General features: G+C 33.7%; 2 protein-coding genes across 11 annotated transcripts in view; both read right to left on the reverse strand.

Annotated features, from left to right (window-relative positions):
- Positions 1 to 494: 494 nt before the first annotated feature.
- On the reverse strand, positions 495 to 23,664 carry LOC143233485 (MFS-type transporter SLC18B1-like). The gene is made up of 14 exons (XM_076469758.1): positions 23,505 to 23,664; positions 21,646 to 21,978; positions 18,283 to 18,378; positions 16,352 to 16,425; positions 16,037 to 16,184; positions 15,587 to 15,655; positions 12,952 to 13,039; positions 7,468 to 7,607; positions 5,242 to 5,340; positions 2,836 to 2,927; positions 2,598 to 2,693; positions 1,970 to 2,044; positions 1,775 to 1,868; positions 495 to 745 (listed from the first exon to the last, which is right to left on the reverse strand). The coding sequence occupies exons 2-14, from the start codon at positions 21,934 to 21,936 to the stop codon at positions 653 to 655; spliced, it is 1,455 nt and encodes a 484-aa protein (XP_076325873.1). The 5' UTR covers positions 21,937 to 21,978; positions 23,505 to 23,664; the 3' UTR covers positions 495 to 652.
- A 13,736-nt stretch (positions 23,665 to 37,400) lies between these two features.
- LOC143233486 (MFS-type transporter SLC18B1-like) overlaps positions 37,401 to 72,089 on the reverse strand; it is a 68,294-nt gene continuing 33,605 nt past the window's right edge. For 2 of the 10 annotated variants that reach the window (XM_076469759.1, XM_076469760.1), the window contains exons 6-14: positions 42,581 to 42,649; positions 41,924 to 42,011; positions 41,363 to 41,502; positions 40,154 to 40,252; positions 39,642 to 39,733; positions 39,370 to 39,465; positions 38,615 to 38,689; positions 38,118 to 38,211; positions 37,401 to 37,677 (exon numbers count right to left, since the gene is read on the reverse strand). In XM_076469759.1, coding sequence (XP_076325874.1) covers positions 37,573 to 37,677; positions 38,118 to 38,211; positions 38,615 to 38,689; positions 39,370 to 39,465; positions 39,642 to 39,733; positions 40,154 to 40,252; positions 41,363 to 41,502; positions 41,924 to 42,011; positions 42,581 to 42,649 — 858 coding nt within the window. In that variant the 3' untranslated portion in view covers positions 37,401 to 37,572. Of the gene's footprint in view, positions 37,678 to 38,117; positions 38,212 to 38,614; positions 38,690 to 39,369; positions 39,466 to 39,641; positions 39,734 to 40,153; positions 40,253 to 41,362; positions 41,503 to 41,923; positions 42,012 to 42,580; positions 42,650 to 58,326; positions 58,475 to 59,856; positions 59,931 to 61,852; positions 61,950 to 64,903; positions 65,172 to 68,322; positions 68,520 to 69,081; positions 69,252 to 72,089 lie in introns of those variants that run through there. The other 8 variants (XM_076469767.1, XM_076469763.1, XM_076469762.1 and 5 more) reach the window with 8 other exon arrangements.

The raw sequence follows: 72,089 nt of genomic DNA on the forward strand, positions 1-72,089 counted from the left end.
CGAAAGTCATAACGACTATCACAAAGCAGTCAAATTTATTACCTGCCAGGTATCACCATCACCTGACTATTTTCCGACTACACAATAGTAAAAATGACTAATATTTAATAGTCATATTAGGTAGTCATCGATTTTAGCGACTACTTGGAGAGTCTTTTTTGGCACCGTTTGACTACCTGATTTACTCTTCAAAAGTCGTCGCCTTGACTAGTTCTTATTTTAAGTGTATGCTTACGAGGTAGTTTGTTATTGTTAAGTGTATGTTTGGTGAAAGCGTGGCATAATTGGAGAAACCACATGTTCATGACAACTGTAAGATTTAATCCTTAACCTAACATTAAATGGGAAAAAAATAAACTTTTAATAACAAATGAAACGTAATAGATTTGAAGATGCTACTACATTCAATAATAAGAACGTTGTTTTAAGTATGTTACTACATTCAGTAGTAAGAACGTTGCTCTGAGGATGTTTTCACATCCAGCAGTAACAACTTTGTGTCTGTCCAAAGCAGTTTTATTCATAATAAAAACGAAATCAATTCACTGTACATCTTATATGATGTATACAGTAGTAGAATAATCCTTACACACCTAATATATAATTGTGACAACTGATTAATCTGCTACATTTTAATCAGATGATTTTTAATTCAGTCAGCTGCCACGATAGGAACCATGTCGTCCGATACATCTCTTCTTCTGCATAGATTGTACCAGAAAATATGAGCAACGTTCAGAAACAACTGGAGAGAGAGTGACATTGTGGGTGAATCAAAATTATTCTATTTTAACATATTTTTATCTTAGTAATAAAGTAATTTTTCCAGATAAGCGTACAAAAAATGACTAAATTTATCAGTCGAATTCCTTTCTTATACTGAAAATGGTAGTAGTGTATGCCCTAGTTTGGGTAATTAAAATTGAGGGTAAGTTAGAAGAAATTTTAATGAGTAATAAAATCGAATCAGATATGGGCTCGTCCCACGTTAGTGCAAAATATAGCTGATAGAAAGAGAAACAAACAAGAACAAAAAAAAACGTTTATTTTAGCTTAACAAGTATGGATCAGTAAATATGTAACCATGCAAGCTGCAGTAATATAGAAAGTTTTGATGTTATAAATTTACATCGAAACAAGCACGTCCAAATTACAAAAAACAGAATTACTTCAAATGTGAAAATATTCCTACTTTGGCTTAGACTAACATGATTACAGTGATTTTTATAAAGCATGATTTTTTTTAAATTCAGTTTTTGTAATGTTTACTTTCTTGCCCTAAGAATTGTGGTTGCATTAAAACTTTCTGTATCACTACAACGATTTAGGTTACGTACACATCGGTCCCTACTTGTCTTTATAAGTTTATTTAAGAACCCACGACATCATTAAACATACTACATTTAGTTTCCGGTATTACATTCAAACATTCTGGGCACAGTTTTGTAAAGAATGGATTTAACGGAGTTCTGTTTTCCTTTCATTATAAATTTATGAAATTCACTACAAGAATGTGTAGTGTTTTCACTGCCTCCACATTCACACTCGGGTTCATGAGTACCTGATACAACATTCGCGGTTCTACGTGCCTGATAGTTTTAATGTCTTTATCATAAAGCTCTTTCCTGGACAAGCTACCAAACACGGGACGTCTGGTCTCCCTAGTTGTGAGTTGTTTTAGGGCAAGTAACTTGATATATGTATATTCACAACTAATAGCAGATATATATATATATATATATACGTTTTAGACAAATTCTCAATGAAAACTTACAATTGTCATTTCCAGTCCCAGTAATACGCATGTTCCATTCTCGTAGCCAATGTTATCTAATAAAACTCCGCCTAGTGACGGTCCGACAAAACCGCTAAATCGGAATAAATAAGGATATCTTAATTAAATATATCGTATGAAGAACTAGAAAAGGAAATCAATTTTCATCAATATAATATTTAACACTTTACCTACCCAATCGCAAGTACCGCACTAAACACTCCAGTAATTACTGCCATAGTTGTGGCGTCATTGGGAAATCCTCGTGATCTGAAATAACAAGTTCGTTTAGTTTATTTAAAACACATTTCTGGTAGTTTTAAGCCTTGTTATTTTCAGTTATTATTATTATTATTATTAATTTATGGTTATTCTTATGTTCACTTTAAAAACATACATAAATTACTATAAATACTGACGTCAGTTCTTATGTTGACTTGAAGAACACACTTAACTTCCTAGTTGATGTTAGAAAAACACTTCGGTTCAAGAAGTCTTGATAGAAATACAATAAAAAAAACTCTACAAGCCGAGCACATTCGAAATATGGACCTTCTTCTTTAGGGGAAACTCTCAGTTACAGCTCGAGATAAAGGTTTTTTTTTATTTCATTGTTAACTTACTATGGATACTGACGATGTTTCAGACGTAAAACTGAACACACTAAACGTTATATAGATACTGACGTCAGTTCTTTCCTTAACTTGAAGAACACATTATAGATATTGATGTCAATTCTTAAGTTTACTTGAAGAACACACTATAGATACTGACGTCAGTTCTTACGTTAACTTGAATAACACACTTAATAATCTACACTTACATTGCGTTTGTCAATGAAGAATTGTATCCCGCAACCAACTTGCCAGCAGAACCTATTCCAATAAATACTTGACATAAAATCACCAACCAGATGGAGCTGCAAATAAGAATAACAACAGTGTATTTAACAGATAAAATAAATTACAGAAAATGTTATATACTATCCAGTTATAAAATTAATAAAACAGTAAATATAAATCATGTTTTTAGCCACATATAAAAATGAAAAAAGAACTTACGTGTCCAGCGGAATAAACGGGACAGGACCAATAAACAACAAGGCTAATACACAAATAAAACTTGAAACCAGAAGTGGAACACGAGAGTGAGGCTACAATAAGAAAAACGAAAACAGGATTTATTAGCCAGGACTCAACATGTTTAATTTGTAAAATGTGAAACGCTAAGTAATTTATATTAAATAAATTTTGGAATGTTTTCACGGTTTTAAGTTAATGTTGCAACGACGACGTCAAGTATGTGTATTTATTTATGACAAATCTTAGGTTTAACTTCAATGGTTGTATCGGTTTCATCTGATTTGTTATCCAGATCACTTTGAAAAAACAATATTTGTATAACATGTGTTCCGAATTGTTTTGTTCTATATCTTTCTGTTCTTTGTTCAATACAAAAAACCAAAATAAATAAATAGCAGTATCAAACTTTGTGAAAAACAATCAGTAATTTGTAGTAGTTTGTTTCATATCATCGTTTCTTTCAGTCTTTTAGTATTTTTTTTCTGTTACTGTTTGATATTTTTCAAACACATTATCTCCACATAACTGTTAAAACCGCTTTTTCATTACCAGGATACTACTAATTACAAGTACAGACTGGCCTCGAAATAGTGATGTGTGTGTCTGTGTGTGGCGGGATGTCTCTGCTTAAAACACGTATCTATTTAGTAACGGAAAACAGGTCGAATTTCTTCATAACTCTTCTCAATATAAATTTGGAAAGAAAGCATTTTTGATGTAAACACTTTCCTAAAATACTTAATTAGCTTTCTGAGTATTTTACAAACGGAAATTTCTTAGCACCACACCCCACAGCCGAGACAAGTTAGAGAGTCTTCACTTACACAGTACCACAGCCAAGAGCTAGGATCAGTTAGGGGAGACGTCACCTACTCGATAAACAGAACTACTACAAATCGATTAGTACTATGTACTTTCCTTTCTCCTTTTGTAAACTTTGTCTTTCTTCGTAGGTAACTTGTATATAAATATCACCTACACAAGCCCATGATTTATCAGTTATTTTTGCTTGTATTGTGAAGCTGAACTGAGTTACGACACATTATTCTGAATCAATATTTATTACGAAATATAATTGTCTGTGTTAAAGTGTTATTTTTATCTTTAATGCTAAACAAGTGCATTCGTAGGTATTTAGCAAAGTAAATTTAAAGTACATTAAGGTTTTGATCTGTATTAGTGTTATAAATACTGTGTTTCTACTAATATAAATTGTATTTCTTTGAATATCATCTTTCAAGTTTTTGTTATGTTCTAATTTACTATTGTATCTATACTAAATGGTTTAAATAAGTATTAATTACTATTGTTTCGTACTGTGAGAATATGCATTTGTTAAACTTGTTTTATTAAAAGTAATTATTGAACTTTAAGATGTTTTAAAGAGTTATTTGTATTGTATTTTGTATTAATACTTTATAAATAATAACTTCTGACCATTTTGATGACGTCAGGTGTTGTTGAATTGTTTTCAAGTATATTTTTATTTTTTTCATACAATGATATTGTTCACGTATTCTACTGTAGGGTTATTTTTATGTCTATTGATATTGTTCAAGCATTAGGTTATCCACAAATAAACGGCACCAGGGGGGGGGAGTTGGGGTGCTTGAGATGAGCCAAACCCCTCAGCCCCCCCCCCAATATTCTCACCTACATATATTCATAAATTATGGAAAACACTTCCTCTTTTACACATACGCATATTTTCATAAACAGATTATTTCTAATTTGTAATAATGAATTATTAATCAGAGTATGAGTTTTCAATGAAAACTTCATAGAAAACGCAGTTAAAAATAGCACACTTTTCTGAAATGTACCTTGGTATTTACATTATTATAATTTATCATCTATACTTCATATTGATGGCATTTTGGGAAGCCCCTCCACAGTTTACCTCAGCCCCCCCCTAACGAAAATATCCTGGCGCTGCCACTGTTTGACGTTTGAAATTGTTACGTACATGGAAGTAAACTATTATTGAAATGTCAGACATATTTCTCGTATTATCTGACTGTATGAAAAAAAAATATTTTACTATGTAAGTTAAAAACTTACGTGTTTTAATATTTATATGTTTTTGTTTTGTTGTTTTTTTTAATTTCGGGCCCCTTTATAACATATGCTACAGCCCCACACTAGCTTATGATTGTTAAAGTTCGAGAACATGTATGTGACCATGGTATGTGTGTGTTTTCTTATAGCAAAGCCACATCGGTCTATCTACTGAGCCCAACAAGGGGAATCGAACCCCTGATTTTAGCGTTGTAAATCAGTAGACATACTGCTGTACTGGCGGAGGGCGACCATGGTATAGTAATATACTTTTTTATGAAAGTTTTGAGATGAATTCGAAGGTTAAAATATTAAGTGTTTACTTACAACTTTGTCAGACATATGACCCCAGCACAATGTACCAATTGCATAACATCCACCACTCACGAGAAAAAATAGGCCTACAATTGATGGCTGCAAATAGAACTGTTTGGAAATAACACAAACAATAGAATTTGTAATTTCTATATTAAAACACATCAATTGCAAATATAAGAATTTTCTTCTACGGATAGATAACTTAGGCCTAAAAATGTAAATATTAGATATTTAAGTTATGTAATAAATATAGATAAATGTCAATTTAACAGTTGTGTAACAGTATTCAACGTTGTACGCGTATTGGCAAAAACACTAAATCATGTCTCCAGATATACGTACGAGTACAACTATACTTACAAAATAAATTCAACAGAAATGTAAAATGTGGTTTAAAAGATCGCTTCATTATAATTGTAAAAATACTTTATTAACAACGTCGTCATAAATATAAGAATATGTTACAGAATTACTTTATCAGAAATACCAAAATGTCGTAGAACGTCTTTATCATGAATACAAGAATATAATACAGAATTATCAGAAAAAAGTGAATTACTCTGTTTTGACGATACAGATAAAAATTTACGTAATTATAGTGTCTAATATGGATAGTACTTCATATTAATTACTAACTAAATATTTCAGGTTAATAATTTAGTTTGATTAATATAAATAGTTTAACCCACCTGCGATATAATAAGATTTAAAAATATTATCACTTATATTTATGATATCTTCATTCTACTTGGCAAAACAACAAAACTTATTTTAGGGGACTTTATAAAAGGGACAGTGGGAATAAAAGCGAGAAGTCAGTGATGACGAGAAACCCACTTGTTGAGAAATTTATATGCAAAAACGGCTCGTTTGGGCTGAGAAAACACTCAAAAAACCCGGCACAAAACTGAGGTCTATACTATGTAAAAACTACACTGACAAACACCACACCAACATTATTTATAAAATACAATGTGATAACTGCCACGACTTCTATATTGGAGAAACAAGTAGAAAAATGGAAACCAGATTCAAAGAACATAAAAAGTCACCTTCACACGTTTTCGAACACTGCAAGTCAAATAAACACAACATAACCATAGAAAACACTCAAATACTAAATAAAGAAACAAACATAAACAAACGTAAAATTAAAGAAGCCTTACTTATACAACAACTTAAACCCAAAATAAACCAATATAAAGGAACGCCTTTATACCTATATTAATATAATAAATAAAATTATATATTCAAACATCTAATACCGCCCTCTACATTTCGACACACAGTTACACAACCCCTTTCAAACATGTGGTCAGCTTCCGGTCAGTTACCTCTTTCTTTGTGAACCTGACGATGACCGAAGAAGGTCGAAACGTTGTTCGCTCTTCTATGTAAAGTGTTTTCTCAGCCCAAACAAGCCGTTTTTGCATATAAAAAAAGCGAGAAGTAAAATTATGAAGGAAATAGAATCACAATCAATCTAACAGTCGGGAAAGGAGGTATAAAATTAAAAAAAAGAATGAAATCCAAGATATCAATCGGGAAAGAAAATATAAGTTAATAAAACAGAATTAAAAACAACCTTACACTCATAAAACAAACTCTGAACAACAACAACTAGAAAAAACAACAACAAACCTAACAGCTAGTTTTTTAAAATAACAAAATAGAACCAAGCCAATCTATCAGATACGGTAAGACCTTCAAATAACAAAATGAATCAAGTCCAATTTATCATTTGGGGAACAGAAACATAAAGAAAATGAAATAGAATAAAAACCAATCGATACTACAACATGAGAGTGCAATAGGAGAAAATATAGATTTCAGATTAATTGAAAAATTGTCATGAAAGCCTTTACAACAAACTTAAAACATGTTATTCTGTGAGAATTAAAACATTAACAATAACTAAAGATACAACAAAATGAGGAAATTGTGAGATAAAACTTCTTACAGAAACAGAGTTAAAAATTGTCCCTTAAATCATGAAATATATGCGCAAAAGGAAGGATTTATGACTCAGTTATTTTCACGAAATCTTATGTTGCTGCTCACAATGCCTTTATTAGGTTATGTTAAAGATTAATTGTTCTCAAAAACTTTGCACATAAGGTCAAACAAATATGAAAAACATCTGTAAGGTGTTAATAAACTAATCAAAATTATTTTCTTATTGCATATGGTTTTATTTAAAATAACAGAAAAAGAAATATAAATGAAATAAAATACTTTTCTGATGTGTGGCTCCAGTGTTGCTTCATTAAAACCCATAAAAAGAAGTCCTGTTAATACATTCATCATATTCACCAGAAATGTAAAGTTTAGAATAATCTTTAAAAAGTTACTTCCTGTGCCTTGAGTTGTACAATCTAAAAAATTAAAAAAGAAAGAAAATCTCAATAATAAACAATTTAAAACAAAAATCGTATTATACAAAAGATAACTACATTATTATAAAACGATTTTGAAATCTCAGAGTACATATAGTCACGAAAATGAATACCACTAACCATATTGTTATAAACTATCTTACCAGATTCTCATAAGTAAAATTGAATGACAGTAGCCATATTGTTATAACTCATCTTAAATGTGTTTGTTAAGTAAAATTGAATACTAGTAGCCATGTTGTTCTAACTGATCTTACCTATGTTTGACAAGTAAAAGTAAATACCATAAATCATATTGTTATAAGCGACCTGACGTATGTGTGATAAGTAAAGCTAAATACCCATCACCATATTGGTACAACTGATCTTACATTAGTTTGATAAGTAAAACTAAATAATTATAACCACATTGTTTTAATTAATCTTACCTGTGTTTGATAACTAAAACTAAATACTAATAACGATATTGTTATAACTGATCTTGCTTGTGTATAATAAGTAACAATATTTTTATAACTGAATTTACTTGTGTGATATAAAAAACTCAATACTAATAGCCATATTGTTATAACTATCATTAACTGTGTTTGACAAGTTAAACTAAATAATAATAGCCATATTATCATAAGTAATGTTACCTGTGTATGATAAATAAAACAAATACTAGTAACCATAATGTTATAACCGATCATACCTGTGAGCGATAAGTAAAACTAAATACCACTATCCATATTGTTATAACAGATCTTACCTGTGTGTGATAAGTCACACTAAATAGTAGCAGCAGTACTGGTATAACTGAATTTAACAGTGTGTGATAAGTAAAGGTAAATACCAGTTACCATATTCTTATAACTGATCTTACCTGTGTTAATAAGTAAAACTAAATACTAATAAACATTTTATTACAATTGAACTTACCTATCTTGGATAAATGAAACTAAGCACTAGTAACTATATTGTTATAACTGATATGACTTGTGTTTGACAAGTAAAACCAAGTACTAATAACCATATTGTTATAACCGATCTTACCTATTTGTGATAAGTTAAACTAAATACTAGTAACCACATTGTTATAACTGATCATACCTGTGTTTGATAAATAAATCTAAATTCTAAAAACAATATTGTTATCACTTATCTTACCTCTGTTTGATAAGTAAAAGAAATCATAATGACTATATTATTATAACTGATCTTACCAGTGTGTGATAAGTAATACTAAATACAGTAAACATATTCCTATAACTGATTTTACCTGTTTTTGATGAGTGAAACTAAATACTAATGACCATATTGTTAAAACTGATCTTACCTGTGTTTGATAAATAAAACTAAATACTAACAGCCTTAATGTTATGACTGATCTTACTTGTGTGATAAGTAAAAAAATATTAATAACAACATTGTTACAATTGATATTACCTGTGTTTCACCAATAAAAAAATACTACCAAACATAATTTTTAAAAAATGATCTTACTTGTGTGTGATAAGAAAAACTAAATATTACTAAAATTATTGTTATAACTGTAGTACCTAGGCGAAAAGTAAAACTAATTACTAATAACATTATTCTTTTTACTGATCTACCTTTGTGTGACAAAAGAGACTAAACACTAATAAACATTTTCTTATAATTGATGCTACCTGTGTTTGACAATAAAAACTAAATACTAATACCCATATTGTTATAATTGATCCCACCTGTGTGTGATAAGTAAAAGAACATTCTAGTAACCATGTTGTTCTAACTGATCTTACCTGTAATTGGCAAGTAAAACTAAATACCAATTGCCATATTGGTATAATTGATCTTACATGAGTTTGATAAGTAAAACTAAATAATTACAACCACAGTGTTATAACTAATCTTACCTGTGTTTGATAACTAAATACTGATAATGATACTGTTATAACTGATCTTACTTGTGTTTCATAAATAAAACTAAATACTAGTAACAATATTGTTATGACTGATCTTACCTATGTATAAGTAAAACTAAATGCTAATAACAATATTGTTATAACTGAATTTACCTGTGTGATATAAAAATACTAAATACTAATAACACTATTGTTACAACTAACATTACATGTGTTTAACAAGTAATACTAAACAATAACAACCATATTGTCATAAGTAATACTACCTGTGTTTAACAAGTAAAACTAAATAATTGTAACCATATTGTTATAACTGATCTTACCTTTGTAAAACTAACTAATAACAATCATATTCTTGTAAATGACCTTACCTTTGTTTGACAAGTAAAACTAAATACTAATAACCATATTGTTATAACTGAGTTTACCCTTGTTTCACAAGTGAAACTAAATACTGGTAACCATATTGCTATAAGTGATCTTACCTGTGTTTTCTAATAAAAACTAAATAATTGAAAACCATATTGTTATAACTGATTTTATCATTGTGTGTAAGTAAAACTAAATAGTAACAGCGATAATGCTATAACTGATCTTACGTGTGTGTGATAATGAAAACTAAACACTAATAACCATATTGTTATAACTGAATTTACCTGTGTTTCATAAGTAAAACTAAATACAAGTAACTATATTGTTATAACTGATCATTCTGGCCTCTCATAACTGAAATTAAATAGTAGGAACCATATTGTTATAATTGATCTTATATGATTGTGATAAGTAAAACTAAATATTAGTAACCATAGTTTTATAACTGATCTTACCAGTATGTTATAAGCTAAACTAAATACTAATAACCATTTTTTAAAACTGAATTTAAATATGTTCGACAACAAAAAATAAATACTAGTAACTATATTGTTTTAATTGATCTTACCTGTTTTTGACAAGTAAAACTCAGTACTAGTAACCATGTTATTATGACTGACCTTACCTGTGTTTGATAAGTAAAACTAAATGCTGAGAAGCATAATGTTAAACTGATCTTACCTTTGTTTGACAATTGACACTAACTAATAACCATATTGTTGTATATGGTTTTACCTGTGTTTGAAAAGTACAACTAAATACTAATAACCATATTGTTATAACCTATCTTACTTGTGTATGATAAGTAAAATTAAACACTAATAATCATATTGATATAACTTATTTTACCTGTGTTTGATAATGAAAACTAAATACTAGTAATGGTATAGTTGTAACTGATCATCCATGTGTTTCATGAGTGAAACTACACAATAATAACCATATTATGATAAGTGATTTTACCAGTGTTTGATAAGTAAAACAAAATACCAATAACCATAAAGTTAAAACTGATCTTACCTTTGTTTGAGAAGTAAAACTTACTACCAGAAACCATATTGTTATGACTGAGTTTACCCTTGATTCACACATAAAACTAAATACTTCTAACCATATTGTTATAAGTGATCTTACCTGTGTTTTATAAAAATAAATATATAATTGAAAACCATATTGTTATAAGTGATCTTACCATTGTGTGTTAAGTAAAACTAAATAGTAACAGAGATAATGTTATAACTGATCTTACGTGTGTGTAATAACAAAAACTAAACATTACTAACCATATTTTTATAACTAAATTTATCTTAGTGTGATGAGTAAAACTAAATACTAATAATTATTATGTTATAACTGACTTTACCTGTGTGAGATAAATAAAACAAAATGCTAGTACCCATATTGTTATAAATGATCTTCGCAGTGTTTGATAAGTAGAACTAAATGCTAGTAAACATATTGTTATAACTAATCTTAAACATGCTTGATAAGTAAAACGAAATATTAATAACGATATTGTTATAACTGATGTTACCTGTGTTTTACAAGTAAAACTGAACACAATTAACCATATTTTTATAACTGATCCTACCTATGTGTGATAAGTAAACATAAATACAAGAAACTATATTCTCTTATAACCGATCTTTCCTGTCTTTCATAAGTAAAACTAAATACCAGTAACCATGTAGCTATAACTGTTTTTTCTGTGTTTGATAAGTAAAACTAAATACTAATAGCCATACTGTTATAACTGATCTTACCTGTGTTTGACAAGTGAAAATGAATACCAGTAACCATGTTGTTGTAAGTGATCTTACTTTTCTTTGACAAGTTACACTAAATGCTTGTAAACATATTTTGATAACAGATGTTACTGAAGTTTGTTTAGTAAAACTAAATGCTAATAACAATATTTTTATAATTGATCTTACATATGTTTAAAAAGGAAATCTTAATACTAATAACTATATTGTTATGACTGATCTTACTCGTGTTTGACAAGTAAAACTAAATACTAGAAATTATTTTGTTATAACTGATCTTAACTGTGTTTGACAAGTAAGACTAAATCATCATAACCATATTATGATAATTGATTTTACTTGTGTTTGACTATCAAAACTAAATACTAGTAACCATAGTTTTACAATTGATTACCTATGCTTGATAAGTAAAACTAAATAAAGGTAACCATATTCTTATAACTGATATTACCTGTGTTTCATAAGTAAAACTATATCCTTGTAACCATACAGTTATAACTGATCTTACCTGTGTGTGATAAATAAAACTTATTACTAGTAACCATATTGTTATAACTGATCTTAGATATATTTCATAAATACAACTAGATGCCTCTAAGTATATTGTTATAACTTATCTTACCTTTCTTTAACAAGTCAAATTAAATAATAACCATATTGTTATAAAGGGTCTTACATGTGTCTAAAAAATAAAACTAAATACTATTAACTATATTGTTGTATCTGATGTTACCTGTGCTTTACAAGTAAATCTAAACAACAATAACCAAACTGTTATATCAGACTTTACCTGTGTGTGATAAAAAACAAAATAATTGTAATCATACTGTTATAACTGATCTTACCTGTATTTGACAAGTAAAACTAAATAATAATAACCATATTCTTAAAATTGATCTTACCTTTGCTTGACAATTAAGACTAAATAATAACTATATTGTTGTATCTGGTCTTACCTGTGTTTGAAAAGTACAACTAAATACATTTTAACTATATTGTTATAACAGATCTTACCTGTGTTTCATAAGTAAAACTATATTAGTATAACCATATCATTATAACTAATCTTACTTGTGTTTGATAAGTAAAACTAAATACTAGGCACCTTATTGTTGTAATTGATCTTGGTTGCGTTTGATAAGTAAAACTAAATACTAGAAACCGTATTGGTATAACTGAATTTATTTGTGTGATAAGTAAACTAAATGCTGATAACCATATTCTTATAAGCGACCTTACATTTGTTTGACAAGTGAAACTGAATGCTAATAATCATATTGTTATGACTGACCTTACCTGTGTTAGGTAAAAACAATAACATGATCAAGGCCAAAAGTAACAATATTCCTCCAAGAACGAAAAATGGCAACATGTAACCTCCAACCTGGTTAAAAAAGAAATGTTGCTTTTTTTCTGAATTTCTTTAATAGGTCTGTAACTTACAAAAATGTGTTTTCCTGAGACATACGAGGGCTGTTCAAAAAATACGCGGACTGACGTCATAAAACAAAATGTACTTTATTTAGAAGTTACAGGTCTGGGACCCCTTCAAAGTACTCTCCTCCCCAACGCACACACTTATCCCAACGGTGTTTCCACTTGTTGAAACAGTACTGGTACGCTTCTTTTGTAATGTCCTCCAGTTCCTTCGTCGCATTTGCCTTAATCTCGGGAATCGTTTCAAATCATCTTCCTTTCAAGGGTCTTTTGAGTTTGGGGAACAAGAAAAAATCGCAAGGAGCAAGGTCAGGTGAGTAGGGGGGTGGGGAAGAAGAGTGATCGAGTGTTTGGCCAAAAACTCACGAGTTCTGAGGCACAAATTTCGCAGCAATGCGGTGCATCTTCAATTTTTCGGTCAAAATATCGTAACAAGATCCAATTGATATCCCACACTCTTCAGCAAGCTCCCTGACAGTTAGACGTCGATTTGCCCGCACCAAGGTATTGATTTTGTCAACGTGTGGGTTGTCAGTTAACGTGGAAGGACGTCCAGGACGCTCATCATCTTCAATGGACTTTCGACCATCCTTAAAACGTTCATGCCACTTGAAACATGCCGTACGCTTCATAGCAACATCACCGTAAGCCGTGTTAAGCATAGCAAAAGTTTCAGTCGCAGATGTTCCAAGTTTAACACAAAATTTCACAGCAAGTCGTTGCTCCTTCAGGTCATTCATTCTGAAATCCGCCAAACGAAAAATCGCACTTCACTTAAAACCGCGTAGCTAATACACAAATGAAGATATCTGCAATCGAGAAATGGCGTCGTAATCAGCTGATCTGTGCGAACCTAGCGACACCAAGCGGATTCCCCTGGAACCAACTGGAGCCGCGCAATTCAAACAGTCCGCGTATTTTTTGGACAGACCTTGTACTGGTTAATAAATCAGTTGTACGAGTTCATCTTGACAATGTATTCTCTTTAGTGTCAAATTAGTTGAGTCATGTTACATCGTATACAAACAAAACAAATATTTCAAAGTATCAAAATAGTATATTGTTACGGTATAAAAATGGAGGATATGTAGAAGTAACATGCTTCAATTACGGAACCAAATGCAATAATTTAATGTTTTATTACGAGTGTTATATGGAAGAGACCTTGACAAGAGAAATATAGAATGTGTGGAAGTATACACTCAACTACAGAATTAAAAAATGTGCACACGTATCTAACTACAGAATTATAAAATGTGCACACATATATAACTCGAGAATTAAAGAATCTTTACACGTACATAACTACAGAATTAACGAATGTGTACACGTATACAACTACAGAATTAAAGAATGTGAACACGTAAAAAAGTACAGAATTCAAAAATATATACACATATACAACTACAGAATTAAAGAATGTGTACACGAATGCAACTACACAATTACAGAATGCATATACGTATACTACTACAGCATTTAGAAATGTATACAATTTCTGGACTACAGAATTAAATAAATCTGTACACGTATATATCTACAGAATTAAAGAATGTGTACACGTATACTAGTGCAGAATTAAACAATGTGTACACGTATACTAGTGCAGAATTAAAGTATGTGTACACGTTTACAACTACAGAATTAAAGTATGTGTCCACATTTACAACTACAGAATTAAAGTATGTGTACACGTATATAACTACAGAATAAAATAATGTGTAGAAGTATCGGAGTACAAAATTAAAGAATCTACACACGTATATAATTACAGAATTAAAGAATGTATACAAGTATTGGAATACAGAATTAAAGAATGTATACAAGTATTAGAATACAGAATTGAAAAATGTGTACACGTATATAACTACAGAATTAAAGTATTTGTCTGCTTATTCAACTGGAGAATTAAAGAATGTGTACAAGTATTGGACTACAGAATTAAAGGATGTGTACACTACACGTATACAGATACAGAATTAAAGCATGTTTACACGTATACAACTACAGAATTACAGCAGGTATTAAACAACGTATACTTGTTTCTGAATATATCTATTTCACCTGTGTTCGTGAAATAAAGAACTACGAATGACATTCTCAGTAACGAAAACTAAAATAATTCTAGCTATATTTAACAGCGCTATTTCTCTTTAGAATCACACAACATGTCTTTACTAATAAATATCTAGGTACAGATAAAACAGTATGTCTTTACTAATAAATATCTAGGTATAGATAAAACAGTATGTCTTTACTAATAAATATCTAGGTATAGATAAAACAGTATGTCTTTACTAATAAATATCTAGGTATAGATAAAACAGTATGTCTTTACTAATAAATATCTAGGTATAGATAAAACAGTATGTCTTTACTAATAAATATCTAGGTATAGATAAAACAATATGTCTTTACTAACAAATATCTAAGTACAGATAAAACAACATATCTTTACCAACAAATATCTAAGTATAGATAAACTATCACTTACCTGATATAATACTCCACCAACACTTGGCCCAATAGTGATGCCTAGTCCAAAGGACATTTCGATTGTAGCCTAAGTAATATAATACAATAAAATAGTATAATATAATATACTGTAAAACCTTTTATTACCTAATTCACTCACAGTGTAAATACTAGAACTACCTGAAATATCATCTTGTTTAATACGTGTTGTATTGGTTAAACAGATAACTACCAATAGACATTACTTTTACTGTAAGGAATAGTATTTACATGTTTATAAACTTTGTATAGTTTTGAAAATATTGGTAGAATTAGCTTGAAGTTAACTCCTCACTGAGCTGTTATTGAATGTCTAGAGCTACTTATCTGTTGTTATATGTGTAAAGCTATCTGTTACTGAAGCATACTGAGGTTGTGCCACACATTAAGTTTATAAAACTTACAAACTGCAATAATCTCATCCACCTACCAGAGCTGTCGCCCTACGTTCGTTGAACTCTCTGCCAATAATGGTGTAACTTATAATAAACATTGCGGATGTTCCAAACGCCTCTAATATCCTTATAACGAGAGATAATGTAAGAAATGTTGCTCCGGGAGGAGATAGATTCAGAATACTGGAAAAAATAAACACGAGTAATTTAAATATGTGTTTATTTGAATACATGGCTACTTACTGACGTGTTTGTTGTTGTTGTTTTTTCTGTGACAATTAGTAAAATCATCTTTCCCTAGGTTATACAGTTAATTATGAAATTTAACCAAATATTATAATAAAACTTACCCGAACAAAATTGAACATCCTCCAGCAAAGAATATCCCTGCGTTGACTAAAAACTTGGCATTTACAAAGGAAATCTGGAAGTAAAAAGCAGCCACTTCTATAAATAAATAATTAACATAATTTAACCATATCATTAGAATGATCCAATTCATAAAAATTAAGTTAAAGAAAGGATGTTTTTTTTTATCTTTATAGTCCTTGCTGGGGAATCTCACGAGTTATGAATACATAATTGTAGAATGCAGTATTTATTTTAGAACCTTATTGTCTGTTGTAACAATATACAAAAATTGAAATTTCACAGCAGGTTAATTCTGGTCGGTACGATGTCTTACAAAATGCTATTAATCGTGTTGTTGAGGTATATTGACAAGTCACGTAGATCTAATCGTTCCAACTTTTAATTTGAAACACTTACAGAGGGTTATTGAAGTTCTAATTTAAGGTAGGTCGTTCTAACAAGAAACACGTACAAATGGTTGTTCCCTTTCCAATTAAAGAGTAGATTCTTTTAACTTGTAACACGTAAAGAAAGTTGTTCACTATTTAATCTGGGAAGGATGTTCTTTTAATAAGTTAATCCTTAATGTGATTAAGGCAACCGGAATTAGTTGCTAAGAAAGAAAAATAACCCTCATTATATGTCACCTCAACCCATTGTTATGGACATCCGAATGCCAGTCCTGTAATGTGATACACAGATGAATAAATAATCCTTTGTTATACATATAGTGGTCTTTCACGCCCTTGTTTTGTTTGACCCTTTAAATTACATAGTTCAACGTGCTTCAAATTACTTTCAAACTCGTGGTTGGCAGGTGGATCAGTGAAGATGATCCAAGAAAGTGGATCAAAATCCCAAAGAAATTTTCAAGCAGGTTGTCCATTATAAATCTATTTCACTAAACGCTTCAGACTGTTCGTCAATAAATCTCAATCTCAAAGAAAGTTGTGGAATTCGAACTACTCTCAGTAGACTTTTCTAGAAGTCAGACAAATCTATACAGGTTGTTGAGAATTGGTTTCAAATATCAATAGCAGAATTTAAAGAGCTTACATAATTAAGTAGCATAATTACTCGGACATTCTCATAAAGCAGCGAAGAGTCAAATAACCGGTCGCTATCTGTCGATTCTGATAATAGTAGATTTTAAACACAATAAGACACATTTTGCTCACAAAAGACAAAGAGAAACGAGCTTGTAATGGTGCTAAGAACACGTGGATCAATATTTTGTTTACCTACGAGACGAGTTTCATCTTCCAGTCAGACAGCTCATCTACAAACACAGCGAATTTCTTTTTCATGCATTACGAAAGTAACAGTGGTACAAGTGGTGTGGATAAAAACGTCACGAATCCTGTACCCTCTTTATTGTGTTACAAACACAGAAACCACAGGACGAAAAACATGCTGTGTGTTACTGCAGCTTTCACTAATGTCAGTAAGGTAGATGATAACTGCTTCTTCAACTGTAAGAAACAGTTCGACACAGTTTGTAAAGACTAAATGGACTTGGTACACATATTATCACATTCCACCAAGTGTTGCCAAAATAGTGGTTCATAACTGGAGCATACCTCACCAAATGTTACCAGAAGAATGGCTCAGGATAACCAAAAACGTTTTCAACAATGTTTCAACTGTTCTAGAGGCCGTACTACATATTTAGTTTCAAATAATCTGTATATGACCGAGCACATCACCAGATACTTTACTTCCATTAAAATAAAATAAGCGGAAATGAGTGATATTATTTTATTAATTCCAATTATACTTTCTTTTGTGCAGTCTTTAAGCTTTTAGTTTATGGAATAATCACTAGTAAGAACACATTCAAAACATTATATTTATAAAAACACACAACTACTTCATATTTCCTGTTCGTATTCAAATAGTATTGTTAATAAAAATAAATATATTTTCTTACCAATTTAGGAACGATAGGCGATGACACAAGAAGAACGAGATGGAAAATTCCGAAGACAAACCCGTACTGTGTTGACGTTAAATGTTTCTTTTCAGCCTGAGAAAAAAAAACATTACAAAAGTGAAAATTCCGAAGACAAACCCGTACTGTGTTGACGTTAAATGTTGTTTTTTTTCAGCCTGAGACAAAAAACGTTATAAAAGTGAAAACTACGCTTTCAGTCAGGAACAGTAGAGGAATACGTCTCGAGTTATCTCAATTAACTGAGAGTTGTAATGTCTCAACTAAAAATTATTGTAATTAACTTACGTTATATATCAACTGTGAGTTATTGTAAGTAACTTAGACCTGTAATATATCAGTTGTGAGTTATTATAATTAATTTAAATCAAATAATATATCATATTTGGGTTATGGTAAATAAATTAGATCTGTGTCATATCAATTGTGAGCTATCTTGTTAAAATGAGATCTGTAGCATATCAAGTCTAAGTTATCATAATCAACTTAAGCTTGTATATATATATATATATGCTATAAGTTATCTTCAGCAACTAAGAGCTTAATATATCAACTCCTAACTATCGTGGGCAACTGAAATCTGTAGTATATCGACTCCAACTATCGTGGCCAACTAAAATTTGTAGTATATCAACTCCTAACTATCGTGGACATCTGAAATCTGTAGTATTTCAACTTTTAACTACTGTGGGCAGCTAAATTTGTAATATATCAACTCTTAGCTATCAGGAACAACTGAGAGCTCTGGTGTATCATCTTCATGCCATCGTGATCAATTATCCATTAAGCTAAGATGATTATTATACATAAAAATTGATGAAACAGCAGAGATACTGGTATTAATGTACAGAAGATTATATAACGCTATTTCTCTTACCTGGTATTACGTTTTACAGAATATATTCAATCAAGCAACGATTTACTAATCTGAACCAAGCAATATTCTCTGTGATAAGAATTATGGATTTTTTCAGACAAGAAGAGGTTTGAAATTAATTGTTTATTCTCTAGTTTTCCAACACTTTATAGTAGCATTACCGGGTGGAGGAAGATTGTGAAGTGGAGATATGTCCATTAAGATAGTGAATTATGACAAGTTGAACTTTTATTATATAACGACAACAAGTGGTGTTTTTCGAGCTAGGCATAACGAAAATAACATTCGTACTTTAAGCAAGGAATGACGATAAGAGAACACGTAACGAGAAATAGTATTCTTACAGCAACGCATAAGGACATGAAACTTGTGCTCTTCAAGACATAACGATATGAAACGTGTTATTCTGGCAAGGCATACTGATAGGAACTAGTAATCAGTAATGACGAGAAAACCCACATGTAGAGAAAAATGTATGTGTAAAAACGGCTGGTTTGGGTTGAGAAAGTGTTTTATCCAGAGGAGTGAACAACGTTTCGACCTTCTTTGGTCATCGTCAGGTTCACAAATAGGTAACTGACCGATAGCTGACACAAATACACTGATACACACAAATCCAACAAAGACACACGAAACGCAACTCAACAAAATACTACTGAAGGTGAAAAAACCAACACAATTTCAAAAACACTTTATTCCTACCTACGCAAGACCGACTCACGCACACCACTAATATACGGCATCCCCAAACCTCATAAACCAAATTGTCCACTACGACCAATAATGTCCACATGTGAATCGTTTAATTACGATCTTGGCAAATACATAGCATAGGCATTCTCCGAATATGTAACATCAGCTAGCTCATTCATCAAAGACTTTTAATTTCAAGTCTAATCTTAGTTAACTTAATCATAAAGCCTTAATGGCAAGTTTCGATGTTATATCCCTCTTTATAGAAGTCCCAAACGCTGAAGCTTGCAAGATAGCCTTGGAACTATATTTTCGAGACCCTAACTTATCAATAGACATTTCCAGCAACCAATTAGCAACCCTCATAGAATTCACCACGATGAAGACAAACTTCATGTTCAACAACCACAACTATATACAAACAAATGGCCTAAGCATGGGCAACCCAGTATCACCAGTTCTAGCTAATATTTTTATGACACAAGTTGAAACACAAGCAATTAACACAGCATTACATCCACCATTATACTGGTACAGATATGTAGACGACACGATTGCGGGATTCACATCTACAGAACACACACTTAATTTTTTCAATCACATTAACTCTGTGCATCCCAACATCAACTTCACATGTGACAAGGAAGAAAGCAATCAAATATCATTTCTCAGCCTCAAAATTACACGAACCGATACATAATTTAAAACACAAATTCCCCGAAAAATCACCCATACTTGACTATATATTCCTTGGGACTCAGCATATGAAACAAAACAAAATCTCAACATACTAAGAAACCAAATAAATACAGCCATAAAACTATGCTCACCAGATAAAATTGACGACGAATTACACAAAATAAAACAATACTTTATCAACATCAATAAGTTTTCTCAAAAACATGTAGAAAACATTATACGCACACACCTAGACAAAAAGCAAAATCAATTAACAAAAGTAAATATATACCACAATTTAAAAAATATTGAAACCATATACTGCTGCATACCATATATTCCCGACATCAGCAGAAAAATAACCAACATTTGGCAATAAACTAGTGACAAAATATGACATTCCAGTTAATACCAAATTTATTCACAAAACTAAGGTCTATACTGTGTAAAAACTACACTGACAAACGCCACACCAACATTACTTATAAAATACAATGTGATAACTGCCACGACTTCTATATTGGAGAAACAAGTAGAAAAATAGAAACTAGATTCAAAGAACACAAAAAGTCACCTTCACACATTTTTGAACACTGCAAATAAAAAATACACAACATAACCATAGAAAACACCCAAATACTAAATAAAGGAACAAACATAAACAAACGCAAAATTAAAAAAGCCTTACTTATACAACAATTCAAGCCCAAAATAAATCAATACAAATGAACGTCTTTACACCTATATTGATAAATATAATCAAACATCTAAGCACGCCCTCTACATTCCTACCCTCAGTTACACAACCCCCTTCAAATATGTGTTCAGCTATCGGTCAGTTACCTCTTTCTTTCTTTGTGAACCTGACGATGACCAAAGAAGGTCGAAATGTTCACTTCTCTGGATTAAAAAATTTTCTCAACCCAACCCAGCCGTTTTTACATATATATTGATAGGAACTAGTGTTTTTCAAGCAGAAAGCAACAGTGATGAAAAGGCAGAGGAAAATAATACAGTGAAACGTGAAAAAATGTAATATTTTATCATAGAGAGAGCCTATATTATAGAATATACAGTAACTATAACTCTATTACCATTTCTGGGAAGAAAGGAGCCAAAATAGAGTAGCAACTGGCTTCACTCAGAACAGAGAAGTTTATGATGAGAAGTATTATCAACTGGCGACGCGTGATCAATGGTGGTTTATTGCTGTTAGCAAGATTTTCATTGGTCTGTTGATTTTCAGATGTATGTATAGTTATTGTTTCGTTAGAGTTGTTAACAGCCTCAGACTGTATTGTCCACGGTGTACTTGCACAGAAGGACTGACTATAGGTGGGCACTGGCTCTGTATTTGTCTTCGCTAATAAAGCTTTTGTCGTCATGGTTATCGTATAGTAACGAGTATCTGTATTGGTATATAACACCTGCAAACGATAACATTTACTAATGAATTGACAAAACACGCATATATGTATTACAAACTTTAAATGTAATATTTGTCTTATCACTTTTTTGAAATGCATGTTAATTTACATTAATTGACAAACAAAGTAAACCTGATATTAGAATAATTTCGGAACAACTTTTAATAATTTTGGTTTCCCTGTGGGTATTTATTCCTCTAAGGAAATAAAAACTTAACCTCGCTTGTTTCCAAGTTATTCTGAATGATAGTAAAATGTATTCAAATAAAATAATAGTAATAATTAATTAGCGTTGAAAATAAAATAAGTAAATAATACTTTGTTATTAATTCTTATCGTTATTCCGAGTTAAAAGTAATATAAACAAAAATGTTAATAATTATATTTTGTTTAATTAAATTTGCTTGTCCCAATAAGGTTGTTTACGTAATTGATGATATGAATAGACCTAGATCTCTATTATATATTTAATGAAGTTCACAGTGTTGTATTTCATTATATATAGTTGATTATATAAATAGGCCTAAAGTAATAAGTTTTTAATGTTATTAAAACATTTACAGTTGTTATTCATATAGCTAATGGTACAAATAATCCTAGAGCACTATTATGTTTCTAATCTCATTCACACTTTTATAATTGTTGCTCATACGAATAGGTTTTATCCGTTTCTATAATATAATGATTTACTTCAATTTGTTGTTGTTGTTTTGAATTAAGCACAAAGCTACACAATGGGCTATCTGTGCTCTGCCCACCACGGGTATCGAAACCCGGATTTTAGCGTGTAAGTCCGCAGACATACCGCTGAGCCACTGGGGGGCACTTTACTTCAATAAAACAAGATTTTTCTCTTTCCTATAATGTAATGATTTCCTGTGATAAATCAAGATTTTTCGTTTTCTACAATACACAATATTAACCGTCATTTGATGCTTACAAACTAGTATATTTTAACAAGTTTTAATAGTTAATTTGCCTACTTGTACAAGATTCAATGCCAAATAAAAATTATTTTTACCGGATATGATGTCTGATCAAATTGCTTTAACAATTTTAATGTTTAATTAAACTGATTTAATAACTTTTATTGGTTAATTAGACAGCTGAAACAACTTGTGCTGGTTGATTAAACTGTTTTATAATGTTTAATGACTAATTAAACTACCTAAAAAACATGTTTACTGGTTGATTAAACTACATTTAACAATTTTTACTGGTCAATTTAACTACATTTATCGGGTGTAATGATTAATTAAACTGCTTTAACAATTTTTAATGACTGATATTAACTAAACTATTTTTACAAGGTTAAATGACTGATTAAACTACTTTAACAACGTCCACTGCTTGATTAATTTACTTTTACAAATTTTAATAGCAAATTAAATTCCTTTCACTGATTAATTGAGCTACGTTTAAAATGTTCAGTGGTTTATTAAATTACATAAACATAAACAATAATGGTTGATTCAACTACATTTTATTTAATTCAAAGAAGTAGAATAAATGTATTTACAACTTGCCTGTTTAAATGACAGGAGGTTTACGCGCACTTTGAACTGTGACTTTAGTATCTTCTAATTTCAAAGAAAAAAACAAGTTAGAGTACAGACATTGGCACAAGAGAAACTGTTTACATGGAACATTGAACTCTGAAAGCAGAACTTGGAGCTATTCAATTAAGTAAGAGGTTTGACTGTTTTTATACAATAAGTATCAGAAAAATCTAAATAGCCTGTGTACTGTTTAATATTATGATGTCATAGCTATAGTGAAACACTGAAGAGCATTGTTGTACCAATAGAACTTTAATGAGTTGTTATATAGGGTATTAACGTAAACGTTAGCGATGACTACACACTAATAATACATTGATGATAAAACTGGAAACTTATCAGTACAGGAGTCATTATCAAAAGTTAATTATTGTATTAAAAACCTCACAGTAGAAAAGAGGACAAGACGTGGAAAAATAATGAAATAATGCAAAAAATAGATTTAAAATATTTAAAACAAGGATTATTCTAATCATTCACCGACCCCGTCTGGTCCTTTTTTATATAATGCTGTTTAAACTGCATGACGAAGAAATTTTGCCAAACAGGTTATAAAGAAATATAAAATTTATGTTATAGACGCGTTTTACCAGTTTTGGATGCTTTGTCAGTACTTGGCCATAAATAATCGCTAAATGTCGAACTATCTTTTTTACTAAAAATTAGTACGTGCTCTCCATTATCGAAAAGAATAGTATGCTATAAGCAAACATAATAATTGTATAAGGAGATTTGCCAAATAAATCTTTTCATTGACTATTTACTATCGAACTCTATTTGTTTCACAGAATTCCGCCTATAAATAGTAAATGTTGACAAAACTTTGAAAAACTAGGATAAGGCCTCATTATAGAGTTGGAATGTATATTATAAGAATTGGTGATGACGAGAAACCCACTTTAAGTAAAAATACATCTCAGAACGGCCGGTATGGGTATTAACAGTTTTGCTAATAAAACAGCGAACAACTTCCTGAGATACATATTATACGAATGGTTTATTTAAATGTAGTTTACTCCAGCAACAGCCCATTATTTGTATTGAATATTTAAGGCAATGTGTATAAGAATATACTAATTAATTCTTGCATATCAGTTAGCTATGTTAGCTGTCAGTTGTTAACAAATAAACATGTTGACCATCCTTTCATCAATTTTACAACTTTTCACGAAGTTATGCCTGTTTCATAATTTGCAACTTTTGTCATTGATGTCAGAGTATATGCAAGATTTATATATTTATTTATGTATAATAAAATATACACATACTCTCATATTCCTCTGTCATTTATATGTTGTTCGCAAATCTTAATTGTCTTACCTTTTTTATCTCTACCTTTTGTTTTTGACAGCGTTATAAAAAAGCGTTATAAAAGTTATAGTTTGTCAGCGTGATGGAAAGAATACCTGTTGATAGACCAGTTTTGTGAAGATTTTTAGGATGTTTAGTGTTGTAAATAAAGAATCGTGAAAATTTACTGTAACAATTGTAAAATTTGTAGAGGCAAAGATGGTTACACTTACTGTTGAGAATACTTTTAATATAAACGTATAAGTTCCATCTTTCGTAAAAAAACAACAAAAAAACGTGTGTGTGTATATATATATATATATAGGTAGTAGTGAAAAGCACGTGTAAGTGCTTATTTATTAAGCTATAGTTTTACTCTATTCAGTCATGTATTCTCAAGCCGATTTAAAATAGGTTTCTATGAAAATATGGTCATTTTCTACTATTTCCATCATTTAACACGTATCATTATTAGGATATAGACCCATCTCTTGGTATAGCTCAGCTGTGCCTTTGAGTAATGTGCAGAGTAATTCTGAGAAGAGTAAAATCCATTTTAAGAATAATGTTGATCTACAATTTTTCTTTCAGATTCTTCTCATTTCCATTTGTTGTTGAGGTAATAAAACAAGTGTTATTTTAATTATAGTTTCTGATTAATAAAAGTAATAAAACTATTTATGATACAAGTATAATTATGTAGTGTGGATTTCAAAGTCCTGGTTAAAAAACTATATTTGTCTGTTCCCATTTACTCAAATGACATATTAATTATTTGGCTTATTACATTATGATCAATATTGCTCTCTTACAACATATAGCTAAACATCAAATAATCATACGAAAACGTTGGTCACAATGAAATACAACGTAAAGTTTCTTCAGTACTACATCTTTAATATATGCTAAAATTATAGTATTATACTTCAATCTATTTTACATAGCTTTTGTAATGCAGATGATTGTGCTTAAATTTTTTATCCATTATTCTAAATAATTCAGAAAGGATCATTTTCGTGAAAGAATAAGAAATATAAATGATGATTTGAAGTAATAATCAGTGATGTCGAGAAACCCACTTGTTGAGAAATTTATATGCAAAAACGGCTCGTTTGGGTTGAGAAAATATTTTACATAGAAGAGCGAACAACGTTTCGACCTTCTTCTGTCATCGTTGTTCGCTCTTCTATGTAAAATATTTTCTCAACCCAAACGAGCCGTTTTTGCATATAAATGATTTGAAGTATAACATTATTGTTTAATCGTACTATCAGAGTTATTCGTAGGAATAAAATAATTAACAAATATCTGCTCAATAAGTTGGAATCTCACATTTTAAGAAATAATATTCTTTACTGAATCCAATTCACATTTCACTAGATAGCAGGGCATTCTAAAGACACGTTATCACAATAAAAGTATTTTTGATGCATAAATGAAATATCAACAACTAGACTTTAAGAAACAAAAATTAAGAAAACACAGAGACACTTAAACTAAAATTACTTTAATCAAATCTTTAGACAATTTTATAGCTTTTTGAAGTAGAAATTAAAGTCTAAATTGACTTAACGTTGTTTTCTTCTTTTGTACCAAACCTTATTTTAAGATGTTCTTTTGCTTCAGACTTTCACGAGGATCGAACCTGTAAGCCATGCGGCTATAAGCGTTAAGCTTATTGGATTTGTGAGTATAGTTTTCAGTTATGTTCATTTGTTAATTCGTTACAGTTACCAATTACTTTTTGTATTTAATGAGCTTTCGTGGTCCATTAGGACCTTGCTCGTTTTTTCTCTCCCTGGACTATTGAATGGGAGATTGTTATTGTCGAACAACTAACTTCGGACTCGACAACGATCGGTGCACTTTGAAATGTCACAGTTTTCTCTATCCAGCAAAGTTATCAACTTTCTTCACGAAGTGCTAGGAGCTGGATCTCTTGTTTATCTTCAATGGCTATGAAATAGAAGATATGTGGCTACTTTTACCCGTGGCTACTTGGACAGGGTATTTTCCTCATCAGAATGAGATCATTGCTGTTTATCCTGCAGATTAAAATATAAAGTGAATAACAGTCCGTTATACTTATTGCAAACTATCCAATGCTACAATAGTATCAACACTCTTTCTGACTTTCTGCGTGTAGATCAACATAATTTAATGATAATGGTTCATTTGTGTAAGCATTCCGGTTTGGCTAGACATCTTTCTACAAACTGTATTATGCCTAAATAGGTGAGATTTTCCTTACTTGGTCATGATTCCACAGATTCTTCAATTTTGTGTGCTATTTATAATTGTGACCACAGTATTAAAAATTGTCTTCAACGCCAGTCTACTCATGCTGGCAGAACCAGTCTTGTTCGTCCCGACGTTCCTACAGGTAATGACGATTATATGCCTGAAAAGGTTGTTCATCAAAATGATGAACCTAATATGGTCAACATACCTCTGGATTGTCAAGAAACTGTTGTGCCAAGTAAAGTTAGTCAGCCTTTAGACTGTCCAGATACCGTTGACCCACCTGGTGCTACTGATCCCTCAACCTCTTCAGGGGTACCAGTGCCTGAGGAAGGAACTTGCAGTCACGTTGATGATTGTCCCACTAGGGGATTGAAGTCCATCAGTCCTATCTCTGATAATCCAGCTTGTGTGCTAACCAACTTGTTATTCGCCTTCTACCTCCTCTCCCTCAGAAAGCTAGCTCTGAGTTTCCTCCCTTGGCTGTTGCAGGATTAGATTATTGCTCTTCAGTATCAATATGTATCTTTTACAGTTGTCCATCCAGCTCGTCTCAGGATACCTGCAAAGTCTCACCTTCCTGTAGCAGTACCCCTCTATGTTCTTCAGGATCTGATAGACAGTGCACTCCTAAGTTCTCTACATCTAATTCGGCTATGAAAGTGGAAGTGGCAAATCCATCTCTACTTCAGAAAAGAGCATATATATTTCTCTACAAGTGGATTTTTTCGTCATCACTGAGAAAATAGCATTGTTGTCATCTTCACTTCAGGTTAACATAGTATTAAATAGCAAAAAACTGTAATGTCAGTATGTTGTACTATTTAATTTCAACATGTCAACGTATTGGCTGGTCTCTTGATGGATTTCACAGGATCAGCATTATCTTTCACCCCAATTTTCTATAGGCTATTGTTCGTTCTCATAGTAATGCAGAGGGCAAAGTCGTAGTTGTTGATGTGCTTGTTTATGACTATCCTTTACGTGCAATAAATATATATTCACCTTATTGGCAATCAGAACAATGGGTCTTCTTTAGTAATCCAGATCGTTTCCTGTTAAACATAAATGACGTTATTTTAGGAAGCAATTTTAATTGTGTCTTAAACTTAACACTGGACAAGCTTGCTGGCAAGTCTTTATTGGGAGTAGATGGTTCTCACTCCCTATCAGAACTAATAGACTCATACAAACTGCAAGATGCATGGTGTTATTTCTATATAAAAGCTTGTTGATCACCTTGACAGGCCAGTGTTTTCTGTCATTTGGACAGATTTTACTTATGTGAAGGGTTGCTCCCTGGTTTATTGAGAGCTGGGGCTTTTCCAGTCGGCTCTCCATTCCACTATGTTTCAGATCATTGGGCTTTTCTTTTGTCTTTTGGAGACTTCTCCCCGAAACCTAGAAGCCCTGGAGTGTGGAGATTGAATAATACACTACTTGATGACCCAGACCTCCTCTCAGCTATTTACAAACACAGTACCAGAAGCGTTCACATGAGAAGTGGCGGGCAGATCTTAAAGACCTGTGCAGAAAACATTTCTGCCAGTAGGGTTATTAAGAGCTCACCAATACAGTAGCTAGTTGCGAGACAAACAGAGCAAGCTGGCTATTTTACTGTGCAGCGACAGTATGAATGATACCATGACCTACGACATTCAATGCCTTAAATGAAATATTGACCAGTACTACGCCGCACTGTTCAGGTGAGCAGTAGTTAATTCCCAAATAGAATCACTTGAGTCAGATGTGTTACGTACGGCTGTCAGCAAGTTTCCGTCACATTGATCGAGTCAAGTTGCTTGATTGCACAGGTACAGATGATATCTCAGCCATTTTGAAGTAATGTAATTTCCATTATAAGCCTATATTTACTTTCACAAAAGTACAAAATTCCAAGAGGGACAAAATTACCAGTTTCCTCCACCTTCTAGATGTACACTCCTTCTCACTTCTTTCACCTCTGACAATCAATGAATGTAAACAAGCTGTTCATCTGCTACCCAAGAACAAGTGTCGAATTATATAACAAAGTGTGGACCCACATCAGCTCATCTTTCATGGAAGTGTTCAACACTTGCCTGCTCCAGAGACAACTTCTCCCTGGTACATTGGATGGTTATACCATCATGTTTTGTAAAGATGAAAACAATTCAGAGGATTTGTTGGCATGGCGCCCTGTGTCCTTACTTAATGTGGACTATAAAATAGTAGCTAAGGTTTTTAGTCTATGGCTTGGAAAATTGTTGAGTTCCCTTTTTCAACCAACACAAGCTTGTGGTGTTGCAGGTCGTAGTATTAGCTAAACCTCCTGCTTATGAAGGACTTGTTCACTTATATCGACAAGACAAACCTTCCTGCAATCTTCTTAGCTCTAGATTAGAACAAAGCCTTAGATTAGGTTCATCATGGGTTTCCTGTGGTACAACCTGCGAAAATATGAGTTTCCAGATTATTTTATTAATAGTCTCCAATCCCTATATGCTGATGCAACTAGCCAGGTGTTGGTCAATGGTTTCTTAAGTTCTTTTCCATTATTCAGGAAGTCTATCAGTGTTGTCTATTGTCACCCTTTTTATGTACTGACTGTTGAATGTCTACTTTTTATGTCACTCACTCAGTCGATGTTACTGGAATACCACTGTCCAGGTAGTTCTTTATTACATATTAAGATCACTAGCCATGATGTTGATTTATCGTTTTATCTGTCAGTTACAAGATCCCCGAGAAAAGTAATGGATATCATAGCCCTCTATTCTGAGGTAAGTGGGTTACAAATGTCTTGTGCCCTATGGCTAGGCTAATGGAAATTTTCCCAGATACTCCTTACAACCTGAGTTAGTACAACTGTGCTGAGAAATATTTGGGTATTTGGTTTCTATGTTCTTCTAATGTTAACTGGAACTATTGCCTTACTCTCTTTACCAGTAAACTACAAGCTTATAAACACTTTCCACAGTCAGTCTCACTTGAGGCTTCCAATGTGTTTTAGAAAATTATGCCTCTTCTCTGGTAGGAGCCATCCACCTTCCACCAGACAACATTGCCCTATAGCTTGAATATTTACTTTTTGAATTTATATAGAACTATAAAATTGAACTGGTTGCACGTCTAACAATTGACGTTCCATCTTCCAGAGGAGGTATTGGCATTCTGATTTTACCCATCAAGTGCCTTGCTTTATACAAAGATTTAACACGATGTAATCTCTTACAAACCAATCATCCTTATCATTTTCTCAGTACCTACCACATAGAGTTTGAAATCAGATACTTTAATAAAACCCACATTCTTTCCACCCCTACCTGTTTTGACCCTCCTAATTGTTATGCTTCAACTTCCAAGACAGTTTGTACTCTCACACAGAACGACCGTGATTTTGGTATTTAGACCCAGTCTATTTCTTCCCTATATCTTCTTTTCACCTCATTAACTCTTCTAAGGATAGTACATTGGACACCTCACATCTTGTGGAATAAAGTGTGGTACCATATGAATACTGTCGATTTGGATTGACCACAACATTCATCCAATGAGGAAATTGCATTATGTCCAAAACATATGTACAATAAAAGCCTGTTTTATCTGTAGAGACCTAGTGGAATCGGTGTTCCATTTATTTATGCTATGTCCTCTCGCAGCATCAGTTTGACAAGAGTTATAAGATATCTTCCATCTCCCACAAATCACTTATCAGAAATAATTTACCATGCCATCATATCAGTAGGTCGACCACACTGTTTTCCTTTTTCTTACTGTTTAGCCTTGGCGAAGCACATATTATGGTTTACAAGAAATTTTTACTAATTTGGCCATTCCACAGATAATATTTTTAATGTGATCCGTAAAGGCTCAACGTCGTTTTTCCCTCTAAATTGAGGCAGATTTCCTGTGTCTTTCACCCAGTCGCTTTACTGAGTTATGGTGTCCAAAATACTCTCCCTTGTTTAAGATTGTTAAGGGATATATCAAATTATCATTACAGTTCCCATCTACCACAAATCATGTACAGTTATTTTTCAGTTTTCATAATTTATTTTTTAAAACTGGTAACTTATTCTCTATTTTGCCTTATTTTTAATACCATTTATATAACTTTGTACCTAATACAAGCATTTGTATGTATATGTAACTAATTGTGTTTACTTTATAACATTGTCCAATTAATATTCTTAATTTTTTCTTTATATTCTGACCACAACCTGGTTCTCTTCAATTATGTTGTTTTGTCTAATTATTTCTTTTGTATATTTCACATGTTAATAATATCTAAATCAGTATCATATACTACTTATAATATCTGAAAATTATCTTTTACGTTATATTGAATTTAGTACATAGTCCTCAATCACTAAACATTATACCTTACTTCCCGAGTTATTTTTAATTTGATTTTAAGTAACGTTTGTTTCTAAAATTGTGATCATTTTCTCACATTGTTCAATTGTTTATTTTTATTGTATAATGTATTTTTGTTTTCCATCAGTAAAATTCAAAATTGGTACCATACTTCAAACCTAGGATCCGTATGGTGTCCTCTCTATTAATTGCTTTGATCTTGGCATGTGGTCATCAATTGTGTGCACACACAGTGAGTTGGGGTGGAGCTGGACAGCATGGTTTCTCGAAATGCCCCCTTAACGTTAGTCCATCGCTCTGGGGCACTTGTACTATTTAGGAGGAACCATTCTATCTTTGCTGGCAACCAAGTTTCTTTCAGTTATTAGAAGTATTTGTTGCAAATACAAAACCTGTGGTTAAAATTCGTATTTTAGAACTTTTTAAATCTATCAGTAGATGATGCATTCTTGATTTCTTTTATGAAAATGTCTTTTTTTTATAGTTAAAGTACAGTAATTGGATTTTTCACAATCATTTTTATGATAAGAATGTCCTTCCTAAGCTGGTAAGACAAGAAAGAAATAGCAAATAATAATTGAGTTTTCGTTCGAAATTAATGTGATATGAATGTGTCATTTTGGATGTTAATTAAATTGCAATATTAAATCAAATTTTGTTAACTACACATCTTAGAATGTATTGCATTATAATAGTAGAACTGTAAATGAATTAAAAACGCTAAGAAAAACAAGTACAAGTTTATGAGAAGAATGAGTAACTTCCTTACTTTATTTTTATATTTCTTCATTTTAAAAAATCATTGGTTTCTTTCTTTCTTTCTTCCAGTCAACTAAAGGTTTTCGGAATGAAAGTTTCTGGCTCATGTCAACTTTCTTTAATTGAAAGAACACCCTACATACGTTAATTCACATTCTGGTGAAAGGACTAAGTGGAAGATATGGAAAAAGTTAAAACAAAAACTCCATGCATGGTAGCAGAGATTTTAAGGATAACAATTACCTCAGCATATATATGCGAAATTTATAGTTCATTCGATTTCAAGACACTAGTACTATACCATTTTCTCAATTTTTAATTTTATGGTCATCAAGCACAGTATTGTATTTTCTCGACATCTCTAAGCAGCCAGTTTAAATGTATAATGTTGTACTGAAAAATATATATGTAAAAACGGCTCGTTTGGGTTGAGAAAATATTTTACGTAGAGGAGCGAACAACGTTTCGACCTTCTTCGGTCTTCTTTCTCAACCCAGTTTGTTTGTTTTTAAATTTCGCACAAAGCTACTCGAGGGCTATCTGTGCTGGCCGTCCCTAATTTAGCAGTGTAAGACTAGAGGGAAGGCAGCTAGTCATCACCACCCACCGCCAACTCTTGGGCTACTCTTTTACCAACGAATAGTGGGATTGACCGTCACATTATACGCCCCCACGGCTGGGAGGGCGAGCATGTTTAGCGCGACGCGGGCGCGAACCCGCGACCCTCGGATTACGAGTCGCACGCCTTACGCGCTTGGCCATGCCATGCCTTCTCAACCCAAACGAGCCATTTTTACATATATATTTTTCTCTACAAGTGGGTTTTCTCGACATCACCCATTATTATTTCATCACGGCGATTGTACGAGAAGTGTAAGTCTTTGTGTTTTCTGTGTGTATTTGTATTTATCTGTTACCATTGTGTCTGAACTAACATACCTTACATTACTATTAACAGTACACGCTCATACGATGTTAAGAAACTAAGAAATTTAAACAAAAAATTATCAATAGAAGAAATGACATCTATTTCATTCGACAATGTATAAAGTAACAACTAACCCCTAATAAGTGAACCTGACGATGACCGAAGAAGGCCGAAACGTTGTTCGCTCCTCTACGTAAAAAAATTTCTCAACCCAAAACGAGCCATTTTTACATATATATTTTTCTCTACAAGTGGGTTTTCTCGACATCACTGATAATGTTGTACCGTTTTACTGTTTTATTAATTGTCGCAATACCAAGTATATCACGGTATTATTCTGCTTTACTAAATGTTCACTTTTCGAATCTGGTATTGTACTGTTCTATTTTATTAATTTTGTGTAGCTAAGCTAATTACTGGCGTATGTATTCATTCAAAAACCTCTACAACTTCTATAGTGTCGGTTCTTCACTTATTTTTTCTAAGTAACTGAAAACAAAGTTAATATGTTCAGTAATTCTGATACTGTTCTTGTTTGCTATGTGTGTCTGCCAATTTTATTTCTACACTATTATCTTCCACCATGTTTCCACTTACCGAATGAGGAGACCTTATAATTTTTCTAGTTTACCATTGGCCCAGTTACAATTTCAAGTTGAGTTATACCTAGCAACTTTGATGTTGTTAAACACTATTTGTTACATTTGAAATTTCGATCAAGTTTGCTTTAAAGCACAAAATTTAGTAGACGAAAGGATAAAATGCATTTATCAAAAACAAGTCGTAAATTTCCATACGACTAAAAACAATAAGTAAGCATTTAACAATGGTATCACTGTTTTTGTGTTTTAGGAGGGAGAAGTCAACAATGATGTTCTCGTGCTGTAGACAGATTTCTCGGAAAAGCAATAGATGTTTCTGTTGATATGTAAAGGAAAAATGTTGGTAGAATCTACCATTGTCAATGCGTTATTGTTAGAATTCAATACAAATAACCAGCAATACCATTTTGGCAGCTAAATAGAAGAACTTACTGACCATGTGTTTTAGTTTAAGCACTCTGTTTGCAATCACTTGGTTGTGAAATCAAGACTTGTCACTGACCATGTTCGTCCTTTCTGTCTTAGAGTGGTCATAACGTTGTGGCTAATTCCACTATTCGTTGGAGAAAGCGTTTCCCCAAAGTTTACAGCAGGTGTTGGTGATTATCTGCCTTTCCTCTAGTCAATAACATTAAAATTATGGACTTCTAGTTCATATGGTCTTCTAACAACATCCCATGAATAATATTTTTTAACTCAAGCATTTTAAATAAATAACCTGTGAAGTCGCAAAGTAGTATTTTATTCTCCAAGATTTACTGTAATATACACACTTGACTTATACTTTGATAAAATTATTGAAATATGCTTAAACTTGAATTAACGTAGAAAATTACAACTTAGGATAGGAGGACCTCTTACATTATCTTTAAGGTTTCAAAATCATTCTCTAGAAGATTAACTCAGATTACTGGTATGGATCATTTTTACGAGGGTAAACACTGAAGTGCTGTCATTTCTAGTTAAGGTGCTCGTGCTGTCATCTAATGTTACCTTTATTAGTTTGGACACAACCCAAACAAAACACCTTTCACAAAGATCGATAATTTACAATACTGACTTGTTCCAAGTTCTCTAAATCAACTTATTCAAATTTTCTAATGTCTATTTGATAATATGTACGTGTGTGTGTGTTGTAAATATAATTTGGGTTATAGTTTTCTTCTAAGGTTAAGATAAATCAAGTTGTCGCTTTTTTTCTCTTTGTTAATATTAACAATATAATGCAGAACAAAATGAAATAAGCCAAAAAACTTAAAAAAACAACTAACAATATTATTGTTTCTGTTAAGGTGCTCGATTTGCTTGCCATTTTTTATGGGGCTGTTATAGAGCGACAGTGAATTCCACCATTTGATGGTAAAGGAGTGACTTAAGAAGTGGCGGTGAGCAGTGTTGAGAAGTGGTCTTTCATGTGGTTTATGAATGTTAAATTATAGACGATTGGCGCAGGGAGCTCTCAAGTAGTTTTACGTGAAATTCAGAAATGAAATAAACAAACATGATTATAAGTTATTTGAAGAATAATATCAACAAAATTCTCTTCTCGTAAATAGTACTTTCATATATGTAACTTTAGCAAATGTTTCATGACGCTAATTACAATAAGAAATAATAGGTTAATAAAAATTGTGCATCGACATATCTCTCTTAGTTGTGTTGTATCCTTAAATCTCTCTCTTAATTATGTTGTATCCCTATCTCTCTCTCTTAGTTGTGTTGTATCCTTAAATATCTTTTAGTTGTGTTGTATCCCTATCTCTCTCTCTTAGTTATGTTGTATCCTTAAATCTCTCTTAGTTGTGTTGTATCCCTATCTCTCTCTTAGTTGTGTTGTAGCCCTCTCTCTCTCTCTCTTAGTTGTGTTTATCCCAATATTTTATTTATCAATTTGAGTCCGAGACCGTTAAAAATGAAACTTTTAAGGAATGAGGAATATCTTCATATCACGTAAATTAAAACATGCACATACTGTCATTTAGATGTTGTTTGAGAGCTTGTTGGTCATAAAATATTATAACAGGAATAGCTGTTGAATGACAAGTTTGTTGGACAATCTAAGGATTATGTACACGAAAAATCAGACTTTTTAGTGAAGTATTTTTACTAATATTTGTTGTGACAATATTGATTGTTCGTTTTAAAACTGTTGTACCAATATAGTGATTTTCATTTTAAGATTAAAAATAATTTTCTTTGTCTCAAATTTCATCTTATATTTTAGCTGTTATAACGTGTATTATTTCATTCTTCGGCATGAAGACAACTCACCAAATATAATAAAAAGAAGAATCGTAAAATCAGAAATAAAATAAACAGCTGTGTCTTTTTTCTTCGTTATTAATCACGAAGTTTCAAAGTATGTACCCTGAGAGCTTTAACTGTTACGCATATCCCTTATGACGTCCTCGAGAGCAACAACGTACGTGCAAAATAAGAAAGTGTCGTACATAACACTAACTCCGAGAACACAATATTGGGTTAAGCGGCTTATGCCACTTACAAAAGAAATTTCCCAGTATAAGAAAAAGGCAATTAGAATATATGATCTTAAGCAAACATCTGGTAAGATTTAATTCTCTTTAGTATAAAATTGTTTTTTAAGATGTACTCATTTTAACTATGTTTTATATATAATAATGCTATACTGAACACTTATAATTCAGAGAACCAAAATTGTTAAATATAAACACTGTTAGAGATTTTATAAATTATTCTTATATTGCTTTATGGACAGATTTTCAACAGTAGAGAGAAGTGGTCATTCTGTCATGCATCACAGTCAAGTAAAGAGGAGTGGTCACTTTGTTATACATCACAGTAAAGAGGAGTGGTGACTTTGTTACACATTACAGTAAAGTAAAGAGGGGTGGTCACTTCGTTATACATCACAGTAAAGTAAAGATGAGTGGTCACTTCGTAATACATCACAGTAAACTGCTTTAACTCAGTCTTCCATAATTCAGATTGTTTTATTATATGCATTGTGCAAGATAAATTCTATCCTTTTTAACTTAGGTTGTTTCGCTACATGTGAGCTGTGTATACAAATTTTAAGAAACGTTATATTATTTTACACGACCCTCGGATTATGTCTTAACCATCAGGCTATACCAAGCTTTTTTAATTGAGTTAGTGTTTTTTTTAAGATTTCATTTCGTCTCTTTTTCATTTTCTAAATAGTTCAACTGCAACTACAAAATATTTTGATACTGAAAAGACTTTTAGGGAAAAAAAATCATATTTGTCGTTTAAGTCAGAGAAATTCTGAACTCAGTTTTGGGTTCTAAACACGTCACCGATTTCTCATGTTGATGATGAAAAGTACCACTTCCATACTGCTGTTAATAATTCTTCATTCTCCAAACTGAATAAACTCAAACCAACTGATTTCTATATGCAGAAGAATTCTGATCCAAACAAGCTACACACAAAATGTAACTGAATATGGTCAGTTGAGTACACTGTTCACACTTATAACAAAAACAAACGTTTCATCAATTGTTATTTAACAACATTTTCAACTGTAATCCCAATAGTGTCATATATATTCATAAGTTTATAAAACTAGAAGTTATGATGGAATTATTCAATATGACATTAATTATTTAAAAACTTTATCATTAATAGTCTGAGAAATATTCTATATCACTGTAAAGATATTCAGTTTTTTACATACAAATTACTATTATAACTCCGTATATATATTTATTGTTTCTTTTAATACATCTCAGCGAAAAAATATACTTCAAAACAATACGCTTTTTCACAAATGCCAACCTATAGCTGAGATAATTAGAGGTAATAACCCTTGTTTACAATAAACAGAAAACAGGAAGTTACGTAATGACTTTAATCACGACGAAAGGATTGGAACTCGTTCTTCATCGACTTGTTTTGTTTGGTTTTTAACTCGGTTGGCTGCGAACAACCACAGGCAGTGTACAGACGTAACAAAGATCTGGTGGACAAGAAAAAAGTTATGTAGTGTTAATAACAAGAAGTAACGTTACAACTCTAGTGTCGTTGCTGGAAGGATTCAAACTCATAATTCGCATCTTCCTATTTAATTGGCTATGACTAACTATAGGAAATGTACACGTGAAAAAAAAACATGGGTTCCCAGATGAGATACTTGCAAATCTAAGTACTTAAAATTTAAAATCCGGGATCCAGCGGTGGTCAAGCATATAGCCCAATAATCCTTTTTCTATAACTATAAGCCATACAGATTAAACACATCTATCAAGATAGATTTAATTATCACACTTGTCACTAATTATAAACACAAATACATTCAATTCAACTTTGAGATAGTCATTTTGTAAAACAAAAATAAAAGAAAGATTTTTGTCTAAACGTAAGTTACTTCTCCAGATGGTCATGTTTACATTCACTTACCATCGCTGTTTCGATTCCTAACATGACCATTGATCCACCTTTAAAGCCCATGTATTCTACTAAAACACCGCTCATCGACGGTCCAAGAAAACCACTAAAAACGTTAAAAAGACAAGAGTGAATAGAGAAAAATAAAAAATACCTTAACGACAAAACAGAGAACTACATACCTTCATAAAGAGAACACAGTGAACTATAAACTATCTCAATGACAAAACAGAAAACTACATACCTTCATAAGGAGAACACAGTGAACTATAAACTGTCTTAATGACAAAACAGAAAATTACATACCTTCATAAGGAGAACACAGTGAACTGTAAACTGTCTTAATGACAAAACAGAAAACTACATACCTTCATAAGGAAAACACAGTGAACTGTAAACTGTCTTAATGACAAAACAGAGAACTACATACCTTCATAAGGAGAACACAGTGAACTATAAACTGTCTTAATGACAAAACAGAGAACTACACTGATATTTTGTAAACTTACCCAAAAGCGTTCACGGAATTAAACACGCCTGAAACTATGGCAACTGTTGACATGTTGTCGGGTAAACCTTGTGAGCTGAAAATTAATTCCAAATAATAATTCATTATTCTACATTCTATAATTATTAACTCATTATTCTTCATTCCATCAGTACAAACTGAGATAATTTTTCATAAAAACAGATTCGTTGCTTTACTGATTTCACTTCTATATATGAATTTTCAGTTGTATTTAAAGTTTAGTCAATGGTTTATTTACTTCTGTGTAAATGGATTATTTTGTCATACAAACGTTTGTTTTCTCCATTATATGAAACATAAAGTCCTTAGCATATTCTTTGATCAACACTTATATCAGAGAAGCAGAACACTTTTTAAATTTCAAGATTCCAACACAAATATTACAATAATATTTAAGATATCCAACTCCAAGTAATAAAATATGGTTATTTTCCAAGCTACCGAGATATCACGAGGATGGAATTACTTCTCAGAACTATATTTACATTCTGGTTCAACCTGAGTATTCAATTGAAAGAAATCTAATGTTTTTGTATATTGAAAAGTTTTTGTGTATGTGTTGATGGAACTCTGTTGTTGTTTATGGTGGTACCAAATTAACAATAATAATGTAGCCCTCTAACAACAGTAATTGTTTGTCATTCCATTCTATATATCTTGCAGAACATAATTTTTATATTCAATTATTTGTTGATTCTTACGTTACTATGGGTAACTCGAACATCATGAACTTACATTGTATGTCTCAAGGAGTGATTAAGCCCTATGATGCTTTTCCCGCCAATTCCTATTCCCAGGATTATTTGGGAAAAAATCACCAACCAAAGGCTCCTGTAAATAGCATAAGCATAAACAAAATTGCTCTAAAGTTTTTTTGCTTTCGTAAGATGGCACCTCGAATATAAAAATAAAGACCTGTTAGGAAACCGTTTGTTTCACAAATATCTGCATGATAAACTATTGACAATATTTGTAAATAAACGACGAAAATATTGGAAAAAACTTACGTATCTAGTGGAATAAAAGGGGCGGGTCCAACAAATATGAAACTTGCCGCACAGAAGGCACTCGATATGAACAATGGAAGAAGAGACGTTGGCTGTTTGAAGAAATAAAATGATCTCAAAAGTAGAGTTATCTGCTAAAATAGTGTTGGAACTTGTATTGTATAACATAGTTTCGTATTTCACAATAATTACTGACTAAAACTAGCAAGTTGCCATGCTTTATTGTTTAATACTAGCAACACATAACACGACGTGGTTTAACAAACTTTAAAACAATTAGTGTTTAACACTAGCAAAATACATCACTAAGTGGTTTAATATATTTTAAAATAGTTTTTGTCTAACACCAGTAACATGTAATGGCTGATAGTTAAAAAGCTTACTTTACAGTAGTTACTGTGAAAAACCAACATCTTGAGATTTGAAAATTTCGGACGTTCGAAGAACGTTATAGTTAATACATGATCCATAATATTTAATATATGAAAATTAATATCTTATCATGAACTCACAAATTTGTCAAAGATACAACCCCATATAAGAGATGATCCGGCATAAAATCCACCACAAATTATAAATATTAGGCCTAGAATCGACGGTTGTAATCCAAACTATGAAACAAGAAAATAATAGGGTTAGAACCACAGTTTTATCATTATCTGCATACATTGTGGCTGGAAGGGATGAAACTAGTACTTAAATATATTTTCACACAGATAAATAAATACGCACAAGGTTTATTTAGTTATTTTTATGACCTTATAATTATCCTAATACTGATATAAATATAACAATTCTTAGTTTTACTTATAACTTAAATAGGTACACAATATGAACACATATTCCTAACGTGTCATAGTGTTCCATGTTTACATGGTCAGTTTGAACCAACAAGTTACTTTGTTTATTTAAACGTGTCTTATTGTTCTATGTTTACAAGGCCAGTTTAAATCTCCTGGATAACAAGAATGCACGGTTCTTTCTATACAGATAATTAGAAATATTTACCAGTTGAGTACGGTGGTCAAACTGATGTTTTTTCGAGTGTAAAAGATAGAAATATTTCTGTTGTGCTCATTTCTGAAACCATTTCATCACCTTGTCGAAAATATTTGTTTGTTTGTTTTGGAATTTCGCGCAAAGCTACACGAAGGCTATCTGTGCTAGCCGTTCATAATTTAGCAGTGTAAGACTAGAGGGAAGGCAGCTAGTCATCACCACCTACCGCCAACTCTTGGGCTACTCTTTTACCAACAAATAGTTGGATTGACCGTAACATTATAGCGTCCATACGGTTGAAAGGGCGAGCATGTTTGGTGCGACGGGGATTCGAACCCAAAACCCTCAGATTACGAGTTGAACGCCTTAACCCACCTGGCCATGCCAGGCCTTGTCGAAAATAAACAGATTTATTTATCGAAGTTAGAAAGTAGGCTTACGGTTTCTATTAGTATAAAATTGTTGTGAAAATGTTTGTATAACTCACCATACGTTCTTTAAAACGAGACAGAACAGAAAATCTTTCTTTGATCAGAAGTTCTTTACAACATACAAACAAAACTTACTCCCACACAAAACTTTCTTCAATTTCACCCAGGTGACGTTGTGATACCAAGTAGTTCATTCTTTGTGTTGTAATATCTTAACGTATTAATTCACAACACGATAATATATCTTTTACTCCAGTGTATCTATACAATAGTAAGATAAACCACACTCACCGGCCTAATATGTGGTTCTAAAGTAGCTTCGATGAATCCAAGGAAAAGAAGTGTGGTCAATACGTTCAGCATGTCCACAAGGAAGACTGAATTAAACACTATCTTCCGAAAGTCTCCTTTTGTATTCTCAACTATGCATTCTGAAAAACGAAAGTTGCCATCCATATAAACACAAGTGGACTAGGAAACTGTACAAACATTAGATTAAAATCATACAACAACATGAGTGGCTAGTTTTACACTTTTCTATACAAACAGAATATGAGTGGCTAGTTTTATATTTATCATAGGGATTCTATATGAACCTATCGATAATTATAAGTTTAGTATAGAGTATATGGTTTAAAACATGTGGTATGTATGGACAAATAAGTAATTCTAAGTTGAGTATAGAGTATCTGGTTTAAAACACGTGGATATATGGACCAATCGGTAATTCTAAGTTTAGTATAGAGTACCTGGTTAAACACACGTGGTATATATTGACCAATCTGCAATTCTAAGTTTAGTATAGAGTATCTGGTTAAAAACACGTTCCACCAGAACGTGAAGCAACATTACCTGATTCTGGTAGCAGGAACATCATGATAAAACCCTGGAACAATAAAATTCCTCCAAGAACAAAAAATGGTAGCATATAACCTCCTACCTAGAACAAATTATCATTGTTAACCTATGCAGTGGAACATTATTGCTTTAACATGAGGATAAAATTTACTGTTACTGTTGTTTATTCTAACCTGACACAATTGTTATTTAAAACAAGGCGATAACTTTTTATGTAACTTTTATTATCACGTAGATTGTGGTTCATATTCATGGATATTTTGTGCTTTGTTTAATGCTGAGAAAACCAATATCTTCCAGAATCCTAACTTACAAAAAAATAATATTAATAACAAGTCTCATCACTGTGGTTCTGAAAACGTTGTTTTATTTCAAATTAAAATCTCTACAACAGCAAACATCAATAGGATTATTTAGCAAAATTTTATCAACTATTAATCTTAAGAGGGGACGTATATAAATGTCTTATAACCACTAATACACCTCTTATAACATACGTCACCCACATATAACTATTAATGTACTTTATACAGTAAAGATCACTCAGCACTCAGATGTAACCACTAATATACCTTGTAGAGCATAATTAACTTACGTGTAACCACTAATTTACCTTGAAAACACGTTATGCAGATGTAACTATTAACTTACTTCATAAAGCACTCCTCCAATAGACGGTCCAATTATTATTCCAACACCAAAGGACATATCCATGGTTGCCTTTAAAAATTTTATGCCATTAATACTGTGGTTTGTTTTCTTTTATCATTAACTTATAAATTATAACAACATATCGAACAAACGTTCTGTCAAGACACTTTATAATAAATTTAAAAGGATAAAAGACCAACCCGTCGTTCTATCATATTGGTCACGATCACAACGTTTGGAAGATGCTAGATGGTGTCTTGTTCATGATTGTCGTTCTGCAACTGGTTCATAGACATCGATATATATTTAGAGGATTATGTTTGGCTATCATACGACTGGTTTCGTTTTGTCTTATTCAATTGATTCACAGACATCGACTAACATTACAGAGGATCATGTTTGGCTATTGAATGATTGGTTTTGTTTTATTATAACCTTCGCGTGGTATGCGGGGAATAGTCAAGTATTTACTTATGTTAGGAAACTGTGGGGCACTCATGTCTGGGGTCCACGTACTGGTAGTTCACGGAGAGGAGCTTTTGGCAGTCTAGCCCAGAAATAATGATAGAAGAATCAAAAGTGTTGGAGAAGTCAATAACCTAATAAAACTGTTACTTTTCTCACAAAGTACTTTTCTTCTCACTTTTATTCTCTCCTTGTAAGTAATTTGTCATTTTGATAAAACTAATTAGAAATAGGTTAAAGTGGCGAATCCAGGATTTTATCGTGCGTAAGGCGGCTAAAAACAATTTACGAAGATGTATAAACAATGCATTGTTTAAATGTTGTGAATGTAATCTATGTAAAACTTATACATTCCACTTGAATTTATAAGTAAAGTAGGATGAAACACTGAAATTAAGCACTGGGTAAATACACATGAATCTCTTCAGTGTATACAAGTATAAGGAAGTACATGGACAGAAATCAAAACAACCATGAAAGTTTATGACGGCGAGTGGGTCCAAACAAGGAAGATTTTACTCAAATAGTTAAAACGGGGTTTGTGTTTGTATTCGACAAGGTTGAAGTGAAATAAATTGTTATATCATTTAATATTTTGACAAAGTAACAGATTATAATGTATAACTATCATGCACAGATTAGATAGTCGATCAGAAGTCATGGTGGTGTGAAGCCATTAAAGGAAAAAACAAGAGAATAAACGTTCAGATTTACAACTACCAACTGGTAAAATTGCCAAAATGTAAGATAATTCTCTAATGTTTCGAAAGAATATTTCATCAGAAAATTGACAAATGAGTTGCATTACAAATTCAATACTGTTTTTGTTATTCTTACAAGCTATATAACTCACTGTTGAAGGCAGTTGGTCATGGATGAGCAAACCGCCATTTTGAGAAATAGATTTGTCAGTGCTTGAAGTTCATCAGGATCCTTCTCTATCATGACATCTGGTATAAATGAGCACACCATGTTTTCTACAAAGCGTGACTTCCAGACATTATATTTAGAAAAGAACTTACCATATTGTGTTTCTAGTAATCAAAGGTTCTTGTTCCAGAGCTATTAGAGCGATGCATCAGATAACAACGTATAATTCTGGGACATGTTTCTTCTGATTCTACAAACCGCGCTAATTCTTTGGTATAAAGAATGAAAATCCAATAATTAACAGAGGCTCAAAAGTTTGCATAAAAAGAATATTTAGTCATCTGATATACTTTTAAAAACCGAAATAAACATCAAATAGTTTTCCCTTAGGACACGATACTACTGGAAACATTGGTTCTAAATGTTCCTTGCAATTGTAAAACTGAGAATATGGCCAAAGTTAGTAAATATATAACGTAGCTCATTTGTCTCTCTTCGAGTTTCTGATTACCAACTTCAGCTCTCTCTATCAGTGTAAATATCTGGGTCTCCAGAGGGTTACCAAACTCCATCGAATATACTGATAATATATTGAAAGTGGTGTATCAGTCTGTTCATCGTGTTTATTAGAAGTTTTTCAATGTTTTTTTGCATGGGCGAAAGCAATAATGACATTTTGAAAGAACCTTTTTGGTTTTGGGTGATGTGTCAAATATTGAAAATAACTAATGACATGAATCCATCATATTCTGAATGAAAGGTACGTCATAACCATGGCATATTGCTGAGTTTAGAGAGTGAAGCACACAACCTTAGAAGGTACGTCACAACCACGGCATATTCTATGCAAACTGAAAGAATTTCATATTCAGTGGAAGAGGTTTCATTAGCTAATAATGCGTAATGAGAACATTCACGGAAGCACATTAAAAAATGGTAACAATTTGTATTATTTCTCATTTTGTATTGTCTTATTGGTATACGTGGCATTTTGTGGACTTGAAAGGAGTTATTCTTTCAAAATGGGGTTGTGCTTGAATGTAAGACAAACTAGTGCAATAAAATTACTTTAATTGTGAGCAGCAACCTCTGTGTATTTGATCTTGTCATCTCAATGCCTTCGTAAACCTATCTGCCTTCTTACACAATATAAAACAAAACCAACCATGATTAGGAGGATTTCTTTATAATTTTTTACACGATCAGCAGTAATTGAATTAATAATTAAGTCGCCCCTAGGTCCAGGATCATATGCTTGAGATTTATTGTTGGATGCACAATGAATGCTTTCCCGGCAGTAGGTCTTCGATTCACGACTGATCATTGACCTTTTGGACTTATTGAAGTTACTGAATAAGTCTTCACGAAAACACCCAAGTTTTGTTTTCCTTTTTTTTTTTTGCAAAAAGAGAACACGCAAGAGACACCATTTACCTTGCTAACTCGTTTGATTGCTTTAAGAAAGCCACTTGTAATCATGAATCCACATCAGTTGAAAAGGATGTCTTAAATTTTGTCCTATTTTGAACGTTTTGTTAAACTTGTGGGGAAAGCTTCCAGTAACGTTCCATAAATTCCGCTGTCGATAAATCACTCATCTCTTTTGAGACATTTTCATGAAGTGTAGATGCAATATATCTTGTTAAAAAAAAATTATTTATTAAGTATAAGAAGTGATTCCTAAGACTGTGTTGTAGCTGTCTCTGTTAATTTGCCTTCATAGCATGTTTCATCAGATCTTGGAGTACTGCTTTGTTCACAATGGAACAGGAAAGACAGTTACTTTAGGTGCTCAATTTGAGGTACGATAGACTTCATAAATAACTGAAAAATTAAATACATAAGCATACGACACCAGTAATACTATTTAAACCAGAGACGTACGTAAAAGGTAAGTTTAATTATCTCTTGCAACACGGGTTTTGTCCATTGGACCCATATCGTAACCATTTTGTGCTCGTAATAGTTTTCGTGGTATAAGTTAAATTTGTAACGGTTTGTTCACTAAATGTTTAAGAATATCAGTAACCATTATAGGGCTTTCATATGCAAAATATTAGATTGTATTGTTAAGTCTCAAAATTTTCAAGTATTGTTTTATACATGCCTTTTTTTATTTTTCGCATGTTTATTATTCAACATACAAAGTAATTTTCATTTTATGCAAAGAAACTTTTCAAATTTGACATACAATGTCCTTATAACCTCCAGCTAATAATCAAACGTTAAGAAAAAACTCTATATTGTACCTATTATATTAACTATGGAACCTATCAACGAATTCGGCAGATTTCACCAACCTCGTAACTACCACAAAAGTGAGGAAATGAAAATAAACTTTGGTTTTCCTTTCACGATGGGCCCGGCATGGCCAAGCGTGTTAAGGCGTGCGACTCGTAATCTGAGGGTCGCGGGTTTGCATCCCCGTCGCGCCAAACATGCTCAACTTCCCAGCCGTGGGGGCGTTATAATGTGACAGTCAATCCCACTATTCTTTGGTAAAAGAGTAGCCCAAGAGTTGGCGGTGATGACTACCTGCCTTCCCTCTAGTCTTACACTGCTAAATTAGGGACGGCTAGCACAGATAGCCCTCGAGTAGCTTTGTGCGAAATTCCAAAACAAACAAACAAACCTTTCACGATGAGTGTGTTTCCTTATAGCAAAGCCACATCGGGGTATCTATTGAGCCCACCGAGGGGAATCGAACCCCTGATTTTAGTGTTGTAAATCCGGAGACTTACCGCTGCACTAGCGGAGAGCCTTTTTCCGCTGACTACAAATAATAACATGAAATGAAAAATCTTTAGTTCTAAATAGCTTAAACTTCATAACTTTATACATATTTATATATATTATTTCTATTACATTGGCCTTTCAGCCGTACCTGGCTAACATTATGCAATGACGTGCGAACGAACATTCATTGGATCCAAGAGTATCAAACTAGCCTTTACAGGATGGCCTCTATTAGTGAACTGGTATGTATAAAATACAGTCACACTTAAGTTATAACACACACACATGTTATTACTGTTTGAAACAATTTCTTAAATTGCAGTTTTCTTTCAAAACTGAACAGTAAATAAAGTATTACAGCAATCAATTATTTTTCTACTTACGAACATTGAACTTCGCTGTTTTCCGTAGGTTGCTAAGCCTTGTAAAATTTCACTTGCAGAGTATGCGAAACGAAGTTATCTTTATGAAGTTTTTATGTACATATATGTTGAAATAAACAAATATCATAAATAACTATATCAATAACATATAATTTATCAAGCTTTGTAAACATATTACATTTGGGTTTTAAAATATGAACTTTCGAGCTCATTAGACATATCGCTTGAAATCTATGAAAAGCAGGATTTCCGCATAAATACTGTGTAAAGAGCCAGAGAATCACGTGGGTGATATTCTGAGTATTTAATTGGTTATTCACATATCGTGCCTTATAGATATCAGTCAGTTAGCTCACGACATTTAATTATTCATATAATCAATTATTAAGCACTCATTAATTAAGATGTTTAAAATGTAACTCTCCCAGATCTGCCACTGTGTTATCATTTGCCGAAATTATTTTAATGTAAAGGGGAAAGTACAACGGAAACTTTGCTGACGTAGGGATTTGTAAAACACTGGGTTACGGTCGGTACGTCTGTTACATTTTACACGTCTATCAGTCGTTGGTTTTCCCTTTGTCAAACATCGGTACACTTTATTCTTAGCAGTAGATGTCTTGTCAACTGTTACCCTTAGTATATTCTTCTTTGAAACACCAGTCACACAAACGGTCTCTAATAAGTTATTTCTGCTAGAGATATAAACACTATTATACCTTCATTCTTATTTGTTGCCTGACGGACTAAACATGATGCGATTACATCCTCGGTTCGGCATGGCCAGGTGAGTTAAGGCGTTCGATTCGTAGTCTGAGGTTCGCTGGTTCGAATCCCCGTCGCACCAAACACGCTCGCCTTTTCAGCCGTGGGGGCATTATAATGTAATGGTCAATCCTACTATTCGTTGGTAAAGAGTAGCCCAAGAATTGGCGGTAGGTGGTGATGACTAGCTGCCTTCCCTCTAGTCTTACACTGCTACACCCTTGTGCAAATTAATTGAAACAAGTGGTCATTTTACAATATTTTCAGCATGGCGGCCGGTGTAGGCTCACTGGACCCGCTGATTTCCTTTAATAGTCATTTTTTCACACAGATGACGTCATTAGCTGTGTTTTGCAGTACGGTCGATCTATTTTTGGTATATATGACGAAATTTTTAGGAATATTACGTCATTCGAAATTGCGTTAGAAGGGCAAGGAGACCAGTCAAAAAACAGCTTCTTACCAATGAAGAAAAAACGGTATCAATGGGGTCTGAAATACAAGAACTGGATGCAAGAACAATGGAGGAAGGTGTTATTCAGTGACGAGACTCATTTCTTCGTATAGGGTAAAAAAAGTCTGCATATTCGTAGATCTCCAAGTGAGAAACTTCGATAATCTCACATCAATCAGTTCGCAAAACATCCCTTGAAGAAGATGTTTTGGGGCTTTTTCAGCTGCTATGGCGTCGGAGGCTTACATATCGTAGAAGGTATGATGCGACGACCACAGTACATCGAAGTTTTGCAGAGAAGAATCGTTTCAGAAATGAAAAAGAGACTTCAAGATGGATCTGGCATTTTTCAGCAAGATCTGGCTCTGTGCCACACATCGAAACGTGTGAAGAATTTTATGACTACAACGCGAATAAAGGTGCTGGACTAGCCTGGAAACTCTCCGAACTTAAATCCTATTGAAAATCTTTGGGCGATTTGTAAAGAAAGACTTCGAGGAAAAGACTGTACAAAGATAAGCTAATTGAGGCCATAATTGAGGTGTGGTACCGCGATCCAAAAATTAATAAAATTGCAGTAACTCATGAACTCGATGCCAAAACGGATAAATGATCTGCTAAAAAATAAAGGCGGTCATATCATGTATTAATTTCTGAGTAATTTTTGGATTCTTAGAAATAAAACGCAAAAAATTGAAAAAATCGTAATTTTCTTGTTTCAATTAATTTGCACAAGGGTGTAAATTAGGGATGGCTAGGGCAGATAGCCCTTGAGTAGCTTAAGGCAAAACTCAAAACAAACAAGCGACTATACCCACGGCTTGATACGGTACAAATAGTCACGTAATGAGTCTATCTTGTGCATGGAAATCAATGGAGAGTTATTCTAATTAGTGAAAAAAGCAGCCATGGATTAACCATTAAGCAAAATAAACACGTGCTTGTGGCACCAAGGTAAGGGGGGCACCACAGTTTTTCCCCTGGCTATCATGCCCTCAACTCTTTCCCTGCAGCACTCAATTTTAGTCGGTTGTTTTGTAATTGTCCTTATTTGGCGTGTTCGACTTTACCCTGCATTGTTAAAAAAAAAAAAAAAAAACGTTATATTTGGCTCGGTGAGTGACTAAAGTTTCGAAAAACCATTAAACTATATATCTGATGTAAGAAGTAATTGATTTGCGAAAGACAACTGTAAAGTTGTCTGGTTGGTTGGATGATTTAGTGTTTTATGGCACAAAGCAGCTGGACTATCTGCACCAAACATCAGATAAAAAGTTAAAAGTAAATTTAGTAAAATTTATAAATAGAAATTAAGGTAAAACAAAACAAAGTTTAAAAAACATAAATAGCATAAAACTAATGTTTACATCCAGTCTACAACGTTAAGAGAAAAACTACAGTAATACAAGTTGTAAAGGACTTTCTGTAGCACAGATGTGATTATCATAACTCGCCAGGAAGACAAACTACTATCAGTCACTTGAAGTTGGCCTTTTCAGTCCTGGTTCCAAGTCACTCGACGTTATGGCCATTTTACAAAAGTAAAGTTATAAAAGTTTTAAAAAAGTTGTGAAAAAATTTAACAATAACTCACCAGGATGACTAACGGGTGGTTCAAACAGCAGCGTTTGTCACCTTAAGTTGGCCTTTCCAGTCCTGGTTTTGAGTATTTTGATGTTATGACCATTTTCTAATTTCAAATCTAGGTGGACTGTGATTCTTAATAGGGAATCACATCCAAAAAGTTCTAATGTATAACTTAAAAACTTAAATGGCATTAAAAAGATTAATGTCCTTTAAAAAACTAAAAACATTACCAAGGTAGACAGTGTCACCATCACCAATAATACTGTCAAATGTTATGGACAAACCTTGCGATAGAACATGTTTAAAATAGTGCCGTCATTGAGAGTCGTAACGACGACAAGAAAGTAAAATGTGGCTTATTTGACCTGAGTATTACACAGACAACACACTGGAGCATCAGTTCCAGATAAAAGAAAACGATGTGTTAAAAACTGTGACCAATGCGTAGTCTAGTTAGAACAACTTCCTCCTTCCGATCCTTACAAAAGCAAGACAGCCAAAGCCCAATACAGGATTTCATTTGAAAAAGCTTGTTTTCGCGTTACTCACTCCAAGTCGACTGCCAGCAGGAAGCCAGGCCTTGAATACAGGACCACAGTCCATGTATGGAACAGACACAATGGTGATAGTGACAGAGCAGATAGCAAGCTCGTTCCCGCGAATACCAACGTGGCCCAGTATACAGAAAAACTGGGTACAAGTAGATGTTAAAGAGAAATGGGTCAGTCGGTTTTGAATATCAGCGAGAACAGGGTGTGAACTAAGGTGAAGCGATTCCAGGACCAGTAGATAACTAAGCGAGTCAGTGTGAATAATGCGGTTTGAATATTGCTGAGCTTCCATATGATCCATGACAAGAGAAATGGCATACAGTTCAGCAGTAAACACAGAAGCTGTAGAGAGGATTATGCGTGCAACCACCGAACCACAAAAAGCCATGGCAAAGGCCACAGAGTCACCTGATTTCGAACCATCTGTATAGACAGACATGGAAGAATGATTTGAAAGATGTTCAGCAAATTGCAGACAGTATTTCCAATCAGAATTGTCTGCTTTTCTGAGATGACTTAAGGATAGGTTACATTTGGGGACTGTAAGAAGCCATGGCGGGATGGACTGACCAGCAGATACAGCAATGTTATCCAAGTACAGACCCAATTTATCCAACTGCACCTGGATACAAAGGCCAAAAGGAACAATGGCAGATCATCTGTTCTGAAAAAGTATGGCCCACTGAGTATGTAAGACACAACCCCAGGTGGGATGCTTTGGTAAGGAATGAAGTTTCGAAGCATATAGTAAAGACAGCTGCAAACAGCAGAGGTGCAAGGAAGGGTCATGAGACTCTATGTATAAGCTCTGAACCGGGAAAGTGTGAAAAGCGCCAGTGCAGAGACGAAGTCCTTGATGATGAATGGGGTCCAGCATCTTTACGGCTGAGAGTCTAGCAAAGCCATAGACTAGTGATCCATAGTCGAGTTTCAATCAAATAAAAGCACGATATACCTTTAGCATACAACATCGATCTACCCCAATTGGTGGAAGAGAGGACATGGAGGATGTTCAGTGCTCTTGTACATTTGACCCGAAGCTGCTTGATGGGTGGTATAAAGGTCAGCTTACAATCAAAGATAAGCCCCAAGAACTTTGTCTCAGGGACCACAGGCAGTACAACTTCACTGGTACAGAGTTCAAGATCAGGATGAATACCGCGTTGGCGACAAAAGTGCATGCAAACGGTCTTAGAGAGAGAGAAGTTAAAGCCGTTTGCTGTGGTTCACTTCAGTAAACGACTGAGGGCACTCTGTAGCTGCTGCTTAATATACCTCATGTTCGATGACTGACATGAGATGTGAAAGTCGTCGACATAAACCCGTTTGCAACAGTGAGAGGGAGTTTTTCAGTGATGGCATTAATTTTTATACTGAAAAGTGTGACACACAAAAACACAGCCATGAGGGACTCCAAGTTCCTGTAGAAAAGAACAGGAAAGTGTCGAACCCACACAAACTTGGAATCTCGTGTCTATTAAAAATTTTTAATAAAAATGGGCAAATTGCCACGTAACCCATATATATGGAGGTCTCACAAAATGCCATACCTCCATTATGTATCACAAACCTTCTCAACGTCAAAGAATATTGATATAACTTGTTGTTGTTTGAGAAAGGCTTCTCTGATTGACGTTTCAAGTCGAATCAGGTGATCCACGGTGGAGTGCTGTCATCGGAACCTACACTGGGTGGGAAAGAGTTGTTTGATTCGAGGAGCCAAACAAGACGAGCGTTAACCATCCTCTCTAAGGTCTTACAGAGACAGCTCATCAAAGCAATTGGAAGGTAATTTGAAAAACTTGGGATCTTTCCCAGGCTTAGAGAAAGGCAGGACAATCGCCTGGCACCAGGCATCAAGAAAAATATTCTCCTGCCAGATCCGGTTAAAAACAATCAGAAGAATAGTAAGAGAAGTAGTGGATAGATGGCACAGCATTTCACAGTGTACATCATCAGGTTCAACTGATGTATTGCCAAACCAATGAAAGACCAATTTGAATTCCACCAGTGTAAAGGGACGATTACAATTATAGAAACAATCAGCTTGACAGAAAAGAGGTGATCACTCTGCCCAAGTCTTGATGGCAAAAGCTTTCACCTGGAGTATTGGCGATGCTCTGGGTATCAGCTACTTTCTGATCAACAGAGAGCAAGATCGAGAGGGGAAAAGAATTATACTACCCATTGACCTTTCGAATCTTGCCTCATATGACTTTGAAACTGGTGGTAGAAGATATGCTGGTTGTGAACTTAATCAAGATTCCTTATGGCTTTGACATCTCACCCACTGAGCATGTGCACGGGACTGCTGGAAAGCAATGGAATTCGAGAGAGTAGGATATTTATGGAAAGCATCCCAGGCCCGTTTTTGAGCTTTCTGTGCTATGTAGCAGGCAGAATTCCACCACAGACAGGGATATAGTGGAAAACGTGTCGATGTTTTACGAATACATTGAGCAGCTGCTTGTGTAATAGTCAGTTACTGCTGTCATCTATTGATGGCTTACAGACGATGGCAGGATCAAGTTCTTCGAGTGCAGTGAAAGAGGGCCAGTTTGCATGATCCAACTTCCACCAGGTCACGCGGGTCGTATGGCATTGACCACAGTCAGTCTCTCTCAAAATTGGAAGAAAATAACCACTGCCTTGTGGATTATTGTCAACCCTCCATGAAAAATGGGAGAATAATGAAAGGGAGCAAATTGAGAGATCAATAGAAGTAAAAGACTGACTAGGTGCATGAAAATAAGTAGAAGAACCAGTATTGAAAAGAAAAAAGTTGTGATTAGAGAACTTAGGTTTCATAGAGCGAACCCTCCTATCAATATTAGCACTTCCCCAAGGGAAATAATATCCATTTATCCCCCAGGGTTAAAAATGGAGACGGCAACTGTTCAATGAGAGCACCAAGGTTTGATTGATCACATGTCTCTCCAGGCGACAGGTAGAGAGAACCAACAGTGATGATATGACCCAAGGAAACACGGATGGCTATGGTCTCCTACGGTGAGTCGAGTGGCAAAGACAGAATGAGCACATGCTGATCAACCAACAATGCCACTCCTCCATGCACTTGTCCATCATACAGCCTGTCATCTCTATACAAAGAAAACCACAAAAAGATGACTGTATCAGCAAGTTTCAGAAATGTTTCCTGTAAGGAAAGACATACAGGACAGTAGGAAGCAATCAGTGTTTTGATGTCATCCAAATTAGAACGTAAGTCTAGACAGTTCCATTGTATCAAGATGGCCATTTTTATTTATGTGTAGGCAAACTTAGTGGAGAACCCTTCTGTTTACAACTACGTCTTTTTTTCTTCACTGTTCTTATTCGACGAAGGTCTATCGACCTCCATGGATCCTGTCCTAGGTCGATTGGACAGGTCTTTGCTGTTGGAAGTGGATTCCAGTGACTGATGGCGTGAACGAATGATCGTTTTGCATCTTAGGGTGGGATAAGAAGATGTATCCGATGAAATTCCTGTACTCAGAACCAAAGAAAGGGGATTTTGGGATTTGTTGAAATGTATTTAAGGGACAGAGATCGGCGTTGAAGTTGATTCATTAACTTTTTTAACCATGGAGGTCAAAAGACTTTTCATTTGTTTTGAGAACGATTCTTTTGGAGGCACTGAGAGAACTGTCTGCACTCCCATTGTATTTGTAGAATAAAGTGCAACAGCATACGCCCGAGATGAAGTGGTGAACAGAAATTTTTCGAGCCTTAGGATAAGTAATGTTATGAATCGTTTTCAAATCTTGCATCTCTTTTTTCTTCCAACCATTTAGGGCAAGAACGAAAGTAGGAAGAGTGAGAGCCATTGCAATTTATGCAACAAGGGTCTATTTCACACTCATAGGCACCATGGTCCTTGCCATTGTAATGAGCACACGTCAAGAAACCACGACATGTCATCTTTGAGTAACCGAACTGTTGACACTGAAAATATCAGAGAGGGTTTTGAATGTATGGCCATACCATGCAATTAAGATAACCTGTCTTGATGGTGGCAGATGTACTTGGTGATGTAAATGTCAGAACGAGGATATTGGTCGGCATCGTAATTCTATCTTTGCGAGTGGAGATACGTCTCACTACAGAAACTCCTTGAGTGGAAAAACCAGCGAGAATCTCTGATTCGGGGATGTTCTTGAAGTCCTTCTCAACAATAACTCCTTGTGATGAATTCAAAGTACCATGAGGTGTAACCTCCATAGCTATATTCCCAATCTCCTTTAAATGCAGAAGGAGTTCACTGTTTCGAGATGTGCATGTTTCCACCAATATGTCACCAGATCGAAGCTTCTTTACTAACTTTGGAGAGCCAGCAAGTCCCTCTCGTCCCTTCTGAATAGGCCTGGCATGGCCAAGCGCGTAAGGCGTGCGACTCGTAATCCGAGGGTCGCGGGTTCGCACCCGCGTCGTGCCAAACATGCTCGCCCTTTCAGCCGTGGGGGCGTTATAATGTTACGGTCAATCCCACTATTCGTTGGTAAAAGAGCAGCCCAAGAGTTGGTGGTGGGTGGTGATGACTAGATGCCTTCCCTCTAGTCTTCCACTGCTAAATTAGGGACGGCTAGCACAGATAGCCCTCGAGTAGCTTTGTGCGAAATTCCAAAACAAGCAAACCCTTCTGAATAAAAAAAAAGGAGATATTTGCTCTAATGGTTTGTATGAAAGAGAATGTAGGATAAGAAAATGTTGTACAACATATTATATTGCTCACCATTGACTTTTATATTCACCATAAACAGGATCAATTTACTGCTTTGTTTGTAAACTTTTTGCCCCTAAATTTTCTTCGCGATTTTTTGAAAGAAAATGGTTCAGTGACTGGCGAAATACTATTGCAAATGATCATCATGGAAAAAACACTACTCACCGAGACTCTATGCTAAAATACATAACACACAGATAAAGCTTAGGCTTGCCAAAAAAGCTGGAAAAACAAATTTAAAAAAGTGCAATTACTGGGAATGTCTTGGAATGTGTAATAGCTGTCATAGTTGAACATGTCCTGGTTTTTCGAGGAACAGATGAAAAATTTGTTTCACTGCTAAATGGGAATTGTTTAAGGCTGCTTAAGCTCATAAGTCAGTTTGATCCATTTTTATCAGAGCACATTTCGAAATATAGAAATTCTGGAAAAAAATCCTTCTTACTTGTCCAAAACCACCTGTGAAGAACTCATTGAACTAATGGCTCAGAAGGTTCACGCGTTCATTGTTGATGAAGTACATTTTTCTGGTAATTTTAGCTTATCAGTTGACGCCAGACCTATCACATATAGATCAGTTAAGTGTTATACGTTGTACTTCGATACTTAAAAGATGAGCAGCCTATTGAACGCTTTATAACTTTTCTGGAAGTGAAAAGCCATACCAGTGAGGAAATGGCAAATCAGGTATTGCAGTACTAACGTACTAAATTTGATTTTTCAAGTTGTAGGGGTCAGTCTTACGACAATGCTGCTAACAGGTCTGGGCATTATAAGCGGATGCAGCAAAAGATTTTAGAAGAAACTAAGTTTGCCATATATGTGCCCTGTGCAGCCTATTCACTAAATCTGGTAGGCCAAAGTGCTGTTGACTGCTGTCAAGTGGTAGTTAATTTTTTCTCTACAATACATTTGCTCTATACATTTTTTCAGCCCCAACCAGCCGGTGGAAAATTTTTAAAGCTTGTTTTGGAAATGAAAGTGTGTTAAATTTTCTCTCTGATGCCAGATGGGAGGCACATGCTATGACAACAACAGCAATTTTGAAGTCTTTATTTAAGATTTTGAAAGCTTTAGAATGCCTACTAGTTGAAGACCAGTCACAAAAGAGAGACATTAGAAGAGAAACAGACAATATTGCAAATAAGATGCAAGAGCTATAATTTGTTTTTATGTTGATCACGTGGGATGAAATTTTGTAAGTTTCATAAAGCGAGTTATGCAAAATGAGGATGTGAACTTAAAAACACGTGCAGATCTGTACGAGTCATTAGCTGACCAACTTCGTACTTTAAGGGATGACTTTAAAATATTTGAAGTAGTTGCAATAGAAATACTACCAGATGTTGATTAGAATGCAGCTTAAACTCGCAAACGTGTCAGAAAGAAGGTACTCAATGACTGAGATGCACAAGAAGTAGATCTGAATGCCAGGGATAAATTTCATATCACCACCTTCTACACAATTGTTGACAAACTAGAAACCCAGATGAGAAGAAGAGGAGAGGTGTACAAAGAAACAGCAAACAGATTTTCTTTCCGAAATGATGTGCAAGATGATATCACTAATTGATGCTTACCCAAAGGACTTGTACACTAATCTCTCTGCCGAGCTTCGACAGTTTCACTCATATGTGCGCCATAAGTTCAGTGCAACAAAAGCTGTAAAAACCAGATTCAGTCATGCTGAACTTTGTAAAATAATATCAGAAAACAAAATTGAGTGTGCATTTCCAAACGTAGGCATTACATTACGTATATTTTTAGCATTAATGGTCACAAATTGCACAGCTGATCGTTCATTTTATCAATTCAAGCATATTAAAAATCCCAACAGAACAACTATGCGACAAGACAGGCTGGATGTCTTGTCTCTGCTAAGTATAGAAGCAGATTTGTTTTATCAAATTAGTTTTGAGGACTTGATCAGATTTTGCAACTAAGAAATTTAGAAGTAAACTTTTTTAAAATTTAAATAAATATTAGTGTATAAATAAATAATTTGCTTTCAGGGTTTTAAGTTCAAAGTGAAAAGTTGTTAACATCAAAGTGATAATTTTTTTGAATAAGTTTTGAGTAAATTTTTCATTTTTGTGACCATTAAAGTGAGAATTGTTGTTAACTCAGAGTGAAAACAAATATACAGTAAAAGTAATTTTTTAATCATCATTAATCAGAGAAGTGACTTCCCTCATAATTTCTAAATAAAAGGCCTCAGTCATTGCTTCATTTTGACCTATGCCCAATATGTTAAATAAATAAAGTTTTTATTTTATATAGTTGTGGGGTCTGACCTGGAAGAACACTGAAGAATGGTTATAAATTTTCGAACTTTTATTTCACTTTAAACACTTATCGAGTCTTAATGTCTTTTCAGTTAAGTGAAGGGGGGCACCATTGTTGGGCTGTGCTTAGGGCATCAGTTGCCCTTAATCCGGCTCTGGAAGAATGTTCAATTTATTAGAACCCAACACTTTTATAATTTCTAGATAACGTACAGTGGTATATTTAATGAACTAAATTATTTCGTACTTTACTGGGCACATTAAATAAATTTGAAAATCTATGGTTTCATTTTACAATACGTAATGCTTTACAGTTGTTTTTTACGTCATATTTCACATGAATGATTTTTTGCATATTTGATGGTATTTAATACAACGTTTTGCTTGAATCAAAGAATTTATGCTAAACACATTAAACATAACATAATTCAACATCGTAATGCCATTTGATTAATAACTAACGACCCAACATTTAGAAATAAATTTAGTATCACTGCTGTTATTTTAAAACTGCAATATAACTCGAACTTTAAGGAGGGTGGGGAGTTATTTCATCCATAAACTTGATGATAAAACATTGTTATAATTTATTTGTTCTGTTGAATTTTGTGCAGTGTTGCTCGGTGGCTATCTGCACTAGCTCTCCCTAACGTTGAAGAAATAGACTAGATAGGAAGCAGATAGTCAACACCGCCAACTCTTGAGCTACTCTTTAACGAGTAATGAGATTGACCGTTTATAATAACGGCCCCACGACTGAAATGGCAAGCATGTATCAACAATATCACACACCAAAGCTGTAAATCGGGTAATATAACGTATAAGAGTTTCGTACAATAGAACTGTACCTTGACTAATATAAATTATGTTGTAGAACACGTGAAATATGGGACACTTAAGCTTAGATATATCAATATTATCACACACCAAAGCTGTTGCTCGACGATTAGTAAATTCGTTTCCAACAATACCGTAGGCAACAGTAATCATAGACGCAGATCCGAAAGCTTCCACGATTCTGACAGCAAAGGCTAAAACAATGAACGTTGTTCCATGTGGGCTGAGATTCAGTGTGCTGAAACGAAAAACTACACGAAATTTAATATCAAAACAGCTTTGGGTCTAGTTTATAGATTAATCATAACCCTAACTTGTCGTATGTAGATTAAATATAATTTGTTTTATGTAATTGTGTTATATCTTTGGGTGTGTTATTTGGGATTATTTGATGAAAATAACAGCAAAACATGTCCACATGATAAAGAATTAATTATTTCTTTAACATTGTTCACAGGTTATGGTAAGCCTAACTTTCTCATAAACATTTTACCACAATTTTCTCGCTGATCGATAAAATAGACACTGTCTACGTAACTCACTGGCGAATTTAATCATAGACAAAGAAACAAGATCCTAATCAACCACCCACTAACTTGCACTGAACTGAATAATTCATCAATTGCTTTAACTTATATCAGTCTTCCCCTAGCAAACAAACATCTAAATTAAAATATGAAACAAACAACTAAAATTCAACTTTAATTTTCGTTTACGAATAAAATTTAACATGGTTAATTTTGGTTTGAATTTTATACATCAAATTAATTAACATGAATTTTATGTAGGTTAATCAGAAATATAAAAATTAACCTTAATGAACAGTGATGACGAGAAAACCTACTTGTAGAGAAAAATATATATGTAAAAATGGCTCGTTTGGGTTTATTTTGGGCTTAAGTTGTTGTATAAGTAAGGCTTGCAAATCAAATAAACACAACATAACCATAGAAAACACCCACATACTAAATAAAGAAACAAACATAAACAAACGTAAAATTAAAGAAGCTTTACTTATACAACAACTCAAGCCCAAAATAAACCAATGGAAAAGAACACCTTTATATCTATATTATATATATATATATATATTCAAACATCTAAGCAAGCCCTCTACATTTCTACACTCAGTTACATAACCTCCTTCAAACATGTGGTCAGCTATCGGTTAGTTACTTCTTTCCTTCTTTGTGAACCTGACGATGACCGAAGAAGGTCGAAACGTTGTTCGCTCCTCTACATAAAAATTTTCTCAACTCAAACGAGCCGTTTTTACACATATATTTAACCTTAATGAAGTTAATCCCATGTTTATAGGTTAATTAAATTTGATGCTAGTAGCTTGATTTTACATATGTACTATAATTTAGTTTCTGAAGCAATAATAAACGTGGTTATTACAGTACGCTAGTAAATTAAACACAACGATCGGTGAGGTTAGGCCTAGGAACAATTAAATCAAATAATCACATAATTCACCAGGATCTGTATACCATTAAACTAACAGATCCAATAGTTGCTAGGATCTTTATACAATTAAAGCAAACGATCAGTAGTTCTTTAAAGCAAACGATCAGTAGTTCTTAGAGAAATGTGTAGAGTTAAACCAAAAGAACTCACCCAAACAAGACGGAACATGTTCCTGTGACAAACACTCCAGTAGCTGCAATTACTTTACTTGATATGAAAGGAACCTGAAAACACAACACAATATCACAAGTTACACAGACAACAAAATTTATCTATGAGTATATCTGTTACTTATAGCATAATTTATCTTTGCATACAACTTTAACGGACAACACATTTTGCCAGTTAACAGAAATTAAAGAAAACAGTTTAACTGTTAATATAATTTTTTAGATACAAAACACTTTACTCATTAAAAGAACTTTTACAGACAAGAAAGTTTAATAGTTTGCATAAATTTCAGAACTCATCTGTATGTTTATATATACAGTTACGACAGAAAGTGTTCGTACCCCTGCGTCGTGAGTAGTTTTTCCTCATAACTTAAAAAGTATCACGATTAGGATAACAAACATATAGTGTATTATAAATATTATACTAACACACATCTACATAATTTTTTATGTAAATTGAACGACAAATAAACTGTTTATAAACAAATAACCAAACATAGGAGGGGAAGAAAGTGTTCGTGCGTCTACTTTAATGGTCAGTTGTGTAGCCTTTCAGGTGAATTACTTGGTGCAATCTCTTCTCATAGCCCTCCATGATCGTTTGACAGTACACGACTGGTATTTTCTTCCATTCTTCTTTACAGAAGGCCTCCAACTCTTGCAAGTTTTTCGGATGACGCTGATGAACCCTGGTCTTCAACTCACGCCAAACGTTTTCAATTGGATTGAGATTGGATGACTGCGATGATCACTCCAGAACACTTATATGGTTCCTCTGCAACCAGGATTGCATATATTTTGATGTCTGCTTAGGGTCATTGTCGTGCTGGAAGATCCAATGACGCCCAAGCCGCAAGTTCCGAGCATCATTCTTGATATAAGTGCCTAATATATCAACGTAATCTTCTTTTTCATGATTTTGTTGACGCGATGAAGGCTGCCTACACCAGAAGAGCTGAAGGAACCCCATAACATGATCGAGCCACCTCCGTGTTTAACTGTAGGGACGGTGTTCTTTGGAAGATTTCGTTCCCCCTTCTTACGGAAAATATAGCGAACATTATTGTGGCTGAAAAGCTCGATAAACCCAGAAGAGTGTAACATGTTCGTAACTGTAGTGGTGCTTACTTCAACCCTAGTTTCCCTTACCAGTTTCTGTATGTCATTACGTGTTAAACGAGAGTTCCTACTAAATTCTCTGAGAACCTTCCTTTTGGTTCTCTCTGGAATTTTGGTGGGGCGTTCGGAACGACGGAGTTTAGCAGTTGATCATGTGAGCTTAAACTTGGCAATTATGCTTTGAACAGTAGATTTCGGCACCATAAGTTGTGCAGCAATACCAGAAAGAGACACACGAAACTTGTATTGTACAATAATTCGGTTTTTTAAATCACTGGACAGTTGTTTCCTGTTCGTCATGATGACCAAGCAAATAATGACGAAGACGGCGCTAAATTGCCGGAAGTACACTTTTTGCTGGCTAAATTACAATAATTATGAACCAAGTGTCTGGTTCTGGAATGGTAAATGTAGTTTATCCGCCAAACTAAACAAAATTTTTACGGGAATATTAGTTTTTTCATACGTTCTGAGCTGTACGAACACTTTCTGCTCCTCCTATTTTTGGTTATTTGTTTATAAACAGTTTATTTGTCGTTTAATTTACATAAAAATTTATATAGTTGTGTGTTAGTATAATATTTATAACACGTCATACTTTTATTAACCTACTCGTGATATTTTTTTAAGTTATGAGCAGAAAACCACTTGGGACGCAGGTGTACGAACACTTTCTGTCGTAACTGTATATACTGAGTAGTAATGGTGTTTGGTTAGTGATGTAAAATAGTATTTGATTAGTAATGTAGTAATGATGCTTCATTAATAGTGTAGTAGTAATGCTTCGTTAGTAGTGTGATAACGGTCCTTCGTTAGTGATGTAGTAAAGGTGTTTGGTTAGTATTGGTACTTACTAGAATAGATATTACTGGAGATGTAATTAAGATAACCAAATTAAAAAACTCCAAACACCAGTCCATACTGAATAGATGTTGCTCCTTTCTTTTCAGCCTAAGTTAAAATGACAATTTAATTTGGATGTATTATTTCTCAAAAACTTTTAAAATGTTCAAAGTTTTATAACATCCTATATCAAAAATACATGATGACACGGTTTTCAATTAAAATTAATAGTTACACAATAAAATGGATATTTAGTAAAAACCTTCACTAAATGTAATTAATGTTACGAGGATTTTTCCATCTCTGGTTGAGATTATTCACACTTTCTAATGTTATAAAATTATTATTCACTCCTTATAATAATAATATTTATTATTTTATGATAAGTTAGATATTTCACAACTTGAAGAAGTAAAGAAATACTCTAATTTTTTCCTAGTCGCTATTGAAAATGTTTACTTAGGTTTGTAAAATTAATTTTATATAAACAAAAATGAAAAAGTTGTTCCAAAAAACAAAGAGAAATTTAACTAAACATTGTTGTATTAACAGTAAATTTAATTTTCACTAACTATGAACACATGTATTATTATTTTAACTTCTGTTATTCATGATGAAAATGAATAATATACGTTAGCAATTATAGAGTGTATAGTATTAAAAACACGCAATTAATTACATTCCACGTTCAGTCTGTAGGATCTTTAATCAATGAGATAATATATGTTATTTTAAATAATTGTAATTTTGTTAAAGTAAATCAATTTTATCAAAGCATTTAAACCATATAATGAATCACATTTCTCCCAACAAAATGAAGAATACAATAATTTAATTTCGAGAATAATTATTAAACATATTGAAATAAATTTAACAAACCTAATTTTCTTAACTACGACTACACCTATACTAGAAATAGTTAAATTGAATTTTGTTTACTAATAAAGCAATTATGAAAGGTAACAATTTCGTTATTCACTAATAATAATTAACCGTACAGAAAATATATTAATTTATACCCATCACATGTTTATTGAAGTCAACATATACTAATCATAACACAATGTAACACAAACTTTGTTCCTGGAAAGTGTGTGTTATTTCTTAATCGATAACGTTGTAAAAGTACAGAAAATGGCTATTATTCCATTAAACTTTGCTTCTGTGACCTGGATAGTGAAATTGAAAAATTAACCCATTTTGTATCTAAAAACGGTCAAATGTGCTCATTTTCATTCACATAAGGTCTGAATAAAACAATATATGAATCAAGATTTACATGTATTTGTACTAAAGTTTTTCAGAAAATGCTTAGAAGTGTGTAATTTTTCGAGATTTGCGACTGTAATGTAAATCACTTTCACGTATCAGCCCCCAAATATAGTCTTCCATCATGTTTTCGTTATATGCTCCCTGGTAGTGGTGTTCAAAGTCCAGTATGTCATGGTGGAAGCGCTCGCCTTGCTCTTCTGAGTATGTTTCCATGTTTTCCTTGAATTTATCAAGATGAGCGTCAAGGATATGGACTTCCAGGGGCATCCTGCAGCCCATTTTGTCGTAGTTCTTCATCAGAGCCTCAACAAATTCCACATAATTTTCGGCCTTGTGATCGCCCAAAAAACCCCGAACCACTGCGACAAAGATGCTCCAACCTTTTTTCCCCTCCTACTGAGCTTCTTGTAGAATTCTGTGCATTTTATAATCTTCTTTATTTGTAGTTCAACGAAGACACCAGCTTTGACCTTTGCCTCAGACGACTTAGGGAAGAAGTCTCAAAGGTACTTGAAGGCTGCAGACTCCTTATCAAGAGCTGTGACAAATGGTTTCATAATACCCAATTTTATGTGTAATGGTGAGAACAACAACTTCTGGAGAACTCGGTCCGTTGTGGTCAGTGCTTCCTGTTGTAGTGCTCTGGGGTTCCCTGCTGTCCCAAAGGCAAAGATAACAGGGAAACTTGGTAAAGCCTCCTTGGAGACCCTCAGGAATGCCATCATTTTGAAGTCTCAGATAACCTTCCAGCCATACTCATCATACTTCAAGGCTTCTAGCAAGGTCTTGACGCTGTTGTATTTCTCTTTGAGGTGCACCGAATGAGCCAGGGAAAGAGACGGATACTTATTCCCGTTATGGAGCAGCACAGGTTTAAGGCTTTTGGATGAGCTATCAATGAAGAGGCGCCACTCGTTCGGGTTGCAGGCAATTTCAATTGCTTCGCACAGACTGGATACATTGTGGCAGAAGCAGAGCCAATCTTAACAAGTGAAGAAGCTTGAAAGATGTCGGTGATGCTTCCTCTGACTTGCGACTTGCACACTTTCATTCTTGAAAATTCTTGTAAGCTCTACAACATTCTAGAAAGTTCTTGAAATTTTTTGTAAGTTCGAGAAAATTCTCTTTCAGCTACTCAGCACTGAATCTACGTGGAATGTTCTGGAAAATGGATAATTTGAAAATTTCAATACCCAGATCACAAAAGCAAAGTTTTAAGAGAAAAATACGTCTTTTCCATTTACTTTAGACATAAGAAATTGGGAAATAACACTTTCTGCCCAGTAGCAAGAAAAAGTAAAAATTTTGTTACATAGTATAATTAGGAGTAGATTAAATGAAATTTAGATTATATAACATAATTATAAATATGTTGGGCAGGATGGGGTGGGTTACAAAATTCCAGCCTGTCATTATTGATGGATCATGCCACAGTTTTAATTATACAGTTTTCGATGATTCATGGTTATTTTTAACAGTAAATAGTATATTACTTGTGCTTAATTATCGACAGTACAGATTGATTAATTGTTTACGATTAAGCACAAAGCTACACAATAGGCTATCTGAGCTCTGCCCACTACAGATATCGAAAACTGGTTTCTAGCGATGTAAGTCCGCAGAAATACCGCTGTGTCACTGAGAGGATCGATAGTACAGATTTTAACAATAACTGTTGTTCTAATTATGTTTAATTTTCAATACTACAGATTTTTAACGCTAACTAGTGTACTACTTACAAGTATGTTTAATTTTCAATAGTACAGATGTTTTAAGAATAATTAACAAACCAGTTTTGGAAAGAAAGGGGCAAGAAGAGCATAACAACTAGCTAGACTGATTAAAGACAAGTTCACGATGACGAGAACTGATAACTGTTGTCGAGTTAAAGACGTTTTAACTGTAGGGCTGTCATCAGCTGACTCTTCAACATTGATTGATTGATTTCCAGATTCGAATGGTACAGAACCAACATCGCATGATGATGAAGAACCTGACTCTGACTGAATATTTAGCATTGCTCCTGAGGGCAGAAAACTTCCGTCTTACCAGATGTCGCTGTAATGATATTCAAGTATACTCTATGTATATATACTTGCTTGTAAATAATATAAATCTGAATAAATTTATTTGATATGCAAGTGCAATACCAGAAAACATAGTTGTAACAAAATTTAATAAATATCTATAGTTCATACGAGCACATAAAAACATTTCCATTCGTATGTAATTATACCACCAGGGAAAGTAAGCACCACCATTACATAAAAATTTCAATGTAAAAATCTTGCTGCTACCCATAAAGAAGAAAGGTCTACCTCTCGAAAGTGCTTGGGTTACAGGATTGTTATTATTTTTTATAATAACTTCTTGAATCTGTTGTTGTCACTTATACACGTCACAGACAGATTTGGTATTAGATGTACACAGATCTTTTCAACCCAGCTATTAAACTTAACTCTCTAACTTCCCATCACAGCTACAAGTCTTAACTCCCAAACCTTTCACCCCAACTGTAAGACCTAAATCCCAATCATTTTACATTAACTATAAAGCCTAAATTCCAATCTTTCCACTCCATCTATAATGCCTAATCCTCCATCCCAGTTATAACACCTAACTCTCGATGCCTCGAGTTCAATCATATTTTGGGGTTCAGTGATTATAGTGTCAGACTGTGGATGTGATGTTCTGTAATTAGCAGCCAGTTTCCGCCAAAAACATCGTACCCTGCACTTTAAAGTAGTGACTATAAAACCCTATTTTACAGTTAAAGTAGAAGATGAGCTGGCACAGGGTTGTGTTGACTAGATGCCTTCCATCTAGTGTATCGTTTGAAAACTAGAGATGGCTAACAAAGATCTTGCCTTAACTTTGAAACATCACTTAAAACAAAGGATGGCTAACACTGATAATTAATTGCCTTCCCTCTAGGGCATCACTTAAAACAAGGGATGGCTAACACTGATAATTAGTTGTCTTTCCTCTAGGACATAAAACAAGGGATGGCTAGCACTGGTAATTAGTTGCCTTCCCTCTAAGGCATCACTTAAAATAAGGGATGGCTAACATTGAGAGCCCTGGAGTAGCTTTGAGCAGAATTAGAAATATAACATCAAGAGATCTTCTCGATGTTCGAGTTTCTTATGTATTTTTATTTACATACACGTCGAACCTTGTATTTCTACTCTGTTTTTCCCTTTTTGTTTGCCTTCTAAATGAATCAACAGCGTTTACTTACTTTCAACGTTAAAGTCCAGGACCCAGTTTTGGCCAATGATCACAATGCAGATAGCTAACAACAATAATATCATTTACGCTACTCTCTCGATTCACTAACAGATAACATTAGAAAATGCATATCAAAATAGCAAATATATCACTGATAACTAGAAAAATTGTAAATCACAAAAACAAACCAAATCACAGAAATGTACAAAAAGAATTACTTCAAACATCATTAATGTTTTTCTAGTAATTAATTTTCAAGTATTGTTATTACTGGCTATATCCATATGGAAGTATTCCTTCAAACATTACTGATGATTTTCAAGTATTGTTACTACTGGCTTTATCCTTATGGAAGTATTCCTTTAAACATCACCAATGATTTTCTAGTATTGTTACTACTCACAATATCCATATGGAAGTACGAGGTCTGTTCAAAAAATACGCGGACTGACGTCATAAAACAGAATGTATTTTATTTAGAAGTTACAGGTCTGGGACCCCTTCAAAGTACTCTCCTCCCCAACGCACACACTTATCCCAACGGTGTTTCCACTTGTTGAAACAGTCCTGGTACGCTTCTTTTGTAATGTCCTCCAGCTCCTTCGTCGCATTTGCCTTAATCTCGGGAATCGTCTCAAATCTTATACTTTTAAGGGTCTTTTGCGTTTGGGGAACAAGAAAAAATCGCAAGGAGCAAGGTCAGGTGAGTAGGGGGGTGGGGAAGAACAGTGATCGAGTGTTTGGCCAAAAACGCACGAGTTCTGAGGGCTAAATTTCGCAGCAACGCGGTGCATCTTCAATTTTTCGGTCAAATTCTCGTAACAAGATCCAACTGATATCCCACACTCTTCAGCAAGCTCCCTGACAGCCAGACGTCGATTTGCCCGCACCAGGGTGTTGATTTTGTCGACATGTTGGTCGTCAGTTAACGTGGAAGGACGTCCAGGACGCTCATCATCTTCAATGGGCTGTCGACCATCCTTAAAACGTTCATGCCACTTGAAACATGCCGTACGATTCTTAGCAATATCACCGTAAGCCGTGTTAAGCATAGCAAAAGTTTCAGTCGCAGACTTTTCAAGTTTAACACAAAATTTCACAGCAAGTCGTTGCTCCTTCAGGTCATTCATTCTGAAATCCGTCAAACGAAAAAATCGCACTTCACTTAAAACCGCGTAGCTAATACACAAATGAAGATATCTGCAATCGGAAAATAGCGTCGTAATCAGCTGATCTGTGCGAACCTAGCGATACCAAGCGGATTCCCCTGGAACCAACTAGAGCCGCGCAATTCAAACAGTCCGCGTATTTTTTGAACAGCCCTCGTATTCCTTCAAACATCACTAATGATTTTTTATTACTTTTACCACTGACAATATCAATTTGGAAGTATTCCTTCAAACATCATCAATGATTTTCTAGTATTTTTAATTCTGACTATATGAATATGGAATTATTCCTTCAAACATTAGCAATGATTTTTTAGTATTATTGCTACTGATTATATTAATATGGAATTATTCCTTTAAACATCACTAATGATTTTCCACTATTGTTACTACTGGCTATATGAATATGAAAGTATTCCTTCAAACATTACTAATAATTTTTCACTATTTTTACTACTGACTATATCAATATAGAAGTATTCCTTCAAACATTATTAATTAGTTTTTAGTATTGTTGTTATTGACTATATCAATATGGAATTATTTCTTCAAACATCACTTATGCTTTTCCACTATTGTTACAACTATATATATCATAAAACTATTTGCACTCGTCAAGGGCACCGCAGGTTCCTCTTCTCCCAAACAAGATTTAAAATATTTGAAAAACTGTGGAAAACGTTCCTTCATTTTTTCAAACATTAACACACTGAACTACCATGCTTTTGAAACCTTCCCAAGTTTCGTCAACTTAAGATTTTGATCTACTATACTTAACGTGGCCAGAAATCGTCTTAAAGCATTCTTACCTGCTCTAAAATAAGCATGTGACGATTTTCTCAAACTTTTTTAGTTTTCTAACCAAGCACCTTTTTAAAGAATTTCTATGTTTTCAATCGATTCGGGAATGAACGAAGAAAAACGATCTATCGAACGTAAGGCACTAGTAAAACTTCTCAAATATGAGTGAAATTATGCAACTAAGTAACTTAAGTTTTTGGCTGCGATTTAATCTGTAAGAACAGATAATGAGAATGAGACCTAACCCACATGATCAATGAGAGTAAACAAAAACAACAAAAAAAGAGAAGATAACATTCAGTGCTCTGGGGCTGTCAGATTTAGTTAATGTTTTATTTGTCGTGTGTATATTACACCAGTACGTTGATAATCAAATGATAACCAGAAACTACACCCACAGCAGTCACGTGATATTGCTTCTATTGTTACATAGTGGGTGTAGTTCTACATGTGAATGATTAATATTTTATAAGCCATGTAACTAAACAACTATTATATGTTTTACTATATTTTAAAATATTCAAAACAGAACCCTTCAGTGGCTCCATTGTAACTATACAAATTAAAAATCGTGTTTCAAGACCTCTGGTGTATAGAACAGAGATAGTCCATCGTGCAGTTTTGTAAAAGCAATCAAATAAATTGTAATGGGCTTCTCTATCGAAATGTTTTAGAAATCATTTTCCCAGCAGATTTGTATGCCGTTGCTGTTTTCTTGGACGGAATTTATTTATAGGCATATCTCCAACAAAATTTCAAAATCTTACCTACATACCCGAGTCCAGTGATGCACAAGACTAGCCTAAAACTATAACTGCATTTAGTATTAATGTATCTCAGGACAGCTGGTATTAACACTTTTACTAATTAAGCAGAGAAGAACGTTTCAATCTAATACTGATACCAACTGTCCTGTGATACGTTGTTACTTCAAGTGAGTTTCTCGTCATCACAAATTACATTTAGTATTGTACTAGGGCGCTTAGGTACTGGGGGTAATAATCATAATACAAACAAACAATAATACAAAAACAGTGCATAATTACTACTATACGTACTAAGGGCAGAATAATTGCCATGACATCGCTATGTTGTTTATTCCAAGTTCAAAATTTGTACACTTTTGAATAGTGATATAACTCTCATTCAGAAAAACGTCTTGTGTCAATGAATAGCTGTGGAAATTACTGAATTTGGTTACTTAGGAAATTGTTGGTTTGTTTGTATTTTATAATTTTCTCACAGTGCTACATGTAGCTTTCTTTGAACTAATAGAGGAAGACAGCTTGTCAACAGCATTCACTGTCAACTCCTCTCTGACTCTTCTTCTTATAGCACACCCACAGGATCAAAAAGCAGAGCCTTAGATTTAATCCGCACAAACTAGCTTCCAGCCAATTTCCATCAAATATATTAGAAATTTCGCTGAAGGACGCCCAGAAAGAGAGAATAAAACAATATAAATAAATACGAGGTCTGTTCCAAGTTTGACTGTGTGGGTATTTGGGTATTGATGTTGTTAAATACCCAGGAGGGTCAGGTACATTTGACCTCTTCCTCCCTCCCGAACGATTATAGCGTCTGTCTTAGGGTTTTTTTTTTTGTTTTTTTTAAAGCTTTGGGCCAGAGTAAAAGTATAACATCATACTCAGGTCCATTTCAGGCTCAGTCCATGCATGGACGAACAAGGAGTTTTTTTTTTTTTTTCCATTTAATTTTTTTTTTTTTTTGTATTTTCATATATATATATTTTTTTGTATTTTTCTCCTTTTCTCGATTGAGAGAATGCTACTACTACTTGTAGTAACACAAACACTCACACAGAAAAGAAAGTAATAATAATTATTATTATTCAATACTTGAATAATAATTCAAAAAGAGAAGAAAATAAAAATAATAATAATGATTAAAAAAAAAGAAAATAATAATTATAAAAATAAAAGAAACAAGGACTAAGTGTCTAGTGCATAGTGGCCAGCTTGTGTTACATTTCTTAAATATATGTTAAAAGGAGAGGTATTTAGTACCATTTACATCATGTACGTGATATCTGTCGAGATCACACATTAAGTCATTTTTGTGCCAATTCTTATTGAAATATTTTAGAGAATTATGCAAGAGTCTTTCAGCGATTACGACGCCATTTCTCGATTGCAGATATCTTCATTTGAGTATTAGCTACGCGGTTTTAAGTGAAGTGCGAGTTTTTCGTTTGGCGGATTTCAGAATGAATGACCTGAAGGAGCAACGACTTGCTGTGAAATTTTGTGTTAAACTTGAAAAATCTGCGACTGAAACTTTTGCTATGCTTAACACGGCTTACGGTGCCGTTGCTATGAAGTGTACGGCATGTTTCAAGTGGCATGAACGTTTTAAGGATGGTCGACAGTCCATTGAAGATGATGAGCGTCCTGGACGTCCTTCCACGTCAACTGACGACCAACACGTCGACAAAATCAACACCCTGGTGCGGGAAAATCGACGCCTGACTGTCAGGGAGCTTGCTGGAGAGTGTGGGATATCAGTTGGATCTTGTTACGAGATTTTGACCGAAAAATTGAAGATGCACCGCGTTGCTACGAAATTCAGCCCTCAGAACTCGTGAGTTTTTGGCCAAACACTCGATCACTGTTCTTCCCCACCCCCCTACTCACCTGACCTTGCTCCTTGCGATTTTTTCTTGTTCCCCAAACTCAAAAGACCCTTGAAAGGAAGATGATTTGAGACGATTCCCGAGATTAAGGCAAATGCGATGAAGGAGCTGGAGGACATTACAAAAGAAGCGTACCAGGACTGTTTCAACAAGTGGAAACACCGTTGGGATAAGTGTGTGCGTTGGGGAGGAGAGTACTTTGAAGGGGCCCCAGACCTGTAACTTCTAACTAAAGTACATTTTGTTTTATGACGTCAGTCCGCGTATTTTTTGAACAGCCCTCGTATGTGTAAGACTTTCAGTTTCTCAGATTAAACCTGGAAATGCCAAAAGTGGTTTAAAAGAAATACTGTTTAAAATAATTATAGTTATACCAGGGCAGTTTTGTTACTCATTCTCAATAGAACTAATTCTGTCAATTCTAATTGCAGGAGCTGTGGAGGATGAGACTTCGTCAGAAATTCCAGAATAATAGAAAGCGGAAGGATTCATCATTGCCTATAGTCCAAGAAAGAAAAAAAATAGACGAAAACTGCAACAGATGAAACCCCATCTCTAAGCCACATCTCAGAACAGAGGCTATATGGATTAAAGCAATACTTACGTAAAAAGCCAGTTGGGGAAGATGAAACTTCCACCGAAAACACAAGGAATGGATGAAAAGTCGTCTACATTGCATAAAAAAGGGGTGATTTTGTAAAGTAGACTTGCTTATGGACAAAACTCTGCATGATCGTAGGAAACTGGTCATTGACAACACTCCTGTCAATGAACTTATAGAGCATTATCCTTTACTTGTGGCATCACCAGCAAAGATATTGAATGAATTTAAACCGCTAGGAAATGATGCAGAAAAAGGAGTGTCCAACTTTCTCAATATAAGGACTCAGTAAATTCTTACCTGCAGGACAGAAACATATCACCAGAAAATAATCCATTGCTAGCATTTCTTATGAAACAGTTCTCGCACATGCCTGATGTTACATCTAGTATTGCCCTTCTTGGTATCCCTTTTCTTCTAAAAGAAAGTGAAAGTATCATGATGGGTACTGAAGTTAGGGAACTTGCTGAGAGTGGTTTTTACATTCAATGTAGTTCAATTTCTCAGTTTTTGTGATCAGG

Source organism: Tachypleus tridentatus, chromosome 12, assembly GCF_004210375.1.
Source record: "Tachypleus tridentatus isolate NWPU-2018 chromosome 12, ASM421037v1, whole genome shotgun sequence".
NCBI lineage: Eukaryota > Metazoa > Arthropoda > Merostomata > Xiphosura > Limulidae > Tachypleus > Tachypleus tridentatus.

Excerpts from the sequence above, each read along its gene's own strand:
- LOC143233485 (XM_076469758.1), bottom strand. The coding sequence starts at position 21,936 with ATGACGACAAAAGCTTTATTAGCGAAGACAAATACAGAGCCAGTGCCC. Across the intron at positions 13,040-15,586 it reads TTGGTGGAGTATTATATCAG|GTTGGAGGTTACATGTTGCC; the intron begins GTAAGTGATAGT and ends TTTTTTAACCAG. Across the intron at positions 1,869-1,969 it reads AGTGCGGTACTTGCGATTGG|CGGTTTTGTCGGACCGTCAC; the intron begins GTAGGTAAAGTG and ends ATTCCGATTTAG.